This window comes from Citrus sinensis, chromosome 3 (genome assembly GCF_022201045.2).
Source record: "Citrus sinensis cultivar Valencia sweet orange chromosome 3, DVS_A1.0, whole genome shotgun sequence".
Classification (NCBI taxonomy): domain Eukaryota; kingdom Viridiplantae; phylum Streptophyta; class Magnoliopsida; order Sapindales; family Rutaceae; genus Citrus; species Citrus sinensis.
This window is the reverse complement of record NC_068558.1, coordinates 15,999,407-16,071,495: the sequence shown is the minus strand read 5'-3', so window position 1 is coordinate 16,071,495 and position 72,089 is coordinate 15,999,407. Positions and strand designations below refer to the sequence as shown.

General features: G+C 33.4%; 2 long non-coding RNA genes and 4 other non-coding genes across 6 annotated transcripts; 4 read left to right on the top strand and 2 right to left on the bottom strand.

Annotated features, from left to right (window-relative positions):
• Window positions 1-30,428: 30,428 nt before the first annotated feature.
• LOC127901711 (small nucleolar RNA R71) lies at window positions 30,429-30,535 on the top strand. The gene has a single exon (XR_008053955.1). It is a non-coding gene; the product is annotated as a small nucleolar RNA R71 (small nucleolar RNA).
• Window positions 30,536-40,180: 9,645 nt separating this feature from the next.
• LOC127901317 (uncharacterized) lies at window positions 40,181-41,118 on the bottom strand. Its single transcript, XR_008053473.1, has 2 exons — window positions 40,622-41,118; window positions 40,181-40,471 (listed from the first exon to the last, which is right to left on the bottom strand). It is a non-coding gene; the product is annotated as an uncharacterized LOC127901317 (long non-coding RNA).
• A 2,643-nt stretch (window positions 41,119-43,761) lies between these two features.
• LOC127901658 (small nucleolar RNA R71) lies at window positions 43,762-43,868 on the bottom strand. The gene has a single exon (XR_008053902.1). It is a non-coding gene; the product is annotated as a small nucleolar RNA R71 (small nucleolar RNA).
• An 8,164-nt stretch (window positions 43,869-52,032) lies between these two features.
• Window positions 52,033-52,139, top strand: LOC127901647 (small nucleolar RNA R71). The gene has a single exon (XR_008053891.1). It is a non-coding gene; the product is annotated as a small nucleolar RNA R71 (small nucleolar RNA).
• A 2,041-nt stretch (window positions 52,140-54,180) lies between these two features.
• LOC107176965 (uncharacterized) lies at window positions 54,181-55,118 on the top strand. The gene is made up of 2 exons (XR_008053474.1): window positions 54,181-54,677; window positions 54,828-55,118. It is a non-coding gene; the product is annotated as an uncharacterized LOC107176965 (long non-coding RNA).
• An 11,801-nt stretch (window positions 55,119-66,919) lies between these two features.
• Window positions 66,920-67,026, top strand: LOC112496288 (small nucleolar RNA R71). The gene has a single exon (XR_003062794.2). It is a non-coding gene; the product is annotated as a small nucleolar RNA R71 (small nucleolar RNA).
• The last annotated feature ends 5,063 nt before the right edge of the window (window positions 67,027-72,089 follow it).

Genomic DNA, 72,089 nt, shown 5'->3' with positions numbered 1-72,089 from the left:
CCTCAATCTAGCAAGATTGGAGTATTAGAAAAAGATGACCAAACTTCTATTGCCTCTTCTGACTTAGAAGCCTTTACCGAAGAACCTGTTTCTAAAGCCAATAAAATCCATTGGGAACTTGCTATCCCTACTTCCAAATCTCCACCTGATTTGACTATAGATAACAGGCCTAGTGCATTGAATCAAGCTCGATATAATGCATCCTCTGTCTATGAGTGGAATATAGATGGAATGTCTGAATACAACATTCTAGGTGTATTGCAGCAAATGACCATGGCAGCCAATGCCTATAAAACCCAATCAAGAACTTCTGACAAGGCCATTGCAGAAATCCTAATTGCGGGTTTTACTGGTCAACTTAAAGGATGGTGGGATCATCTTCTCACTAAATTGCAGCAATTAGATATCCTTAATGCCATCCAAACCGATGAGAATGGCGCTCCCATTCTTAACGAATTCAATAACCCAATTCAGGATGCTGTTGCCACCCTGATATTGACCATTTCCCTTCACTTCATAGGTGACCCTTCTCACCTTAGGGACAAAAACGCCGAGTTACTACACAACTTAAGGTGTAGAAAACTCAGTGATTTCCAAGAATACAAAACCACTTTCTTTACCAGACTCTTCCTTAGGGATGATGCAAATCATGTAACTTGGAAGGAAAAATTCCTTGCAGGTTTACCCACCCTATTGGGAGAAAAGGTTAGGAATTCCATCAAAGCTCTTTATGACAATCGTATTCCTTATGACGAGCTCACTTATGGTGAACTAGTCAATTTTGTCAATAAAGAAGGTTTAAAGATCTGTCAAGATTTGAAATTACAGAAACGTCTGAAGCAGGAGCTTAGGAGATCTAAGCAAGAGTTAGGCAGTTTCTGTAAGCAATTCAACTATGACCCCTTTAAAGCTTCTACTTCCAAAAACTGTAATGGTAAGTGTTCTTCGAAACCTTACAAGAAACATTACAAGTCTAAGAGCCATAGGAAACCCTTTCATGATTTTAGGAAACTTCCTTATAAGAAACCTTCGAGGCCTTATAAGAAACATAGTTTCTCTAAAAAGAAAGAGTTTAAAGCCAAACCTAAAACCCCATTCAATTTCAAAGATGCTACATGTTTTAAATGTGGCATGAAAGGTCATACTGCAAAGTTTTGCAGAATGAACAAAAGACTCCAAGAGCTTGATCTCAATGAGGACATCCTTTCTAAAATAGCCCCCCTCCTTATAGAGTCCTCAGACTCTGAGTCTTCCATGACGGGAGATAGTGATCCCCTCCAAGTAGATGAGTTATTTGATTCAGACACCTCTACATCTAGCAGCAGCGATTCTGATTCAGATTCCTATTTAAAGAAAATCAATGTTTTGAGTAAAGACCAAGAGATTTTTCTTGAACTTGTAAAGCATATTTTGATCCAAATCTTCAAAAGGATTATCTTGATAAACTTTTGAAAACTATGGATTCCGACAAAGCCGAAACCTCTGCTGAGATTTCTAAAGTTCCGATTATCAAAAAGAATTCTTATGATCTTACTCAAATTTTGGATAAAAAGAAAACAAAAAAGATGGTTCCTAATATCCAAGATCTTCAGAAAGAGATAAAAGAAATCAAATGTGAAATCAGAGATTTAAAAGAAAAACAAAAAAGTGATTCTGAGACTATCCAACTTCTTTTACAAAAACAATTGCAGGATAATTCAGATAATGAATCTAATCCTGATGATGGTGATGAAATTAAGGTGGAAAACATTGAGTCTTTACCCAATGATTTCCTATTTGTTTTAAAACAAATCACCACAAGAAAGTATTTGATTAAAGTCACTTTAATCTTTTCTGATGATTTTGCAATGGACGCCATTGCCCTTTTTGATACTGGTGCCGATTTAAATTGCATCAGAGAAGAGATCGTCCCCAAAAGATTTCATGAAAAAACAAAAGAAAGACTTTCTGCCGCTAACAATTCAAAATTGAATGTTAGTTCCAAAGTTGAAGCCTCGATTTATAATAATAAAATTGAATTTAAAACTTCTTTTGTTCTTACAAATGATATACACCATGCTATCATTTTAGGAACCCCTTTTATAAATCTTATAACCCCTTATGCTGTCAATTATGATGGTATATATTTCAAAGCAAAATCCAAAGACCTTGTTTTCTCGTTTATTGAAAAACCTAAAACAAGGAATTTAAACATTGTCAAAGCTTGTTCTGTTTACCAAAACAAAATCAATGCCATTCTTAAATCCAAACAAGATAATTTATTTTGTTTACAAAAGGATTTAAATTTCCAAAGAGTTGAAAGTCAACTACAAAGTGATTTTATACAAAGAAAAATCCTCGATTTTAAAAGCCTTATTGAAAAAGAAATATGTGCTGATTTACCATCTGCTTTTTGGAACAGGAAACAACATTTGGTTGATTTGCCTTATGAAAATTCTTTTGATGAAAAACAAATACCCACCAAAGCACGTCCAATCCAAATGAACATGGAATTGGAACAACATTGTAAAGATGAGATTAATGATCTTGAAAATAAAGGACTCATTGTAAAATCCAGATCACCTTGGTCTTGTGCCGCTTTTTATATCAACAAAAATTCCGAAATTGAAAGAGGCGTTCCTAGACTTGTGATAAATTACAAACCCTTAAATAAAGCTTTAAAATGGATTAGGTACCCAATACCTAATAAAAAAGATTTGCTCCAAAAACTTTGTTCAGCTTTCATTTTTTCTAAATTTGATATGAAGTCTGATTTTTGGCAAATACAAATCCATCCTAAAGATCGTTACAAAACAGCTTTTACTGTTCCCTTTGGACAATACGAATGGACAGTAATGCCTTTTGGTTTGAAAAATGCACCCTCAGAATTCCAAAGAATCATGAACGATATTTATAATCCCTATTCTGAGTTTTGCATTGTTTACATTGATGATGTGTTGATTTTTTCTCAAAGTATTGATCAACATTTCCAACATTTAAAGACTTTTCACCTTGTTACTAAAAAAGCTGGGTTAGCCCTTTCTAGTTCAAAAATTTCTTTGTTTCAAACAAAAGTCCGGTTCCTAGGTCATCATATTTCCAAAGGAACTATCACCCCAATTGAAAGATCTCTTTTGTTTGCAGATAAATTCCCAGATAAGATTCTGGACAAAACCCAATTACAAAGATTTCTTGGTAGTCTAAATTATGTTCTCGATTTTTGCCCTAATATCAATAGGATGTCTAAACCTTTGCATGATAGGTTGAAAAAGAATCCTGCTGCATGGTCAGAAGAACATACCAAAGTTGTTAGATTAATAAAGCAATCTGTAAAAAATATTCCTTGTTTATTTCTTGCAAACCCTGCATTACCTAAAATTGTTGAAACTGATGCATCAGACATAGGTTATGGAGGTATATTGAAACAAAAAGAAAATGATAAAGAACGGATAGTACAATATGTTTCTGCTCATTGGAATGATTGCCAGAAAAATTATTCTACTATCAAAAAAGAAATTCTTTCTATTGTTTTATGCATATCTAAATTCCAAAGTGATTTACTAAATTAAAAATTTTTACTTAGAATTGATTGCAAAGCTGCAAAACATGTTTTAGAAAAAGATGTTCAAAACATTGCATCAAAACAGATTTTTGCACGATGGCAAGCTATTTTAAGTGTTTTTGATTTTGATATTGAATTTATTAAAGGTGACAAGAATTCTGTTCCTGATTTTCTAACCAGAGAATTTCTTCAAAACAGATAATGCCGCCAAAGAGGAAAGACAAAGGTAAAGCAGTTCTCAAAGTTACTGATTCTCAAGAACCTTCTAAAGAACCCCAGTCAACCCCTTCTAAAGAAAAACTACTTTCTTCTGCCATGCCCATTAAATCTTGGATTGAAATGGTCGAAGAACATGGAGCCCAATACAAATCTATTTCTTCTGATGACCAAGTAAAGCAATGGATGAGTTCCATTACAAAATCCCCTGAGCTCATGCTCGCCCTTCAAAACCTTTCTCAAAGCCAAATTTCTCCTAAAAAAGAAATTATTTCCTTCTGGTATCAGAGCCAAGGGGAGGATAGTGTAAAGCAGTTTATAGTTCTGTGTTTAAAGACTTGTGTTTTATTTTGAAGTTTTGTTGTGTGGTGAATCCTTACTGGTAGTAAGTCCCGCCTTAGGATAAGGTCATCCGTTTAGGGCTGTAAAACCATACCTGTAGCCATTCTGACAAAACCATAGATAGACCATAGGTTTATGTTCATGGATCCTATACACTATAGAACATCATCCTTTTCTAGCTCTTCTTCCGGGAAGACTAGTGAGTCAAAGCATGTTGTGAGTTCAGAAGAATTCTTTATTGAGAACTTTGATAAAGCAATTGATTGTTGGGAACTTCCAAAAATTTCTAAAGAAAAGATTTACAAAACAAAAAAGCTTGATTTTTTAAAGAGTGATTATATTATAAAGACTGAAGAACGTGACATAACTCTTTCTAATCCATTTGAAACAATTCACTTGTTTTCTGAGCATTCTTTAAAGAAATTAAAAGAAAAGAATTTCAATTATGTTCACATCGGTCTTATTCAAGTCGGAATAAAACCCTTAACCAAAGAAGGCTTGGATACTTCCATCCTTGCTGTCCTAAGAGATGGACGATTCATCTCTTTTGATGATTCTTTGCTAAGTAGCATCGAATCCAGTCTTTGTAAAGGTCCAATTTCATTTGATTGTTATCCAAACATAACAATTTCACTTAAAGATAAAAATATTTTGAAAAGCATGATTTTACAAATCAAAACTCATAATTATAATATGATTGAGGGATCCATCCCAGTTGCCTTAATTTTTAAAATTTCGTATAAGGCAATGATCACTGCATTCAGTACACAACATAAATTCCAGTCAAAAAGAGATGAGACTCTTCTCTTGCAGACTGATTTGTCTAGAGCCAACACTGTCATTCAAAAACCTATTCAATGGAAAGATGTCCATCTCCCAGAAGAATGGATTCTTGAAGGAGCCGCTCCACCAGCGATTCCAAAACAACTAGAGCCTAATACAGAGTTGCAAAATGTGACTCAGTATTCCGATGGTAAAGTCAAACTGTCTTTCAGAAGATCTACCTCATCCAGATTTTCTGATAGAGCATCATGCTCAAGCATTCCTTCACTAGAAAGGAAATTTACAAAAATCCCTTTTGTTATAAATCTTCTTTTTCAAAGTCAACCTAGGTTTTCAACTTCAGATATGCCTAGCACTTCTATACGATCTGTTGACTATACCACTAGTGTTCCTCACCCTATTTACACTAGTAGTCAACATGAACAAAGACAGGAAGAGAAGGAACCTTCTCCTCCAACTTCTCCTACATTTTCTGCTGTTACAGAAAATGTTATTAATGTCATTAAAAAGGATTTTGAATTGGATAAAGCTTTTCTGCATAAAGACTTTTATTCTGATTTAAACAAAGAAAAAAGACTTTGGTTTTTCAAACATTTTTTAAACCAAAGAAAAGAAATCCAACAAACTTATTATGAATTTGTGAATCTCCATCAAGTTCATATATTGTTTTTTGATTGGTTCGAGATATATTCTTCTAATAACAACATCTCTTACCCCTTCAAAGAGTCAAAACCTATTACTATCAGGAAGAAGACCACGGAATGGAAACTCTCCGAAAGTAATAGAACTATCGATTCTGAACATCCACCTCTTCGGAGTGTAACCGTTGACCACGGCGAACCTCCTATAGAAATCAGAGCCTCACCTTACAAAATCCCTAAGCCTAATGATACTGATAGTAATTTAAGTAGTATTATTCAACATAACAATTTCTGTAATACTAACTTAAATACTATAGGAAAACAATTGACTAGGATAGAAAACCAATTCCAACAGTCAACCATATCTGTTTCTCCTAGTCCAAAACCTATTCCTTCAAAGTCAGATTCTGATAGAAAGCTTAAGGAACCTATTTTCAAACCCTTTCAGGTTTCGAAAACTAGCCATAAGCTTGTCCATGAATCAAAATCGGATTTTACCAAAGCCATTAGAGAACAATTAGATAGGATAGAAGCTGCTTCTTCCTCATCTAGCAAAGTTCAGATAGCCCCTGATACTCCTCAATCTAGCAAGATTGGAGTATTAGAAAAAGATGACCAAACTTCTATTGCCTCTTCTGACTTAGAAGCCTTTACCGAAGAACCTGTTTCTAAAGCCAATAAAATCCATTGGGAACTTGCTATCCCTACTTCCAAATCTCCACCTGATTTGACTATAGACAACAGGCCTAGTGCATTGAATCAAGCTCGATATAATGCATCCTCTGTCTATGAGTGGAATATAGATGGAATGTCTGAATACAACATTCTAGGTGTATTGCAGCAAATGACCATGGCAGCCAATGCCTATAAAACCCAATCAGGAACTTCTAACAAGGCCATTGCAGAAATCCTAATTGCGGGTTTTACTGGTCAACTTAAAGGATGGTGGGATCATCTTCTCACTAAATTGCAGCAATTAGATATCCTTAATGCCATCCAAACCGATGAGAATGGCGCTCCCATTCTTAACGAATTCAATAACCCAATTCAGGATGCTGTTGCCACCCTGATATTGATCATTTCCCTTCACTTCATAGGTGACCCTTCTCACCTTAGGGACAAAAACGCCGAGTTACTACACAACTTAAGGTGTAGAAAACTCAGTGATTTCCAAGAATACAAAACCACTTTCTTTACCAGACTCTTCCTTAGGGATGATGCAAATCATGTAACTTGGAAGGAAAAATTCCTTGCAGGTTTACCCACCCTATTGGGAGAAAAGGTTAGGAATTCCATCAAAGCTCTTTATGACAATCGTATTCCTTATGACGAGCTCACTTATGGTGAACTAGTCAGTTTTGTCAATAAAGAAGGTTTAAAGATCTGTCAAGATTTGAAATTACAGAAACGTTTGAAGCAGGAGCTTAGGAGATCTAAGCAAAAGTTAGGCAGTTTCTGTAAGCAATTCAACTATGACCCCTTTAAAGCTTCTACTTCCAAAAACTGTAATGGTAAGTGTTCTTCGAAACCTTACAAGAAACATTACAAGTCTAAGAGCCATAGGAAACCCTTTCATGATTTTAGGAAACTTCCTTATAAGAAACCTTCGAGGCCTTATAAGAAACATAGTTTCTCTAAAAAGAAAGAGTTTAAAGCCAAACCTAAAACCCCATTCAATTTCAAAGATGCTACATGTTTTAAATGTGGCATGAAAGGTCATACTGCAAAGTTTTGCAGAATGAACAAAAGACTCCAAGAGCTTGACCTCAATGAGGACATCCTTTCTAAAATAGCCCCCCTCCTTATAGAGTCCTCAGACTCTGAGTCTTCCATGACGGGAGATAGTGATCCCCTCCAAGTAGATGAGTTATTTGATTCAGACACCTCTGCATCTAGCAGCAGCGATTCTGATTCAGATTCCTATTTAAAGAAAATCAATGTTTTGACTAAAGACCAAGAGATTTTTCTTGAACTTGTAAAGCATATTTCTGATCCAAATCTTCAAAAGGATTATCTTGATAAACTTTTGAAAACTATGGATTCCGACAAAGCCGAAACCTCTGCTGAGATTTCTAAAGTTCCGATTATACCAGAAGGAAATAGGATCGAAGGATGGATGTGCTTTCGTAGGATTTCAATATTAAAAACTTAAATTAAACAATTAATGGATCGGCTTTTCCAAATTTTAAAATAATAAATTACCAGCTTTGATTATGGAGTTCTTTGAATCATACAGTGATCAAACAAATTTGAACGCGGTTGGTCAAATTTTTAATAACTAATTGGTAATTGGTCAAATTTTTAATAACTAATTGGTACGTGGCGTTGTTAAACCAGATCGATGCTACACAAAGTGAAGCCTTTGGACCCAGATCTGACTTAGAACAGATCAATAGTCCGCACGTTCGGGTTTCCAGCCGATATACCAACTTAGTTTTATTTTACCAAATAAAGTTAAGTTACTTTAAACGTGGTTGATTCTTTTTATTGGGCTATTATCAGATTTAGATTAGGTTCTTTTAAGGGTTTGGGTACATACACAGTACCAGATCCGGATCCCGGAAATGGTGCTCTGAAGGAATGGAGGGAGAAGAGAAGATTTACAACTGAGGATCGAGATCTGGTCTCTTTGCCTCAGAGGAACGTAGAAATTTTATGGCAGATCTGATAAAAACCAGTCTGCAAGCATGCTTTGTAAAAATAAAAATGCTTTAAAATTAAATTGCTGGAATTTAAATGTGCATAAAATTAAATTGCAGAAAAGTAAATGCTTTAAAGTAAATTGCGAAAATTTAAATTACATCGAACTTTAAAAATTTAAAGAACTGAATTTAAACATACATTTTTGCTTTTTGGCTTTTACAAATCTTCAAATCTTTCCAGAAGGGAAGATTGAAAGACGGGAAGATTTAAGAAGGTAAAGAACTAGTCTGATCACCCAAAGCTCTGTGATAGAACTATTGTGTAAACAGAAAATTTCTTTGGAACCCTTCGGAGGGAGAGAGAGAGATTTTTAGAGAGAAGGGAGAGAAGTAGAGAGAGAAGCTCTGAAATGAGAATAATGAAAAACCTGAGGAGTCTGAGTCTTCCTCTCGGTTTATATACAAAAATCTTTAAACTGTTCACTGTAGCGGGACTTTAAGTGCACAGTAACATCTGGAACTCTGCACTGTTCACTGTAGCGGGATTTTAAGTGCACAGTATCAAATGGATCGTATCTTTGAATAGTAGATGCTTTGTACATATACGGAAATACAGACTGACGTACAATACGGGTGAAGAGACATGTGCCCTCTCACTTGTGTCCAGGGGACCACCCGAAAAACTTCTTTTCTTTTTCTTTTCTCTTTTTTTTTTAAAGTAAATAATCAAATAATTATTTACAATGCTTTATCGGAGAGAAAATGCCGAAACAGTCATCTTCATTATCGTCTCCGAGAGAAATGAAAGGCTCCTCATCATCATCAACATCTTCATCTTCATCTTCAGAGGAATCTGCAGCTGAGGACTTTGATCGTGAGGCGAGGAGCTGTTCCATGGCTTTGAAATACTCATCTTCAGTTTTGGCGCTTGCCAAAAGAGACTGGGCTTTGGATTTTTGGGTTAGGAAGGTCTGTTGGGCTCTAGAGGCTTCCAGGGTTGGTTGTAGGAGGTTTTTAAAGGAGAGCCAATCTTTGATCATGTTAATAGTCAATTTGGACTGTTCATCAAATTTTGACCACCATTTGACTCTAAAGGTTCTTTGAAGGATGACTTGGGAATCCTGGGTGTGAAAACGGAGATTCCATGAACAGACCCATGGTAGGAAGAAATTTGCACAAAAGCAAAGAAAGGGGGGAAATCTTTTTTCTGAGTCAGAAGGTAAATAATGGGCTTTGAAGAGGTTTAGGCAATTTGTAGCATTTGGTGTTAGGATTTGTGGAATTGGGCCAAAAAGATTCCACCAGTGATGAAACCAATTTGGGAGACTTTGGACGGTTATCTTTGTGTTGAAGAAAAATAACCATGAGTGAGATTTTTTAGGGTTTTGGATAAAAAAAGGTGTTATACCATGCTTGTTGGTAATCCCAGTAGGAAAAAGTCCGACAATGTGGTAAACGGGTTTCAAAATTTAGAGGGAAGGTTTTAAAATTGTGGAGTAGGTCACCCCACTGATTTGGGCTCAATACTTTTAGGATTGTGGCCGTGGAATAAGCCGGTTCTGGATGGGCTTTATCAAGAAAGAAGTGTTTGAATTTAACTGATTCAGTTATTTCCAAAATGCTTTGATAATAAGACTGGGGTTTTGTCAAATCCCATGGTTTGAAAAACCAGCCTTTGGGGAAAAACTTTGAAATGCTTTGAAAAGGATCAGTATGGTAAAATCCATCTTCCATAGAAAGAATGTTTTGAAAATGAGTTTTATCAAACCAATCAGAGGTTTTCTTTGAAGGTGTTGGCTGAGAAAGCACAATTTGAGAAGATGAGCTTTCAGCAGAGACAACAACATTTTGGGAAGAAGGTTTTGTAATTTCAATTTCTTTTTTAGGAGAAATTTGGCTTTGAGAAAGGTTTTGAAGGGCGAGCATGAGCTCAGGGGATTTTGTAATGGAACTCATCCATTGCTTTACTTGGTCATCAGAAGAAATAGATTTGTATTGGGCTCCATGTTCTTCGACCATTTCAATCCAAGATTTAATGGGCATGGCAGAAGAAAGTAGTTTTTCTTTAGAAGGGGTTGACTGGGGTTCTTTAGAAGGTTCTTGAGAATCAGTAACTTTGAGAACTGCTTTACCTTTGTCTTTCCTCTTTGGCGGCATTATCTGTTTTGAAGAAATTCTCTGGTTAGAAAATCAGGAACAGAATTCTTGTCACCTTTAATAAATTCAATATCAAAATCAAAAACACTTAAAATAGCTTGCCATCGTGCAAAAATCTGTTTTGATGCAATGTTTTGAACATCTTTTTCTAAAACATGTTTTGCAGCTTTGCAATCAATTCTAAGTAAAAATTTTTGATTTAGTAAATCACTTTGGAATTTAGATATGCATAAAACAATAGAAAGAATTTCTTTTTTGATAGTAGAATAATTTTTCTGGCAATCATTCCAATGAGCAGAAACATATTGTACTATCTGTTCTTTATCATTTTCTTTTTGTTTCAATATACCTCCATAACCTATGTCTGATGCATCAGTTTCAACAATTTTAGGTAATGCAGGGTTTGCAAGAAATAAACAAGGAATATTTTTTACAGATTGCTTTATTAATCTAACAACTTTGGTATGTTCTTCTGACCATGCAGCAGGATTCTTTTTCAACCTATCATGCAAAGGTTTAGACATCCTATTGATATTAGGGCAAAAATCGAGAACATAATTTAGACTACCAAGAAATCTTTGTAATTGGGTTTTGTCCAGAATCTTGTCTGGGAATTTATCTGCAAACAAAAGAGATCTTTCAATTGGGGTGATAGTTCCTTTGGAAATATGATGACCTAGGAACCGGACTTTTGTTTGAAATAAAGAAATTTTTGAACTAGAAAGGGCTAACCCAGCTTTTTTAGTAACAAGGTGAAAAGTCTTTAAATGTTTGAAATGTTGATCAATACTTTGAGAAAAAATCAACACATCATCAATGTAAACAATGCAAAACTCAGAATAGGGATTATAAATATCGTTCATGATTCTTTGGAATTCTGAGGGTGCATTTTTCAAACCAAAAGGCATTACTGTCCATTCGTATTGTCCAAAGGGAACAATAAAAGCTGTTTTGTAACGATCTTTAGGATGGATTTGTATTTGCCAAAAACCAGACTTCATATCAAATTTAGAAAAAATGAAAGCTGAACAAAGTTTTTGGAGCAAATCTTTTTTATTAGGTATTGGGTACCTAATCCATTTTAAAGCTTTATTTAAGGGTTTGTAATTTATCACAAGTCTAGGAACGCCTCTTTCAATTTTGGAATTTTTGTTGACATAAAAAGCGGCACAAGACCAAGGTGATCTGGATTTTACAATGAGTCATTTATTTTCAAGATCATTAATCTCATCTTTACAATGTTGTTCCAATTCCATGTTCATTTGGATTGGACGTGCTTTGGTGGGTATTTGTTTTTCATCAAAAGAATTTTCATAAGGCAAATCAACCAAATGTTGTTTCCTGTTCCAAAAAGCAGATGGTAAATCAGCACATATTTCTTTTTCAATAAGGCTTTTAAAATCGAGGATTTTTCTTTGTATAAAATCACTTTGTAGTTGACTTTCAACTCTTTGGAAATTTAAATCCTTTTGTAAACAAAATAAATTATCTTGTTTGGATTTAAGAATGGCATTGATTTTGTTTTGGTAAACAGAACAAGCTTTGACAATGTTTAAATTCCTTGTTTTAGGTTTTTCAATAAACGAGAAAACAAGGTCTTTGGATTTTGCTTTGAAATATATACCATCATAATTGACAGCATAAGGGGTTATAAGATTTATAAAAGGGGTTCCTAAAATGATAGCATGGTGTATATCATTTGTAAGAACAAAAGAAGTTTTAAATTCAATTTTATTATTATAAATCGAGGCTTCAACTTTGGAACTAATAATTCAATTTTGAATTGTTAGCGGCAAAAAGTCTTTCTTTTGTTTTTTCATGAAATCTTTTGGGGACGATCTCTTCTCTGATGCAATTTAAATCGGCACCAGTATCAAAAAGGGCAATGGCGTCCATTGCAAAATCATCAGAAAAAATTAAAGTGACTTTAATCAAATACTTTCTTGTGGTGATTTGTTTTAAAACAAATAGGAAATCATTGGGTAAAGACTCAATGTTTTCCACCTTAATTTCATCACCATCATCAGGATTAGATTCATTATCTGAATTATCCTGCAATTGTTTTTGTAAAAGAAGTTGGATAGTCTCAGAATCACTTTTTTGTTTTTCTTTTAAATCTCTGATTTCACATTTGATTTCTTTTATCTCTTTCTGAAGATCTTGGATATTAGGAACCATCTTTTTTGTTTTCTTTTTATCCAAACTTTGAGTAAGATCATAAGAATTCTTTTTGATAATCGGAACTTTAGAAATCTCAGCAGAGGTTCCGGCTTTGTCGGAATCCATAGTTTCAAAAGTTTATCAAGATAATCCTTTTGAAGATTTGGATCAGAAATATGCTTTACAAGTTCAAGAAAAATCTCTTGGTCTTTAGTCAAAACATTGATTTTCTTTAAATAGGAATCTGAATCAGAATCGCTGCTGCTAGATGCAGAGGTGTCTGAATCAAATAACTCATCTACTTGGAGGGGATCACTATCTCCCGTCATGGAAGACTCAGAGTCTGAGGACTCTATAAGGAGGGGGGCTATTTTAGAAAGGATGTCCTCATTGAGGTCAAGCTCTTGGAGTCTTTTGTTCATTCTGCAAAACTTTGCAGTATGACCTTTCATGCCACATTTAAAACATGTAGCATCTTTGAAATTGAATGGGGTTTTAGGTTTGGCTTTAAACTCTTTCTTTTTAGAGAAACTATGTTTCTTATAAGGCCTCGAAGGTTTCTTATAAGGCCTCGAAGGTTTCTTATAAGGAAGTTTCCTAAAATCATGAAAGGGTTTCCTATGGCTCTTAGACTTGTAATGTTTCTTGTAAGGTTTCGAAGAACACTTACCATTACAGTTTTTGGAAGTAGAAGCTTTAAAGGGGTCATAGTTGAATTGCTTACAGAAACTGCCTAACTCTTGCTTAGATCTCCTAAGCTCCTGCTTCAGACGTTTCTGTAATTTCAAATCTTGACAGATCTTTAAACCTTCTTTATTGACAAAATTGACTAGTTCACCATAAGTGAGCTCGTCATAAGGAATACGATTGTCATAAAGAGCTTTGATGGAATTCCTAACCTTTTCTCCCAATAGGGTGAGTAAACCTGCAAGGAATTTTTCCTTCCAAGTTACATGATTTGCATCATCCCTAAGGAAGAGTCTGGTAAAGAAAGTGGTTTTGTATTCTTGGAAATCACTGAGTTTTCTACACCTTAAGTTGTGTAGTAACTCGGCGTTTTTCTCCCTAAGGTGAGAAGGGTCACCTATGAAGTGAAGGGAAATGGTCAATATCAGGGTGGCAACAGCATCCTGAATTGGGTTATTGAATTCGTCAAGAATGGGAGCGCCATTCTCATCGGTTTGGATGGCATTAAGGATATCTAATTGCTGCAATTTAGTGAGAAGATGATCCCACCATCCTTTAAGTGCACAGTAACATCTGGAACTCTGCACTGTTCACTGTAGCGGGATTTTAAGTGCACAGTAACAAATGGATCGTATCTTTGAATAGTAGATGCTTTGTACATATACGGAAATACAGACTGACGTACAATACGGGTGAAGAGACATGTGCGCTCGGAGCTTCTCTCTCTACTTCTCTCCCTTCTCTCTAAAAATCTCTCTCTCTCCCTCCGAAGGGTTCCAAAGAAATTTTCTGTTTACACAATAGTTCTATCACAGAGCTTTGGGTGATCAGACTAGTTCTTTACCTTCTTAAATCTTCCCGTCTTTCAATCTTCCCTTCTGGAAAGATTTGAAGATTTGTAAAAGCCAAAAAGCAAAAATGTATGTTTAAATTCAGTTCTTTAAATTTTTAAAGTTCGATGTAATTTAAATTTTCGCAATTTACTTTAAAGCATTTACTTTTCTGCAATTTAATTTTATGCACATTTAAATTCCAGCAATTTAATTTTAAAGCATTTTTATTTTTACAAAGCATGCTTGCAGACTGGTTTTTATCAGATCTGCCATAAAATTTCTACGTTATGTTTTTATCAGATCTGCCATAAAATTTCTACGTTCCTCTGAGGCAAAGAGACCAAATCTCGATCCTCAGTTGTAAATCTTCTCTTCTCCCTCCATTCCTTCAGAGCACCATTTCTGGGATCCGGATCTGGTACTGTGTATGTACCCAAACCTTTAAAAGAACCTAATCTAAATCTGATAATAGCCCAATAAAAAGAATCAACCACGTTTAAAGTAACTTAACTTTATTTGGTAAAATAAAACTAAGTTGGTATATCGGCTGGAAACCCGAACGTGCGGACTATTGATCTGTTCTAAGTCAGATCTGGGTCCAAAGGCTTCACTTTGTGTAGCATCGATCTGGTTTAACAACGCCACGTACCAATTAGTTATTAAAAATTTGACCAACCGCGTTCAAATTTGTTTGATCACTGTATGATTCAAAGAACTCCATAATCAAAGCTGGTAATTTATTATTTTAAAATTTGGAAAAGCCGATCCATTAATTGTTTAATTTAAGTTTTTAATATTGAAATCCTACGAAAGCACATCCATCCTTCGATCCTATTTCCTTATTCTGATTTAAACAAAGAAAAAAGACTTTGGTTTTTCAAACATTTTTTAAACCAAAGAAAAGAAATCCAACAAACTTATTATGAATTTGTGAATCTCCATCAAGTTCATATATTGTTTTTTGATTGGTTCGAGATATATTCTTCTAATAACAACATCTCTTACCCCTTCAAAGAGTCAAAACCTATTACTATCAGGAAGAAGACCACTGAATGGAAACTCTCCGAAAGTAATAGAACTATCGATTTGTGGTGATATATATATATATATATATATATATGATACCAGAAGAAAATAGGATCGAAGGATGGATGTGCTTTCTGAACAATTAATTAATAAGAAATTCGAATAAAATCAATGCTTGGAGTGGAATTGCTTTGTCAAATTTTAAATTAGGTTACCAACTTTAGATTAAATAGATTTGCTTTGGATCGCGGTTGGTCAGGTTATATATTTATTAAATTAGTACGTGGCGTTGTTAAACTAGATCGATGCAGAAGGGAATCTGCCTTTGGACCCAGATCTGACTTAGAACAGATCAATAGCCCGCACGTTCGAGTTTCCAGCCGATATACCAACTTAATTTTGCTTTACCAAATAATAATTAAGTTCTTTAAACGCGGTTGTCAGATTTTAAACAATTTACCAAATCTTTATTAAATTCTTTAGCAAGCCTAGCAACACATACATCTAAAGGCTTGGGTACAAACACAGTACCAGATCCGGTTCCCGGAAATGGTGCTCTGAAGGAATGGAGGGAGAAGAAAAGATTTTACAACTGAGGATCGAGATCTGGTCTCTTTGCCTCAGAGGAACGTATAATTTATATGGCAAATCTGATACAGATCAGTCTGCAGAGCATGCATAGAAAGCTTTAAAAGACTGAAATTTAAATGCTTTAAATGTAAATTGCGGAAATTTAAATGTTACATAAAAGTAAATTGCAGAAATTTAAATTGCTGAAATTTAAAGTGCGGAAATTAAATTGCTTTGAATAATTACATTTATTTCTTTTGATCTGACAGCTTTAAGAGATTACAAGAGAGATTCCAGAAAAATTCTGAAAACAAGGAACTTAGCCGATTAGTAAAATTCCTTGAATATAGAAAACTTCTTTTGTCGAGAGAGAGAGAGAGAGAGGGAGAGAGAAGAGAGAAGAGAGAAGAAGTTTAGAGAGAAGGGAGAGAAGAAGAGAAAATGAAAAACCTGAGGAGTCTAAGTCTTCCTCTCGGTTTTATATAAAAAATTTTAAACTGTTCACTGTAACGGAGCTTTGAGTGCACAGTAATCTTTGGAAATTTGCATTGTTCACTGTAGCGGGGTTTTGAGTGCACAGTAACCTTTGGATCGTATCTTTGAATAGTAGAATCTTTGTACAAGGATTGAAATACTATACGGGTGAAGAGACATGTGCGCTCTCACTTGTGTCCAGGGGAACACCCGAAAAGGAAAATATGTTTTTTTTTTAAGTAAATAATCAAATTATTATTTACAATGCTTTACCGGAGAGAAAATCCCGAAACAATCATCTTCATTTTCTTTTCCAAGAGAAATAAATGGCTCTTCATCTTCTTCTTCTTCGTCTTCAGAAGTGTCAGCTACTGAGGACTTTGATCTGAAAGTGAGGAGCTGTTCCATGACTTTGAAATACTCATCTTCAGTTTTGGCGCTGGCCAAAAGGGATTGGGCTTTGGACTTTTGGGTTAGGAAGGTTTGTTGGGCTTTGGGGTCTTTAATGGTTTAAGGTAGAAAGCATTTTGAACAAAGCCAATCTTTAATGAGGGGTTCTGTCAATTTGGTTTGTTCATCGAATTTTGACCACCATTTAACTTTGAAAGTTCTTTGTATGATGAGTTGTTTTTCTTGGGTATGAAATTTGAAATCCCACATCTATACCCATGGAAGGAAGAAATTTATACAAAAACAGAGGAAGGGAGAAAACCGTTTTTCTGAATCTGATGGGGTATAATGGGCTTTAAAAAGGTTTAGACAATGGTTGGCATTTGGAGTTAGGATTTGTGGTGTTGGGCCGAAATAATTCCACCATTGTTGGAACCAGTTAGGAAGACTTTGGACGGTTATTTTTGAATTGAAGAAAAATAACCATGAATGGGACTTTTTTGGGTTTTGTAAGAAAAATGTGTTAAACCAGGCTTGTTGGTAATCCCAATAGGAATAGGCCAAGCAGTGTGGTAGACGCATTTAGAAATTTGGAGGGAAGGTTTTAAATTTGTGGAGTTGGTCACCCCATTGGTTTGGGCTCAAGACTTTAAGAATAGTGGCCGTGGAATAGGCCGGCTCAGAATGGGTTTCACTGAGAAAGAAATGTTTGAATCTTACAGACTCGGTGGCTTCTAAAATGCTTTGATAGTAAGGCTGGGGTTTTGTTAAATCCCATGGTTTGAAAAATTAGCCTTTAGGAAAAAACTTTGAAATTGCTTGGAAAGGATCAGTGTGGTAAAATCCATCTTCCATAGTTAAAACATTTTGAAAATGGGTTTTATCATACCAATCGGAGGTTTTCTTTGAAAGAGTTGGCTGGGAAAGAACAATCTGAGAAGACGAACTTTCACAAAAAAGAACAGTAGTTTGGCTTTGAGAAGAAGACTTTGTAATTTCTTTAGAAGTTGGTTTTTCTTCCTCAGGGATCTGAGAAAGGGCTTTAGATTTTGAAATGCCTTGTAAGGCAAGTATAAGCTCAGGGGACCTTGTAATGGATTCCATCCACTCTTTGACTTGTTGCTCAGAGGAGATGGATTTGTATTGGGTTTCTTGTTGTTCTCTAACCATTTCAATCCAGGATTTAATGGGCATGGCAGAAGAAAGTATTTTTTCTTTAGAGGGAGTAGTTTGGGATTCTATGGGGTTCTTTGTAGGTTCGGTATCTTTGAGAACAGCTTTACCTTTGTTTTTCTTCGGCGGCATTATCTGTTTTGCAAAAATTCCCGAGTTAGAAAATCAGGAACAGAATTTGTATCTCCTTTAATATATTCAATATCAAAATCAAAAACACTTAAAATGGCTTGCCATGGTGCAAAAATTTGTTTTGATGCAATATTTTGAACATCTTTTTCCAAAACATGTTTTGCAGCTTTGCAATCAATTCTAAGTAGAAATTTTTGATTTAATAAATCACTTTGAAATTTTGTAATGCATAAAACAATGGAAAGCATTTCTTTTTTGATAGTAGAATAATTTTTCTGGCAATCATTCCAATGTGCAGAAACATATTGTACTATCTGTTCTTTATCAATTTCATTTTGCTTTAATATGCCTCCATAACCTAAATCAGATGCATCAGTTTCAACAATTTTAGGTAATGTAGGATTAGCAAGATATAAACATGGGATGCTTTTTACGAAATTCTTTATAAGCTTTACAACTTTGGTATGTTCATCTGTCCAAGGAACAGGTTTTTTCTTTAATCTATCATGCAGAGGTTTAGACAACTTGTTGATGTTAGGGCAGAAATCAAGAACATAGTTTAAACTTCCTAGAAACCTTTGTAATTGAGTTTTGTCTAGGATTTTATCAGGAAACTTGTCTGCAAAGACAAGTGAACGCTCAATAGGGGTAATGGTCCCTTTGGAAATATGATGATCTAGGAACCTAATCTTTGTTTGAAACAAAGAGACTTTTGAACTGGAGATTGCTAGGCCAGCCTTTCTGGTAGCAAAATAAAAAGTCTTTAAATGTTTGAAATGTTGTTCGATGGTTTGAGAAAAAATCAGAACATCATCAATATAGACAATGCAAAATTCAGAATAAGGGTTATAAATATCATTCATAATTTTTTGAAATTCTGAAGGTGCATTCTTTAAACCAAAAGGCATGACTGTCCATTCGTATTGACCAAATGGAACAGTAAAAGCAGTTTTGTAACGGTCTTTCGGATGAATTTGAATTTGCCAAAAACCTGACTTCATGTCAAATTTTGAAAATATGAAAGCAGAATGTAGTTTTTGGAGCAAATCCTTTTTATTAGGTATTGGGTACCTAATCCATTTTAGGGCTTTGTTAAGGGGTTTGTAATTTATAACCAATCTAGGGGTGCCTCTTTCAATTTCAGAATTTTTATTAACATAAAAAACGGCACAAGACCATGGGGATCTTGACTTTACAATGAGTCCTTTGGACTCCAAATCTTTGATTTCCTTTTTACAATGTTGTTCTAATTCCATATTCATTTGAATTGGACGGGCTTTAGTAGGAATTTGTCTTTCATCAAAAGAATTTTCATAAGGTAGATCTACCAAGTGTTGTTTTCTGTTCCAAAAAGCAGAGGGTAGATCGGCACAAATTTCTTTTTCAATAAGAGTTTTGAAATCAGAAATTTTTCTTTTAATGAATTTACTTTGTAATTGGCTTTCAATTCTTTGTAAATCCAAATCATTTTTTAAAAACATTAGTTCACACTGTTTTGATTTAAGTAAATTGTTTATTCGGTTTTGATAAACAGAACAAGCTTTAACAATATTTAAATTCCTTGTTTTAGGTTTTTCAATAAATGGAAAAACAAGTTTTTCATTTTTTGCTTTGAAGGATATACTATCATAATTGACAGTATAAGGTGTTATAAGATTTATAAAAGGAGTTCCCAAGATGATGGCATGATGAATATCATTTGTGAGAACAAAAGAAGTTCTAAATTCAAAACCATTGTTATGAATTGAAGCTTCAACTTTAGATTTTATATTGAGTTTTGAATTATTAGTGGCAGAAAGTCTTTCTTTAGTTTTCTCATGAAATCATTTGGGGACAATATCTTCCCTTATGCAATTTAAATCGGCTCCAGTGTCAAAAAGGTCAATGGCATCAATTGCAAAATCATCAAAAAAAATTAAAGTGATTTTAATTAAATATTTTCTCGTGGTGATTTGTTTTAAAACAAATAGAAAATCATTGGGAACAAATTCAATGTTTTCTAAACTTTGATCATTGTTATCACCATTATCAGAATTGGATTCATTATCTGAATTATCATGTAAATATTTTTGCAAAAGAAGTTGGATAGTCTCAGAATCATTTTTTGTTTTTCTTTTAATTCTCTAATCTCAGTTTTAATGTCTTTAATTTCTTTCTGAAGATCTTGAATACTGGGGGTATTTTTCTTCGTTTTCTTTTTATTCAAAATCTCAGTAAGATCATAAGAGTTCTTTTTAACAATTGGAATTTTAGAAGTTTCAGCTTTATTAAAATCTAGAGTTTTCAAAAGCTTATCAAGATATTCTTTTTGAAGACTTGGATCGGAAATATACTTTATGAGTTCAAGAAAAGTTTCTTGGTCTTTAGTCAAAACATTGATTTTCTTAAAAAGAAATCTGTTTCAGATTCACTACTGCTAGATGCAGAGGTATCTGAGTCAAAAAGCTCATCGACCTGAAGTGGGTCACTATCTCCCGACATGGAAGACTCAGAGTCTGAAGACTCTACCATGAGAGGGGCAATTTTGGAAAGGACTTCATCATCTAGGCCAAGCTCCTGGAGCTTCTTGTTTATTCTGCAATATTTTGCAGTATGGCCTTTTATGCCACACTTATGACATATGGCTTCTTTGTAATTGAAAGGAGTAAAAGGGGTCTTTGGTTTGGCTCTAAAGTTTTTCTTTTTAGAGAAATTGGGTTTTTTATAAGGCCTCGAAGGTTTCTTATAAAAAGATTCTCTAAACTTTTGGAATGGTTTCTTATGGCTTTTGGATTTGTAATGTTTTCTGTGAGGTCTTGAAGAACATTCACCATTACAATCCTTGGAAGTAGAGGTTTTAAAGGGGTCATAGTTGAATTGTTTACAAAAACCGCCTAATTCTTGCTTAGACTTCTTAAGCTCCCATTTAAGCCGTTTTTGTAATTTCAAATCTTGGCAGACCTTTAACCCTTCTTTGTTGACAAAGCTGACTAGCTCACCATAAGTAAGATCGTCATGGGGAATGCGATTGTCATAAAGGGCTTTAATAGAATTCCTAACCTTTTCACCTTAAAGGGTAGGTAATCCTGCTAAGAATTTTTCTTTCCAAGTAGTATGATTTGCATCATCTCTAAGAAAGAGTCTGGTGAAGAAAGTAGTTTTGTAGGTTTGGAATTCACTAAGTTTCCTACATCTTAGATTGTGTAGTAACTCAGCATTTTTGTCTCTAAGGTGAGAAGGGTCACCTATGAAATGGAGAGAAATAGCAACAATTACGGTTGCTACTGCATCCTGAATAGGGTTATTGAATTCATCAAAGATGGGGGTGCCATCTTGATCTCTTTGGATAGAATTAAGGATATCTAATTGTTGCTCATTGGTGAGAAGATGATCCTACCATCCTTTAAGTTGAGCAGTAAAACCGGCAATAAGGATTTCTGCAATGGCCTTGTCAGAAGTTCCTGATTGGGTTTTATAGGCATTGGCTGCCATGGTCATTTGTTGCAACAATCCTAGTATGTTGTATTCCGACATTCCATCAATATTCCATTCATAGACAGAGGATGCATTATACCGAGATTGGTTTAATGCACTAGGCCTATTGTCTATGATCAAATCCGGAGGAGACTTGACTGTGGGAAGGGCTAATTCCAATGGATTTTGTTGGCTTTAGGAATAGAATCATCTTTAAAGGCTTCTAAGTCTGAGGAGGCTATAGAAGTTTAGTCATCATGTTCTAGTACTCCAATCTTGCTAGATTGAGGAGTATCAGGAGCTATTTGAGCTTTACTAGATGAAGATGAAGCTGCTTCAATCCTATCTAGTTGTTCTCTAATGGCTTTAGCAAAATCTGATTTTGACTCTTGAGCAAGCTTTTGGCTAGTTTTCGAAACCTGAAAAGGTTTGAAAATAAGGTTTTTAAGCTTTTTGTCAGAATCTGATTTTGATGGAACAGGAGAAACAGAAGAGATGGCTATGGTTGACTTTTGGAATTGGTTTTCTATCCTAGTCAACTGTTTTCCAATGGTATTTAAGTTAGTATTGCAGAAATTATTCTGTTGGATAATACTGCTCAAATTGGCATCAGAATCATTTGGTTTTGGGATTTTGTAAGGTGAGGCTCTAATTTGGACAGGAGGTTCACCGTGATCAACAGTTATACTCCGAAGAGGTGGGTGCTCAGATTCTATGGTTCTGTCACTATCAGAAAGTTTCCACTCAGGAATTTTCTTTCTAATAGTTACAGGGTTCGATTCTTTAAAGGGATTGAAAATGTTGTTCTCAGAAGAATATATTTCGAACCAATCAAAAAACAATATATGAACTTGATGTAAGTTTACAAATTCATAATAAACTTGTTAGATTTTTTTTCTTTGATTTAAAAAATATTTAAAAAACCAAATTCTTTTTTCTTTATTCTTTTTTGAATAAAAATCATCATGAAGAAGATTTTTGTCAAGTTCAAAATTCTTTTCAATAACATTTATAACATTTTCTGTGACCGCAGAGAATGTAGGGGAAGTTGGAGGAGAAGGTTCATTCTCATCCTGCTTTTGTTCATGTTGACTGCTAGTATAAATAGGATGAAGAATATTTGTAGTATAGTCAACAGAACGTATGGAGGAACTAGGTACATCTGAAGTAGAGAACCTAGGCTGACTTTGGAAAGAAAGATTTATGACCGAAGGGATTTTTGTGAATTTCCTTTCTAATGTAGGAATGCTTGAGCACGACTCTTTATCAGAAAATCTGGTCGAGTTAGATCTTCTGAAAGATAGTTTGACTCTACCATCAGAATACTGAGTCACATTTCGCAACTTTGTATTAGGCTCAAGTTGTTTCGGAATTGCTGGTGGAGCAGCTCCTTCAAGAATCCATTCCTCTGGAAGATTAATATCTTTCCATTGGCTTGATTTCGGAATAACAGTATTTGCTCTAGACAAATCAGTCTGCAAGAGAAGAGTCTCATCTCTTTTTGACTGGAATCTATGTTGCGTACTGAATGCTGAAATCATTGCTTTATAAGAGATTTTAAAAATCAGTGCAACTGGGACAGACCCTTTAATCATATTATAATTATGGGTTTTGATTTGTAAAATCATGCTTTTCAAAATATTTTTGTCTTTAAGAGAAATTGTTATGTTTGGATAACAATCAAAAGAAATCGGACCTTTACATAGACTAGATTCGATGCTACTTAGCAAGGAATCATCAAAAGAGATGAATCGACTATCTCTAAGGACAGCAAGGATAGAGGTATCCAAGCCCTCTTTTGTAAGAGGCTTTATTCCGACCTGGATAAGACCGATGTGGACATAATTAAATTTCTTTTCCTTTAATTTCTTTAATGAACTTTTCTAAAAACAGGTGAATTGTTTCAAAAGGTTCTGAAATAGTAATATCACGTTCTTAAGTTTTTATAACATAATCATTTTTCAAAATATCGAGCTTTTTTGTTTTGTAAATCTTTTCTTTGGAAATTTTCCCAACAATCAATTGCTTTATCAAAGTTCTCAATAATAAATTCTTCTGAACTCACAACACGCTTTGAATCACTAGTCTTCCCGGAAGAAGAGCTAGAAAAGGATGACGCTCTACAGAGCAGAGGATCCATGAAGAAAGAACTTATGGTCAATCTAAGGTCTTGAATGAATGGCTACATGTATGGTTTTACAGCCCTAAGCGGAAATCCTATCCTGAAACGGGACTTACTACCAATAAAAATTCACCACACAAACAGAAATTAAACAAAACACAAGTCTTTAAACACAAGAACTCTGAACTGCTTTACACTATCCTCCCCTTGGCTCTGATACCAGAAGGCTGGCCTAGCAATCTCCAGTTCAAAAGTCTCTTTATTTCAAAAGGACAATCGCATTCCCTATGACGATCTTACTTATGGTGAGCTAGTCAGCTTTGTCAACAAAGAAGGGTTAAAGGTCTGCCAAGATTTGAAATTACAAAAACGGCTTAAATGGGAGCTTAAAAAGTCTAAGCAAAAATTAGGCGGTTTTTGTAAACAATTCAACTATGACCCCTTTAAAACCTCTACTTCCAAGGATTGTAATGGTGAATGTTCTTCAAGACCTCACAGAAAACATTACAAATCCAAAAGCCATAAAAAACCATTCCAAAAGTTTAGAGAATCTTTTTATAAGAAACCTTCGAGGCCTTATAAAAAACCCATAAGGGAGTAAATATATATATATATATATATTTACTCCCTTCAATACAACATTGAGCTTTCATGTGAATGCCTATCACTTGTAATGATGACACCCAATTACTTACTCAATGTACATGTCAGAGTTGCTGTAGCCATGTTCATAACATAGTCTTATCTAAAGATATCTTTAACTCAAGGCTGAACATGAGGCTCATGAACAGACATGGCTACTCAATTGAACAGACATAGGACTTTTTTTTTCTTTTTTTTTTCAATTGCTACAACAATGCTGATAACTCTTGTTGCTTTTTAACTCAAGTCTGCATATGGGGCACGTACTCAGCCGTAGTTACTCAACCATTTAAGCCATTGGAACAGACTTTAATAAGCACAGTTCAATACACACATTTCCCCTAAACTTGAGATATTTTCTACTCTTTGCAGTTTTCTTGATTCTGCTGCAGCAGTCTCATGAATCTCAACCAAAGTCTAAGTGTCGGGACATAATTTCAACCTCCATCTATAACTATCCCTACTGGGTATTCTCATACATACTGAGTAACACTCAATTTATCTTTATTAGGCTTTCAAATCCATACACAAGCAGTAGATACAGAGCTTCACTTCACAAACAACACCACAACACATGCAATGCACTCAATAACACACTATATGATAGCACAACCCCCCCAAACTTGAAAGGTGTTGTGTCCTCACAAGCACAAAAAAAAAAAAACATAAACCAGATATGCATACACTAAATAAAAGGACATGCAAAATAAATAAGAAAATTAAAACTAAATGAAGAAAAAGTTGTTGCATGAAGAAGTAAAATAAACTAGCGGGTAGTGGTACTCCTTTAGTGCTAGAAATACTGGTGCAATAAATTATAACCAATTCACCGCTTTTTGGAGGCGCTCCGCAGTCGGTCCTTAGGAGATTCTTGCGGTGAGGTAGCTGGCAATGACTTTTTCTTTCTCTGCGATGGGCTAGTGGGAGGAGTTGCAGTGGGTGCAGCTGGCTGGGACGAAACAGATATGGTCCTCTTTGGCTCTGGTGTGTCTACTGCGGCAATGCCTCCAGAACTGCCCCCCTTTCTTTTGCTGGGTCCTTTAGGACTAGCGAGAATAGGTTTGTTGGGGGTTTGCCTTGAGGGAGCTGGAGCTGGGTATTCGGCTGCATACCCCTCAGCCATGATTGCGGCAATGATATCAAGCATATGCTTTGTCTCGGTGGGTGTACGAGTAACCCTGGCTGCTGCAACTTCCAATTCTGCATCAATGTGCTCAGCTTCATCGTTGGATGCAGGAGGGGTAATTACTTTCTCTTTGCCCTTTCGAGAGAGGAATGGAATGGGAGGCTCCTCTGCAGGTTCGTCTTCCCCTTCTCGTATGATGTGCTTTTTCCTGGACTTAAAAGAGGTCCTGGCTGAGGGTTCTTCGAGTTCTTTCTCATGCTTTTCCTCCTCCTCTATCTGGGAACTGTCAGTTGTAGACTGGACTCCCTCTTCTTTATGCTGGTCTGACTGGTTATCAGCATCTGCTTGCGGTTTTGCTGTTGTTTCTTCCTCTGGTTCATCTGTGTCAGTAACATCTTCACTAACTTCTATAATAGAGATACCAAAATTGTACTGCTGTAGCAGTGAATCAAGGAAATTGTGGTGGGTACTTTTTATATATACAACAAATTGGTGTAGGTGGTCCTCCAAGTGCTGCAAATAGCTCCAACACAGGGTCTCGGGGGTGGTTACAAAACTCCAGCCACCCGTGCTTTGCTGCAGCATCGTATAATGATTACACAATTCTAGAGGGTTGAGGTGGGAACTGGAACCATTTTTCTTCCAAAATCTTGCGCGGTTCAATAAATTCTTCATACTTCTCTTCCGCATGGTAACTTTAAAATCGTGATGGATCGTTTAGTTGGCTGGCTGTCCTTTTATACCTTGGCATTACTGCAGCAGTAGGATAACTATGGTAATATGTTCAAGAGTGAAACGAGGAGGAGAGGTTATAAAGTAGAGGGGTTGTGACTGCGAAGGGAAAAGAAAATAGTGTTAGAGGTCAACATGCACAGTGAAACTCTTATATAGGTGGAAATAAATAAAATAAATCTGATAAAAGAGATAAATTAAGGAAGAATTTTTGAATTTATTAAGCATATCCCATAAAAAATAGGAAAGAGATATTGATGCAGTTATTTAAGAGATTATGCATTCTTCCCCAATCTCTATCTGAGTTCACCCAACTAGCTGTCACATGTTATCTCCAACGGTAAAATGTGAGGCTCTGTAGTTAAGTTACTGTAATAATAAAATTGGTTGTTACAGGAACAAAATGTATGCTCTAGCAATCTGCACAACAATCTCCTCAGATAGTTGCTGTCAAGTAACTTGCCTTTGTAACCTGTTAACATTACAACACCAATTGTCAGTATTGAATCCAACTCTAAGAATTGCGTGACTTGGCATGTTTCATTTTTTTTAAATAAAACAATAAAAGATAAAAATTAAACAATCCTAACTAAGAAAAATAATAAATAAAAAATACTACAATAAAAACATGGAGGATCCACTTCATTCGAAATGACTGCCTTAGCAATGAGTTGCCTCCCATTCAGCGCTTGATTTAAGGTCCTTCAGCCTGACCTTTTTTGAATGCTCACAATGTCGGTTCACTAAGGAGTAAGACCTCCTTTGAATAATCTATAACTGAATGCATGTAATGTTTAACTCTGTGCCCATTAACTTTGAATTCTTGGCCTGTCTTTTCATCTAAGAGATCAACAGCCCCATGAGGGTAAATTCTGAGCAGCTTGAAAGGTCCAGACCATCTAGATTTCAGCTTTCCTGGAAATAGTCTTAACCTGGTATTATAAAGCAGAACTAGTTGACCAGGGATTAATTTTCTTTGTTGGATGTGCTTGTCATGCCATTGTTTTGTTCTCTCCTTATAGATTCTTGCATTTTCATATGAGAATAACTGTAATTCATCAAGTTCACATAGTTGAAGTGTCCTCTGCTCTGTTACAGCATGTATATCCCAATTTAATTACTTCAGTGCCCAATATGCTTTGTGCTCCAGCTCGAGTAGCAAGTGGCAAGCTTTCCCATACACAATTCGGTAGGGAGACATGCCAAGTGGTGTCTTGTATGCTATTCTGAAAGCCCATAAAGAGTTATGTAATCGCAATGACCAATCCTTTCTTGAAGGATTCACTACCTTTTCTAGAATCTTCTTAATCTCCCTATTAGATACTTTTGCCTGGCCATTGGATTGTGGGTGATATGCTGTTCGTAATTTTGTGTTTGACTTTATACTTGGCCATTGCTGCAGCAAATGCTTTGTTGCAGAAATGAGTACCCTCATCACTAATAATTGCTCGTGGAGTGCCAAACCTGGAAAAAAATATTTTTCTAAAGAAAATTCACCATTACTCTAGCATCATTGATGGGTAATGCTACAGCTTCTACCCACTTGGAGACATAATCCACAGTAATCAGGATATAGAAATTCTCAAAGGATGGTGGGAAATGGCCCATGAAGTCTATTCCCCATACATAAAAAATCTCCACTTCCAGAATATTTGTTAATGGCATTTCATGTCTTTGAGTTATGTTTCCTGTCTTTTGGCACTAGTCACAACATTTAGCAAACTCATAAGTATCCTTAAAAACAGAAAGCTACCATTCTTGGACACTCTATGACCCAACACTATGCCTTCTTGCACCATGAAGTGGCATTTTTCCTAATTGAGTACTAAGTTAGTCATCTCACATCTTTTAAGAACTTCTTCCAAGTTGTGTAAACAATCAGTGTACGTTTCTCTAAAGACTGAGAAATCATCCATAAAGACTTCCAATGTTTGCTCCACCATATATGAGAAAATAGACATTATACATCCCTAGAAATTTACTGGAGCATTGCACATACCAAAGGGCATTCTTTTAAAGGCAAAAGTTCCATAAGGACAGGTGAATGTAGTCTTTTCCTGATCTTCTGGGGCTATAACAATTTGGTTGTAACCTAAATACCCATCTAGGAAACAATAGTATTGTTTTCTAGTAAATATGTCCAACATTTGATCTATAAATGAAAGTGGAAGTGATCTTTCCGTGTGGCTTTGTTGAGCTTCTTGTAATCCAACATACCCTTCATCCAGTCATTGTTCTTGTAGGATTAAGTTCAATCTTTTCATTTGCTATTACTGTTATTCCTCATTTCTTTGGAACACATTGTACTAGGCTCACCCATGAACTATCTGATATCGGGTATATGATCCTAGCATCTAGCCATTTGATGATTTATTTCTTCACAACTTCCTTCATAATGGGGTTTAGCCTTCTCTGTTGCTCTACTGAATTGTTGTAGCAGTCTTCTAACAGAATTTTATGTATGCATATGGATGGGTTGATCCCTTTAATGTCTGCCATAGTCCATCCAATTATTTTTCTATATTTCCTAAGCACATCTACCAGACTTCTTTTTTTATCTGCATCTAAAGAAGATGAAATGATTACAGGAAGTGTATTGTTCTCACCAAGATATGAATATTTCAAATGTGAAGGTAACAATTTTAATTCAAGAGTAAGAGATGATTCAATAGATGGTAAAGTTGTTTTTACGTGCCTATCTGAAAGATTTAGAGGTTCGATAAATCTGCTATGTCTTTTAGATTGCCTTTCTCCTATCCAATCTATCTAGTTTGCTGCAATATTTTCTTCTTCAAAGCTTTCAAAGGTGGCAGCTTTGATAACCTCTTTACTGCAGCATCTATTTATTCTGTCTGCCACAGCAAGGTCCACAACATTTAAAAAATTACAATCTTCTGCCTTATCAGGACTCTTAATAGCTTCTAATACATTGAAGGTGACTTGTTGGTCATTCACCCTCATGGTTAGCTCTTCTTTCTGAACATCTATCACAGTCTTCCTAGTTGCCAGGAAAGGTCTTCCAAATATAATTGGTACCTCTTTATCAGTCTCAAAGTCTAGTACAATGAAATCCATTGGAAAGATGAATTTGTCAACCTTCACCAATACATCTTCAATCTTTCTTTCATGGTATGCATGAGATCTGTCAGCCAACTGCAGAGTGACTGTTGTTGGCTTGCACTCTCCTACTCCTAATTGCTTAAATAGAGATAATGACATTAGATTAATGCTGGCTCCCAAGTCACAGAGTGCTCTGCCATTGTACTTAGTTCTAATTGAACATGATATTATGAAGCTTCCTGGATCCTTCAATTTTTTAGCAATCTTACTCTGAAACAGGTGACTGCATTCCTGTGTTAAAGCAACAGTTTCAAATTCTCCCAACCTTTTTTTTCTTTTTAAACATCTTTTAGAAATTTCACATAATTAGGCATTTGTTCTAATGCTTCCAGAAAAGGTATGTTGATGTGTAACTTTTTTAGCACTTCCAGGAATTTGCTAAACTATTTGTCTTGTTTTTGTTTCTAGAATCTCTGTGGGAAATAAGGTGGATGCCTAAATTGTTGTACAGCTTCAAGAGGTACCAATATCTACTCCTTTGATTTATTGTAATTTGTCACCACTAGTGTTGCAACATCTTCTTCAGCAGGTATTGGGTGATTTTCTTCCAAGGTTGCTGTAGCTTGACCACTAGTGCCAGTATCTTAATGGTTGGGTTGCTGTAACATCATTTCATCTTGAGGTGGTTCTTGTGAGGAGTTAAGTTCCAATCTCTTTTTAGTCACATCAACAACAATATCAACATTCTTCCCAGATCTTAAGTTGATTACTTTACAGTGTTCTTTACCTCTCTTCTTGGATTTTCTGTATTGCTGGGTAAACTTCCCTGAGATCTACTACTCATTACTGTGGCAAGCTGTCCAATTTGGTTTTTCAGGTTTCTCAGAGATACAGCTTGACTCTGCACAATTGCTTCATTCTTCATGATATATTCCTTAATAAGTGTTTCCAATGAGGTGATTTGATCATGGCTAGTGTGTTTTGCTCTTGATTTTACTGATGAAAACCATGTGGCTGAGCATGTCTGTTCTGTCTACTAGGTGCTGGAGCATGCTGATTTTGATTGCTCCATGAGAAATTTGGGTGTTGATTCCATCTAGGGTTGTAAGTACTTGAATATGGTTGTTCTAGGGCTGTCGGTTGAAGTTGCCCACATAGTTTACTGATGTTGGATTTCCTAGACAGTTGTCAAATACATGCTCATCACCACAATACACACAAGATAGTTCAACAACTTGCTTTACTACTGCAGAAGTAGAAGTCATGACTTTTACCATGTTTGTCAATAATGTTACTTGAACTGACAGTGCTGTAATTGCATCTATATTATGTACCCCTGCTGCTCCTCTTGCTACAGTTTTTCAGTTGATGGCCACTGGTAGTTATTGTTAGGAATTCTCTCTAAAATTTCATAAGCTTCAGTGTAAGATTTGGATAATAAGGCTTCATTTGCTGAAGCATCGACCATCAATCTTGTACTTGGTTTCAACCCATTGTAAAAGGTTTCTAGCTGTATGCAACAGGGAATGCCATGATGAGAGCATCTTCTGAGAAACTCTTTAAATCTCTCCCAAGTCCCAAACAAGCTCTCATCTGCAAGTTGATGAAAAGAGGTGATCTCATTCCGCAATTTTGCATTCTTGGTTGGTGGAAAATATTTCATTACGAATTTGTCAGCCAAGTCATTCCATGTAGTGATAGAATCAAATGGTAAGGAATTCAACCATGCTCTTGCTCGATCTCTTAAGGAGTAAGAAAAAAGCCTCAGTCTCAAAGCATCCTGCGTTGTTCCAGCAGTTTTAAAAGCATCACTTACTTCCAAAAACAACTTAAGATGGAGATAAGGATCTTCAGATGGCAGTCCATTAAATTGACCTACTGTTTACAACATTTGAAACATTACCGATTTAAGTTCAAAGTTGGCAGCTTCCACTTCAGGTCTGACTATTCCAGGATGTACAACTTGAGGAGTTAATACAACATAATCTCTAATAACCATATCTCTATCGTCTGCCATGTAAATGATATTGTTGTTGCCTGGTTGTCTTTGATTAACGTGCCCATTTTGCCCCTCTTGAATATTGACAGGTTGTAGTGGCCCGTGAAGATCCAAGTTTCCCACATCTTGCAAGTTATCCATTTTTGAAACAGTTTTTGAATTTCTTCGCTCTCTTCGCAATCTCCTTACAGTCCTTTCAATCTCATGATCAAATTGAAATTCAACAGATCTGTCTTTGCGCATGCAAGTCATGATCTGTCAATAAATAGAATGAATTAGATCAAGTTGGCACTTGTCAAGATTGACTTCACACTTCGAAAATAAACAATCAATCCCCATCAACGGCGCCAAAAACTTGTTGTTTAATTTAACTCAATTGCTATTGATGTCATGTGCAAGTGTACACAACAAGTAATAAAATGATGAATATTCAAGATCGTCTCCACAGGGACTGATATTACTTGCAATGCTATAGCTATCATGACAGTGCAAATTTCTTTTATCTAAAGAGAAATCTAATTAAAGTTTATTACTATCGAAATTAATAATTTTAATAAAATAAATGCAGTAATAAAGTAAATTAGATGAATTGCGTAAAAAAGAATTTAATGAGAATGAGGTAGCTGAATGATCAAACTCTATTCATGGGCTGACTGTTCTGTTCAAATAAACACCAGTTATTACAGCAATTCTTACAGCACAGGGCAGAATTATTTTGCATCCTTAGTTGTCGCTTGTTGGACTTGTCATACCCTTAAGCACCCTAACAATGACCAGTTGTCATTTCACCTAAGATATGGCATTATGAACATACACCCCCTCTACCCTACAAGGTGAATCCCTGTATCTAGTTCTTCACAAATCTTAACTCAAGTGTGGCCCTTTTGGGGCTCAAGTTAAACTCAATCCAGGAAACTTAAATTAAGATCAAGTATTACTCTAATAATTTCTACTAAGACATGCCCTTTTGCGGCTCTCTCTTAGCTTGAACCATTAAATGAGAGGTCAACAGAAATAATGATTCTAATATAAGCTATTAGAGCAAAATGCTACAACAATCTTTCAGCAACTCATAAGAACAGTCAAGAACCCATTGAGATTGTTTGTCACTCAATTACAATCAAATTTAGTTCATACTTTGGAAAAGAAAAACAAACAGCAAAGTATCAGTGATGAAATACATCGGTTCAATCAAAGAGTAAGAAAGGGGATAAGTAAAGAATGATGAAAATTGAATCCAAATAGTTTTGCTAATCTCTTCACTGGTGTAGACTTGTTCTCCCTTGAATTCTAATTTCTCCTTCTTTTCCTCTTAATTTCTTCGCTGTTAATTCACCACCCCCTTTACCATATGATGCGTGCTCCTCTTATAACTGAAAACTAGGGTAAACAGAAGCCCAGGGCACGCATAAGTCAGATTAGGAAACTACAGATCTTGATTCTGCAAGTATCCCGTGCTAAATTTTCTCTGTCGTTGTTCCAAGATTGCTACAGCAATGATTGCTACAACAACAGCTACAACACTACATTGTTCTAGATTTGTTTCAATTCTTTTGTAGCCATGTTCTTCCTCATTTTTACAAGCCTATTGCATCAACACTCCTTCCATGAGATATGAGCTTCTAGACACCTACAATTATGCACACAATTTAAGCACGAATTATTCTAAATTAAGCAAAATTTATTAAGACTAAACTAAAATGAGTGTTTGTACAAAATGTAACAAAAATGCAATAGAAACACATCATTTACTCTCTAAGTGATATTGATTTAAGTCTAGAATTTTCATAATAACTCTCGTTTCATAGAGTTATCACACATAGACGGTGTTTACTTTCCTCTCCTTAACTAACACTAAGGAGCCTTTGGTGAGCTTCCATACTCCTTCACCAAATTAGTTGGTATAACCATCATCATCAAGCTTGCCTGTAGAGATCAAATTAAGAAGGATATATGGTACATGTTTGACATCTTTAAGCAATAACTTAGAGCCAATGCTGGTTTCCAAGGAAATATCTTATATTCCCACAATCTTTAGCAACAACAATTTTGGTCTTTAGCCCTAATTTAACCCATTGCCCTCTCAAAGTCATATTGATTTACAGCCCTACAAGCTTTCCAGAATAACCCCATCACATTCAAACCAGGAAACCTGCACTTCTAATTGGCAAAGATATGCTTAGCACAATATCTAGTGCTAGCATTAGGCTAATATTTTTTTAGTCGCCATAAAAGACCTTTTTGTCTATAACTAATAATAGTCACAGGCTTATGATCATCGACCCCAATGAATTCATATAAAAAAGATAAAAAAGTAACCCCAACTATCATAGTTTTCTGCCTCATATATGCAAAAAGCCAATGGCAAAATTCCACTGTCTGCATCTAATGCAACAGCAGATAACAATACTCCCATATATGGCCCATTCAAGTGACACCCATCCAATCTTATGAAAGGTCTACACCCAGTTAGGTACCCCACTTTAAGTGCGGGAAATGATAAAAAAAACCTTTGAAAAACTGGGCTATTTGACAATGGCCTATCAACTTTAGCTTGACACAAGCACCTCTACTCATTTTCATAGCAAGCAACATGGTCAGCACCTAGGTTTTTTAGTGCAATTTCTTTTGCCCTGTATAGTTCTTGTTTGTCACATTCAATCCTATGTTTATCTTTTAGCTCTCTCATTATGACATGTACATCATCCAATGTGCTATTGGATCTTTGTTAACTTATTTAATCTGACAATCATGTTTCCCTTTAATATACCAAATTTTAAAAGTTATCTCGTCAACCATCGATGAAGCACTAAGTTTCCAAGTGCATTTTAGATTGACACAATACCTAACACCATCATTTTTAATCCTATTCAACTAAAAATCCTCTTGGATTGCATACTTCATTATAACCTCTCTTAATAATGCAACAGATTCAAAGGTATTTCCTACTTTTAGACTAATTAAACTATTTGGATTTGGCTTCTACTCATTATCAACAATGGATTCATAAATCTGTGAGAGACCATTCTCTTCATTAGATGAGTGCCCTCCGATATAGCCATCCTCACTAAATTTTTCAAACTTATCACTACCCACACTAACTGCTATATTGATAGGAATTTCATATCCTATTACAACATTTTCACGACATGACTGACCACCTGACCTAGTGTGCACCTCAAACTCAATGACATGACAACTATTGATAAAAAAAAAAACTCCTAAAAAACCCAATACAATTCACTATCGTTTGAAATTAGCTTTTTCTGCCTACTTGTAGTCCATGGCAATACAATAGAAATTTCAATCATATCCATTTCATTATGTCCATGCTTAACCATGACTTCTTGAATTTCATGAAACAACCTAATAATCTTATATTCCTTTGGTTCTCTATATCCTATCTCATACCCCACCCCATTAATTTTAACTGAAAAATAAAAGGTAACATGGCTACTTGCATCAATTTTAAACCAAAAGTATTGCAACAAAAAAGGATAAACCAATACAATTTTATTTAGCAAAGAACAAAAAAACTTAACCTAAATGAAATATACATGTAATTCGGCTAAAAAAGGTACAAAAGCAAATTCAGTCTAAAACATATAAAAAATAAAAACTAAAAAGAAAAAATAACCCAGCAAAAAGAAAGAAAGTAGCAACTATCGTGAATTTAGTCTAATAAATAGAAAAATTACCACTCATAAGAACACATAGAATTCAATTTTACATGAACAAAGAAGCAAATACAATGAATTCAATCTTATTAATATAACAATACCAATTGGTTGAAATGAATACAAATATAATTATGGCGTATTTGGTCTAATAATTACATAAAGAGCAAATTAAAAACAATGTATTAACAAAATACAACATTCAATAAAAAAAATCCACCAATAATTAAACATAGTTTGTCATTTAGAAAAATAGACTTGAAAAACCTAATTTTTCACAACGATCACTAAATATGGAAACAATTTTATCAGAAAACGCTTGCAAAAATCACTAAAAAAATAGAGTTACTAACCTTTAAACTTAGGTTCTCTCCAGTACTTGAACTCAACCAATGCTAACAAAGCTTTGGTCAAAATCACAGTAGATTTATACAATATTTTTGGCACCATCCCACGTTCTCTCGATCTCTCCTCTCACACGAAGAATATGGCAGCTTTTATAGGTTTTTTTTTTTTTTCGTTTGCAAGAACTGATCCTTAACTTAATTAGGTTAATTGAATTTACTTTAAACTATTGCCACATGTCAAAAATAAAGAATGAGGAAGGGCTCAATTGTTGTTTTACTAAAATGTCCTCAACGTTGTTAATATTTTTAAGGGAAATTATCCACCGTCCACCCGTTTTTTCACCGTTTTTCAAAAATACACAATTCTTTTTTTTTTTGGCTGAAATCCACCTGAAATTACATTTCTTTTCACTTTTCCACTTCCGTTTGGAGACCGTTATAACTTTGCTAACATCATAAGGGTAAAATCGTCATTTTACAACGACACAATGGTGGATAGGTGTAAAGCAATACAACTTCGAGTGGAGGTCAGCAAAAAAAAATTAAGAATTGTGTATTTCTGAAAAAATACAAAAAAAACAAGTGGTCGATGGATAAATTATCTTTTACATTTGAGGGTAAAAAAGTCATTTAAGCAATATTCCGTTAATTTCCTTAACGGATTCCAAACGGAAGTGGAAAAGTGAAAAGAAATGTAACTTCAGGTGGATTCCAGCAAAAAAAAAAAAAAGAATTGTGTATTTTCGAAAAAGTTGGAAAAAACGGGTGGACGGTGGATAATTTCCCTATTTTTAACTAAGCAATTAAGTTAAGGACTTGAATGACATTAGTTTGTGCTTGAAAGAATTTAATTGATTCATTTAGTAAATTTCTAGTCTCTGAATATTTTTCTAGAAAAAAATGAGGACTCAATTAAAAATTACCCATTAATTTATTACTAGTAAATAAAACAAAAACTTGCAAACATAACATAAAACTAGTAAATCATCAATAACTGTAAAATAAAACATAAATTTTGAAAATGAAACATAAGAATTGTAAAAAAAAGGTAAAATAAGTAAATTACTATAAAATTGATAAATTGATGTATTACTGGTAAATCAAATGAAAACTTATAAATATAATATAAAAAAGGTAAATCAACATTAAATGCAAAATAAAACATAAAGTTTGTAGATTATGCATAAAACTTATGAATAAAAGGCAAAATAAGTAAATTAATATAAGAGTTACTGTCAAAAACAAAAGTTTACAATTTTAAAATAAAAACTCGTTATAATATTTATTACCTCATATATTTATTATTTTTTAATTTAAATTGAATAATGTTAGTTTTACATTTATATAATACATGTGATGTTTAATTAAGGATGAAATTTATGCTAAAAATTGGATTTTGAAAAAAAATATTATTTTAATATCTTTCATAGTTGTTGTAAGATGAAGTTATTTTTCATCTTTCTACACTTCTTCAACAACAACCTTAAATGGTCTCCAAATACTAGTAAAAAGTTTGAAACTACATAAAGTATACATAATATTCAAAAGGGGGATTGCCACTCTCCCCCCTACAGTAATTAACATATACCATTTATTCCCTTGCTATTTTCTAATGGCCAAAAACCCCCTGACAGCGTAAGTTTATAATATTACCCTTATTTTTAACCACTCTTTTATTTACATTTATTATAAATTAAATAAATTACATGAATAGAAACTAAATAAAAAAAATAAGTATTAAAAATAAGAAATATATGTTTTGATATGAGCAAAAAAATTAATAATAAAATTTTTTTCTTGTAATTATTTATTTTGTGAACATTTTCTTATAATAAACATTTTGTAATATTTTAAAATTAAATGTAAAAAGTATAGGTAAAATATTTTATTATTTATATTATAATAAATTTTTATTTGTCATTCGAATTTTCTTATAATAATTGTTTTTATCATTTAATATAACTTTCTTATATATTTATTATAAGAAAATTTTCACAAAATAAATAAGTACAAGAAAAAAAATTTATTATTAATTTTTTTCTCATATCAAAACATATATTTCTTGTTTTTAATGCTTAATTTTTTATTTGGTTTCTATTCATGTGATTTATTTAATTTATAACAAATATAAATAAAAGAGTAGTTGAAAATAAGGGTAATATTGTACACTTATCCTATCAGGGGGGTTTTTGGTCATTATAAAAACAGTAGGGGGGAAAATGGTATATGTTGATTACTGTAGGGGGAAAATTGGCAATCTCCCTATTCAAAATTAGATCTAATTTTATTGATATATCTTTTCTTTTTTTTTTACTTGATCCACATCAAGATAAATAATTGTGCTTAATTAACATGTGTAATAAATAGATATCATTATAGTTGTTGTAAGATGACGTTATTTTACATATTTCTACACTTCTTCAACAACAACCTTAAGTGGTCTCCAAATACAAGTAAAAAGTTTGAAACTACATAAAGTATAGATAGTATTCAAAATTATATCTAATTTTATTGATATATCTTTTCTTTTATTTTTACTTGATCCACATCAAGATAAATAATTGCGCTTAATTAACATGTGTAATAAATAGATATCATTATAGAAAATGGGAAAAAAATGTATACAAATGTCCTAGAATAATTACAGAATTTATGGTAACCAATTCAATAAAACTTATTCCACTTTTTTTTCTGTATAATTTTTTTGTTTAGTTAAAGAAATTTTTTTTGTAACTGAATAAAATATTTTGCACTAAAATTATGTAGAAACAATATTAATTTTTTAAATAATTAATAATCTTTTATGAATTTACTGGTTTTACTTTACATTTACTAATTTTATGTGTAATTTTCATTACGGCATTATCGATAGAATTTTCCTTGAAATAATTAATCGAATCCACAATAAAATTCTTACTACTTAACTTACTTGATAAATTATTTTAATTGCCAACGGCTATGCAGCTTTGTTTGAATAAAGCCCTTTTGCATGGTTCCAGTACGTGGAAATTTGTCACAGAAATTTTGTAACTTAATTGATATGAAAATTTGTTTAATATTATCAAGTGAATTATTAATAATGATTAAAACTTATTATCATACTCAAGTATACATTAGCAAGAAATTTTGTACGAACATCTGCAATTGAGCATGACCCATAAAAATTGTTAACTATATATTTTTTAAGTTATATTAATTATTGGTTAATTAGACACTGATCTGCATGGATCCTTATGGATAAGTCTCTCGTTAATGCGCTCTGTAGTTGCACGAAAAATCCATGCAGAGTTTACAAAAACAATAGTCATCAATTTCAAACGTCAAAATCATCACCAAAGGAACGTAAAAAGTCAACGCAAGATAAGACGGTCTTGGGAAGTATATTAATTTTATTGAGAGATTACTAATTTCCCCCCTACAGTAATCAACATATATTATTTTTTTCCTACTATTTTTATAATGGCCAAAACTTCCTCTGATAGTATAAGTGTACAATATTACCCTTATTTTCAACTACTCTTTTATTTATATTTATTATAAATTAAATAAATCACATGAATAGAAATCAAATAAAAAATTAAGCATTAAAAACAAGAAATATATGTTTTGATATGAGAAAAAAGAATTTAATTGATTCATTTAGTAAACTTCTGGTCTCTGAATTTCTTTTCTAGAATTAATGAGGACTCAATTAAAAATTACCCATTAATCTATTACTAGTAAACAAAACAAAACTTGCAAACATAACATAAAACTAGTAAATCATCAACAACTGTAAAATAAAACATAAATTTTGGAAATGAAACATAAGAATTGTAAAAGGAAGGTATAATAAGTAAATTACTATGAAACTGATAAATTGATGTATTACTGGTAAATAAAATGAAAGCTTATACGTATAATATAAAAAAAGAAAATCAACATTAAATGCAAAATAAAACATAAAGTTTGTAGATTATGCATAAAACTTTTGAATAAAAGGCAAAATAAATAAATTAATATAAGAGTTATTGTCAGAAAAAAAGTTTACAATTTTAAAATAAAAACTCGTTATAATGTTTATTACCTTAAATATTTTGTTATTTTTTATTTTAAATATAACAATGGTAGTTTTGCATTTCTATAATACATGTGATGTTTAATTACGGATGAATTTTTTTTCTCAAAATCGGATTTTGAAAAAAATATTATTTTAATATCTTTCATAGTTGTTGTAAGATAAGGTTATTTTACATCTTTCTACACGTCTTCAACAACAACCTTAAATGGTCTCCAAATACAAGTAAAAAGTTTGAAACTACATAAAGTATACATAATATTCAAAATTAGATCTAATTTTATTGATATCTCTTTTTTTTTTTACTTGATCCACATCAAGATAAATAATTGCACTTAATTAACATATGTAATAAATAGATATCATTATAGAAAATGGGAAAAAAATGTATACAAATGCCCTAGACTAAATATAGAATTTATGGTAACCAATTCAATTAAACTTATTCCACTTTTTTTCAGTATAATTTTTTTGTTTAATTAATGAATTTTTTTGTTTAATTAAAGAAATTTGTTTTTGTAAATGAATAAAATATTTTCCACTAAAATTATGTAGAAACAATGTTAATTTTTTAAATAATTAATAATCTTTTATGAATTTACTGGTTTTACTTTATATTTACTAATTCTATTTGTAATTTACAATATTTATATTTATCATGGTATTGATGCCGTAAATTTCATTACAGCGTTATCTATAAAATTTTCCTTGAAATAATTAATGAAATCCACAATCCAATTCTTACTACTTAACTTTATTGATAAATAATTTTAATTGCCAACGGCTATGCAGCTCTGTTTGAATAAAGCCCTTTTGCATGGTTCCAGTACGTGGAAATTTGTCACAGAAATTTTGTAACTTAATTGATATGAAAATTTATTTAATATTATCAAGTGAATTATTAATAATGATTAAAACTTATTATCATACTCAGGTATACATTAGCAAGAAATTTTGTACGAACATCTGCAATTGAGCCTGACCCATAAAAATTGTTAACTCTATATTTTTTAAGTTATATTAATTATTGGTTAATTAGACACTGATCTGCATGGACCCTCATGGATAAGTCTCTCGTTAATGTGCTCTGTAGTTGCACGAAAAATCCATGTCAGAGTTTACAAAAACAATAGTCATCAATTTCAAACGTCAAAATCATCACCAAAGGAACGTAAAAAGTCAATGCAAGATAAGACCATCTTGGGAAGTATATTAATTTTATTATACGTAAGAGGTCTCGCATTTGCATGCATAAAGGTTGAAAATTACAAATGACACACCGGAGATTTGATTGACACACACATCAACAATCCATATGCATGAAAATGACAAGAACTTAATTTTCTGTTTCTACGCGTGGCAGTTTATTTTTCTTAAAAAACAAAGATAAAAGAGAATAAAACGCAGCAACTCGATTGATCGCTATCTTGCTCCAAGTAAGCCTTCCATCAAACCCTTGCTTTCTTTATTCGGATACCATTCGCCTCTCCTACAAGAACAAATTAATCAATCTCTTTTATTTGTCACTTAATCAATAGGAACGCAATTAAACAGAACACGGTGCTTAAAATTGAAATGCTTAATGTAATTCTGAACTACTAGTCTTTACATGTACAGTTTTAAAAATAAATGAGATTACCATAAAAGCATGAGCTATTCATGGCCGCTTTCTAGTAGTAGTAAGGAGGAGGGGGAGATGCATAGACGTAAGGGTGAGGTGGTGGTGGGGACTTGGGGACAGGAGGTGGCGGGGAATAGGAAATTGGAGTTGGTGCCGGAGCAGGCACGTAGACTGGTGGAGGAGGTGGCGGGGGCAGGTAAACAGGGGGTGGTGGTGGAGAATTGTGAACCGGTGGCGGGGGTGGTGGAGACTTGTACTTGGGAGGGGGAGGAGATGTGTAGTAGTATTTGTTTGCGGAGGCTTCTAACGGCAAGTAGCTAAGAGAGACTGATACTACCAAAAGAGTGGCAAAGAGGCAGCCCATTTGAGACCCCATCGTTCAATAAAGTGGAGTTTCACTTGTGCTATAAACAAAGCTCGTTCCCCTCCTTATATAGACTTCCTTTTTACCTTCTCTACCAAACTTCTCATATTTAACCTTGACGTTAAACAATTTTATGTATGAAAAGGATGTCATCAAGTGGGACCAATTTGACTAAATTTAAAATTTATATGATTTTGTTTAGTGGCCAGCTGTTGGCCAAGCAGGGAATAAAGTAATTAACAGTCCGAGAGTCACGATCCTGTTAAAGATATGGCTTTTTTGTTTTTTAATCAATGTAATAATTTGCGCAGGGGTCTTTGTGATTTATTTCAATAACGTTATTCTTCATGAAGAGCTTGAAAACATGTACTTAATTACCTAACTTATCATGAATGTTTTGGCCTTGGATCCAGGCGGCGAGACTTATTTTCAACGTCATTTCATTTATTTATTCATTTTCACTTCGCAGCTTATTAATTGTTTTAATTCCTCCAAAAACAAGTAGCTAGCGATATATTTAACATAGCTTTAATTTAAATTTCTTATGAATTCCTTTTAATGCTCTTATCTCACGGTGAAATTAATTTTCTCCTTGGGCATAGCAGAAGCAAAACAGTAGATATCGTTCAAGTACTGGATCAAGTCAATGCGATAAAGTTACGCTCTAATCGAAGTGTGATTAAACTCAAAGGGATTTTTAATACTGCGTTAAGCAAAGCTAGATGATGCTCTAATCAAACAACTTTAAAAGAGGGGTTTTTAATAGATAATACAAAAGGAAATTATAAAAGAGGGGTTTTTAATTGAATAACTAAAATTGAAGTTATAAAGTAATAACAAGATCTCTTTATTTATAATACAGTAAATATATTTTCCTAAGTTAGCTTAAAAAGAGAAAGTAAATTATAATTATAACATAAATAAAAGAAAACTAAGACACTTACTTTAATTAAAAAAGAAAATATCAGAAGACCTAAAAATTAAAATTCTAAAATCCTAAAATAACGTCCTACATCATTAACAAGCATAGGAAACAACCTAGTCATTATGTATTAACAAATTAGTTTAATTTGATTCGTTGTCGTTGATAGCTTGTGGATCTTTGAATATTCAACATCAACCAACACGTTAAGGACTTGTACATATAATTGAACAAAGTATGAAATTGTAAAATTAACCCTAAATACAAAAAAAAAATCATATTTTAAAACATAAAATTTGTATGTAAAAAAATTATGACGCAACAATTAATTTACAAAATAAAAAGCAATATTAGTATTTATGCTACACTAGTCCCATAATTAGTGCCACAAGGACCGTTTTGCAATATATGCAAAATTTCTGTGAAATTGTATAATTTATATAATTCAAGGATTTTACCTTCTATTTTTGTTTAATTGATTTTGAATAACTGGATGATTTCTTCTTCCATCTCTTCTACATATATATTTAAAGTTTTATTATAATATTATGAAGATCTAAATGATTATTAAATTTATAAAGATTTATAAAACCTGAATATACTATAGCACCGGCATTTATAATTTATTGTCTCTCTTGAGATATAAACTAGATTTGTTCTTCCAACATATATATCCATGTGTCCAATCTATTTTCCCAACCAAGGTACATGCCATCAATGCTTTCACATAGATATTATAATCTAAATTGAGCATTCAGAATAAAAAATTTCACATCACTATTATTGTTATTATTAATCAATAGACTTATTATGGACGGTTTAGAGTCCTGTTATTTATTTTGCATCAATATTGAATTATCTTAAGACCGGTTAAAATAGATTCTATTAATACTATTATATTTTCTTCCTTAAATGTGTCATGTATTTCATTGTTATCTTCAAAGTTTATTCTCTCCATATCTCTCTAAAAGATTGGGGATACACTTGGGTTAAGAGATTGGAGATAATCTCTAGATGTAAAGGTTGATTGACGCCTAAGAAGTCAATTGTAAGTGTTCTTGAAGCCTTGAAGGCTTGACTAGTGGAATGCCCAAGCTCGGTGTGCTTGGAGGCGTGGATGTAGGCAAGGTTGGCCGAACCACGTAAAACTCTCTGTGTTTTAATCTCTCTTCCTTTATCTTTTTATATTTTGGTTGATTTATTTATTATTGCTTTAGATTCGTTTAAGATTTGCATTAAGTTTTGATTAAGAATTGCATAATTTTTAGAAACCTAATTCACCCCCCTCTTGGGTTGGTTAGATATTATTTCACTAACATGCCTCTGTTTGTGCAAAATATAATAAGGTAATTTAGAGTACTAACCAGAGTACTCTTCCTCGAAATTCTAGAATAGGTTCGCTAGTTCCATGAGCCCATAGATTGGCCCATGCTCAGCACTGTTATAGCTCCACACATCATGCAAGATCACTCCCGCAACTATTCCACACGACCTAAAGCAACACATTGCCGACTAGCCCAATAAGATCTGCCTAAGTTCATTAGTTGAATAATTTGTTTTAATTCTAATTTATAATAAGAATGGCACTGATAAAATTACTGTAGCAATTCCTATAATAATAATCCTTGTGGAGACGATCTTGAATTTTTATCGTTATATTACTTGTTGTCTACATTTTCACATTGACACTAATAGCATTAGAAAATCGACAGCAAGTTTTTTGCGCCGTTGCCGGGGATTGGTGCTTATTGTGTTTTGTGAAATCAATTTTAGTTGGTACAGTGGAGTTCTTTGCCACCAGACTCCATCACCACATGGAATGATTTGGCTGACAAAATTTTGATGAAATATTTCCCACCAACAAAGAATGCAAAGTTGAAGAATGAGATCACATCTTTCCATCAACTTGAAGATGAAAGCTTGTATGATGCATGAGAAAGATTCAAGGAGTTACTCAGGAGATGCCCTCATCATGGTATTCCTTATTGCATACAATTGGAAACTTTCTACAATGGGTTGAACTCAAGCACTAGGGGCTTTATTGTCTAACTCATATAATGAGGCTTATGAAATTTTGGAAAGGATAACTATCAATGGCCATCAACTAGACAAGCCACAGTGAGAGGAGCAGCAGGAGAACACAATGTGGATGCACTGACAACATTAACAACCCAAGTAACCTCATTGACAAATATGGTAAAAGCAACGGCCACTGTTCCAGCAACATTTAACCAAGTTGCTGAAGTCTCTTGTGTTTATTATGGAGAGGGACATCTATATGATAATTGTCCTAAGAATTCAGCTTCAGTCAATTATGTGGGCAATTTTAATAAACAAAATCCAAGCAATCCATTTTCAAACACCTATAACCTTGGATGGAGACATCACCTAAATTTTTCATGGAGCAATCAGAATCAGCATGCTGCAGCATCCAGTGGACATAACAGACTTGCTCAGCCACCTGGTTTTCACCAGCAATTTTAAGGGTAAAGAAACACCAGTAATGATCAATTTAGTTCCCTTGAAACTCTAATTAAGGAGTATATTGTGAAGATTGAAGTAGTGGTCTAAAGCCAAGCTGTATTTTTAAGAAACTTGGAGAATAAGATTGGACAGCTTGCTACAACATTGAGCAACATACCTCAGGATAATTTACTAAACAATACAGAGGATCGAAAGAGAGAAGGAAAAGAGCATTGTAAGGGGATTAACTTAAAGCCTGGAAAGGATGTTCATATTCTTGTTAAAGTACCAAAAAGAAGAGTGGAACCTAATTCAACCTAAGGGGAAACTCAAATTAAAGAAGAGACACAACAACCCTTTTTCCAGCACACTGGTGAGAGTTGCTAAGCTATAGCAACTGCAAAAAAAATGATTCAGTGCTTGTTGAGGAAGTAGCTGCAGCACCAACAATAACAGACCATAATAGAGCAAGAGAAAAGCAATCTGTATAGTCTGCTGCAGTACAACAATTTACACATCCACCACCCTTCCCACAAAGATTTCAAAAGCGAAAGCAAGACAAGCAGTTCAGTAAATTCTTGGAAGTATTGAAACAATTGCATATCAACATTCCTTTTGTGAAAGCATTAGAACAAATGCCAAATTATGTAAAGTTTTGGAAATGTATATTGGCAAGGAAAATGAGGCTTGGAGAATTTGAAATAGTTGGTCAAACACAAGAATGCAGCCATATGCTTCAGAGTAAAATGCCTCAGAAGTTGAAGGATCTAGGAAGTATCACAATTCATTGTTCTATAGGAACTAAATACAGTGGCAAGACACTTTGTGATTTGGGAGCAAGTATCAATCTTATGACATTATCAGAATTCAAGCAATTGGGAGTTGGAGAAGTCAGACCAACCACAGTGACATTGTAATATGCTGCCAGATCTCATGCTTACCCTGAAGGCAAGATTGAAGACGTGTTGGTTAAAGTGGATAAATTCTTTTTCCTAGTGGATTTCATAGTGTTGGACTTTGAGACAAATAAAGAAGTACCAATTATTCTAGGCAGACCCTTTTTAGCCACATGATTTTCAAACTTATCACTATTACAACACTAATTTTTAATATTGATAGGATTTTCAGGTCCTATTACAACACTTTCATGAAATGACTGACCACCTGACCTAGTGTGCACCTCAAACTCAATGACAGGACAACTATTGATAAAAAAAACTCCTCGAAAACCCAATACAATTCACTATCGTTTGAAATTAGTTTCCTCTGCCTACTTGTACTTTGAGTGAGTAATTGAGTGTCGTCATTACAAGTGATAGGCATTCACATGAAAGCTCAATGTTGCATTGAAGGGTTTAACTGAAAAAAAAAATTATTATTGTTGTAGCACAGTTTGAGTATATTTATGATTTCTGCTCCCCCATATGTGAATATATTTGTGTTCTACCTCTGAATTATATGCAATGTTTGTATAATGTTGTAGCACCTGTGGAATTTTATTAAAATGGCACACACACACTCTGGACAGAATGAGGCCTAAGTCTAAAACTTGAACTATTATGGCAATTTTGTATGATTAAGAGTGAGATCTGAGGGTTGAAGAATCCTTGCAAATTTGATGACAGAGTTAAGTTATTTGTTGCATGATTGTGTGATTAAAGTGTTATTGTTGTTGTCATTACTTGAGGACAAGTAATGGTTCAGGTTTGGGGGTGTGATAACTTTATAAAATAAGAGTTATCATGGCACTTTTAGACTTAAATCAATAATACTTATAGAGTTAATAATGTGTTTTCATTACATTTTTATTTTATTTTACATAAACATTCATCTTAGTTTATTCGTAATAAATTTTGTTTGATTTAGAATAATTTGTGTGCTAAATCATATGCATAATTGTAGGTGTTCGGAAGCCCAAATTTCAAGAAAGGAATGCTGATGCAATAGACTTTCCAAAGATAGAAAAGAACTTGGCTACAAAAGAATTAAAACAAATCTGGAACAGTGCAATTGCTGTAGCTATTACTGTAGCAACCATTGTTGAAGCAATCCTAGAACAACGATGGATAAAATTCTGTACGAGATAATTGCATAATTGCAATCTGAAGTTTCCTAATCTGACTTATGTGCGACCTAGGCTTCCGTTTACCCTAATTTTCAACTACAAAAGAAGCACACATCATAAGGAAAAGAGGGAACCGTCACCCAAGGAGAAAAACATAAAGAAACAAAAGAAAAACAAGCTTCAAGAGAGAGATTAAGAGTTACACAAGAGGAAAAATTACAGAGATCAATTGAGAGCTCAATCCTTCTTATCATTCTCTTGTTTTCGTGTTTTCTATTTATTCATGGGGATGTGTTTCATGGCCGAAACTTTGTTCTTTATTTTTCTTTCGCAAATCATGAACTAAATTTATTTGTGGTTGAGTGATAAACAATTTTGATGGTTTATTGACTGAAAATATGAGTTGCTGCATGTTTGCTATAGCATTTTGTTTTGATAGAATTTATTTTTATTCATTATTTCGGCTAATCACCCATTTAATGATACTAGCTAAGGAAGAGCCACAAAAGGAACCTATCTTAGTGGAACATATCAAAGCAATACTTGATCTTAAATTGAGTTTTCTGGATTGAGTTTTACTTGAGTCTCAAAAGGGCCATTCTTGATTTAAGATTAGTGTGAACTAGACATAGGGATTCACCTTGTAGGGTAAATAAAATCTAAGCGTGTAATGCTATATTTTGTGTTGGCATAACAACTGATCACTATTAGGTTGCATATAGATATATGATATCCAACATGCGACGGCTGAGGATGCATAAGAATTTTGCTCAGTGCTGTAGCATATACTGCAGCAACCTAGCCAACAATTAGAAAATAGTCAAGACCATTAAGAGAGTTTATTCACTCAACTACTCTATATTCCCATTGGTTTTATCCTTGAGTTTGACGTGATAATTTACTTTGTTGCATTTTATTTATTGCGTTTTTATTTTAATTAGTATATTTGTTTCATTAATTATTTTATTTTAATTTAAAACAAAATCTGCACTGTTGAAATTGCTGTAGCAAATCTAATAACATCAATCTCTGTGAAGACGATCTTGAATACTCATCATTATATTACTTGTTGTGTACACTTGCACATTGACACCAATAGCATTAGTATTTATACCGAACATACCTACAAAAAAAAATCAAGTTATGCCTTTTGGAATCCAAATACATTTTGCTCCATAATATGCATTTCTTTTAACTGGACATCTATTCTTCATGTGACCATCTTGATTGCAATGGTGGTATACAACTTGATTGTTAATGGAGGTACTCTTTACAAATTATTCTTATAATACTTCTGTTTCAAATTTGGTTTATAGCCAATACCTCATTTGTCTAACACACATTTTTGTGAATTAAGTTATCCAATATCTTTTGCCTATTTGTAAATTTTAAGACAACATCACTAAGTTCAATATTCCTTTTCTTGAGCATCTCATTTTCCTTTTTCAAATCATTTACATGTGATTTTATATGTTCATGTGAAGTGCTAGGTTTCTCATTTGATAATGCAACTCTATCATGCAATGCTTTATTTTCTAATTCTAGGCAACTAATCTTTGCACTTAGAGATTCATTTTCATTTGTGAGCTCTGCTGTTTTCTTTTTAAGACATGCATTCTTTCTACCAACTTTCATCAATTCATCCTACAATTCTATAAAAGCATCATATAACTCATCATAAGTAGGAAGATCATTTACCTCATCAAGTTCATCATCTTCTATTGCCATAAGTGTTAGGTTTGATACTTCTTGTGAATCTTCTTCATCACTCAATTCTTCATCGCTATCGTCCCAAGTAGCCACCATGGCTTTCTTCTTGAGTTTGTCGAGAAGTGGACACTCCGATTTTAAATGACCACGCTTTTGGCATTCAAAAGCGTGGATAAGACATGAATTAGAATTGTAAAAAGTTTGATTTATCATAAATTCTATATTTAGTCTAGGACATTTGTATACATTTTTTTCCCATTTTCTATAATGATATCTATTTATTACACATGTTAATTAAGTGCAATTATTTATCTTGATGTGGATCAAGTAAAAAAAAAAAAGATATCAATAAAATTAGATCTAATTTTGAATATTATGTATACTTTATGTAGTTTCAAACTTTTTGCTTGTATTTGGAGACCATTTAAGGCTGTTGTTGAAGAAGTGTAGAAAGATGTAAAATAACCTCATCTTACAACAACTATGAAAGATATTAAAATAATATTTTTTTCAAAATCCGATTTTGAGAAAAAATTTCATCCTTAATTAAACATCACATGTATGATAGAAATGCAAAACTACCATTGTTATATTTAAATTAAAAAATAATAAATATATAAGGTAATAAACATTATAACGAGTTTTTATTTTAAAATTGTAAACTTTTGTTTCTGACAATAACTCTTATATTAATTTATTTATTTTGCCTTTTATTCATAAGTTTTATGCATAATCTACAAATTTTATGTTTTATTTTGCATTTAATGTTGATTTTCTTTTTTTATATTATACGTATAAGTTTTCATTTTATTTACTAGTAATACATCTATTTATCAGTTTTATAGTAATTTACTTATTTTACCTACCTTTTACAATTCTTATGTTTCATTTCCAAAATTTATGTTTTATTTTACAGTTGTTGATGATTTGCTAGTTTTATGTTATGTTTGCAAGTTTTTGTTTTGTTTACTAGTAATAGATTAATGGGTAATTTTTAATTGAGTCCTCATTAGTTCTAGAAAAACAATTCAGAGACCAGAAGTTTACTAAATGAATCAATTAAATTCTTTCAAGTACAAACTAATGTCATTCAAGTCCTTAACTTAATTGCTCAGTTAAAAATATTAACAACGTTGAGGACATTTTAGTAAAACAACAATTGAGTTGTTTCTCATTCTTTATTTTTGACAGGTGGAAATAGTTTAAAGTAAACTCAATTAACCTGATTAAGTTAAGGATCAGTTCTTTCAAATGAAAAAAAAAAACCTATAGAAATTGCCATATTCTTCATGTGAGAGGAGAGATCGAGAGAACGTGGGATGGTGCAAAAAATGTTGTATAAATCTACTGTGATTTTGACCAAAGCTTTGGTAGCATTGATTGAGTTCAAGTACTAGAGAGAACCTGAGTTTAAAGGTTAGTAACTCTATTTTTTTAGTGATTTCTGCAAGAATTTTCTGATAAAAATTTTTCCATATTGAGTGATCGTTGTGAAAAATTAGGTTTTTCAAGTCTATTTTTCAAAATGACAAACTATGTTTAATTATTGATGGATTCTTTTTTTTGTTCAATGTTGTATTTTGTTAATTTGTTGTTTTTAATTTGCTCTTTATGTAATTGTTAGACCAAATACACCATTATTATACCTTTATTCATTTCAACAATTTGGTATCGTTATATTAATAAGATTGAATTCATTGTATTGGCTTCTTTGTTCATGTAAAATTGAATTCTATGTATTCTTATGAGTGATAATTTTTCTATCTATTAGACTAAAGTCACTATATTCACTACTTTCTTTCTTTTTGCTAGGCTATTTTTTCTTTTTAGTTTATATTTTTTATATGTATTAGATTGAATTTGCTTTTGTACATTTTTTAGCCGAATTACATGTATATTTCATTTAGGTTGAGTTTTTTTGTTGTTTGCTAAATAAAATTATATTAGTTTATCCTTTTTTGATGCAATACTTTTTGTTTAAAATTAATGCAGGTAGCCATGTTACCCTTTTTTGGGTTAAAATTAATGGGGTGATGTATGCGATAAGATTATTAGGCTGTTTCTTGAAATTCAAGATGCCATGATTAAGCATGGACACAGTGAAATGGATTTGATTGAAATTTCTGTTGTATTGCCATGGACTACAAGTAGGCAGAGGAAGCTAATTTCAAACGATAGTGAATTGTATTGGGTTTTCGAGGAGTTTTTTTTTATCAATAGTTGTCCTACATTGAGTTTGAGGTGCACACTAGGTCAGGTGGTCAGTCATTTCATGAAAGTGTTGTAATAGGACCTAAAAATCCTGTCAATATTAAAATTAGTGTTGTAATAGTGATAAGTTTGAAATTCCTGTAGCTAAAAAGGGCCTGCCTAGAATAATTGGTACTTTTTTATTTGCCTCAAAGTCCAACACTATGAAATCCACTAGGAAAAAGAATTTATCCACTTTAATTGGCACGTCTTCAATCTTGCCTTCAGGATAAGCATGAGATCTGGCAGCACATTGCAATGTCACTGTGGTTGGTCTGACTTCTCCAACTCCCAATTGCTTGAATTATGATAATGTCATAAGATTGATGCTTGCTCCCAAATCACAAAGTGTATTGCCACTGTATTTAGTTCCTATGGAATAATGAATTGTGATACTTCTTGGATCCTTTAACTTCTGAGGTATTTTACTCTGAAGCATATGGCTGTATTCTAATGTTAGACCAACTATTTCAAATTCTCCAAGCCGCATTTTCCTTGCCAATATACATTTCCAAAACTTTACATAATTTGGCATTTGTTCTAATACTTCCACAAAAGGAATGTTGATATGCAGTTGTTTCAATACTTTCAAGAATTTACTGAACTGCTTGTCTTGCTTTCGCTTTTGAAATCTTTGTGGGAAGGGTGGTGGATGTGTAAATTGTTGTACTGTAGCAGACTATACAGATTGCTTTTCTCTTGCTCTATTATGGTATGTTATTGTTGGTGCTGCAACTTCTTCCTCAACAAGCACTGAATCATGTTTTTTTGCAGTTGCTATAGCTTAGCAACTCTCACTAGTGTGCTGGAAAATGGGTTGTTGTGTCTCTTCTTTAATTTGAGTTTCCCCTTGGGTTGAATTAGGTTCCACTCTTTTTTTTGGTACTTTAACAAGAATATGGACATCCTTTCCAGACTTTAAGTTAATCCCCTTACAATGCTCTTTTCCTTCTCTCTTTGGATCCTCTATATTGTTTAGTAAATTATCCTGAGGTATGTTGCTCAATGCTGTAGCAAGCTGTCCAATCTTATTCTCCAAGTTTCTTAAAAATACAGCTTGGCTTTAGACCACTACTTCAATCTTCACAATATACTCCTTAATCAGAGTTTCAAGGGAACTAAATTGATCATTACTGGTGTTTCTTTACCCTTAAAATTGCTGGTGAAAACCAGGTGGCTGAGCAAGTCTGTTATGTCCACTGGATGCTGCAGCATGCTGATTCTGATTGCTCCATGAAAAATTTAGGTGATGTCTCCATCCAAGGTTATAGGTGTTTGAAAATGGATTGCTTGGAATTTGTTTATTAAAATTGCCCACATAATTGACTGAAGCTGAATTCTTAGGACAATTATCATATAGATGTCCCTCTCTATAATAAACACAAGAGACTTCAGCAACTTGGTTAAATGTTGCTGGAACAGTGGCCGTTGCTTTTACCATATTTGTCAATGAGGTTACTTGGGTTGTTAATGTTGTCAGTGCATCCACATTGTGTTCTCCTGCTGCTCCTCTCACTGTGGCTTGTCTAGTTGATGGCCATTGATAGTTATCCTTTCCAAAATTTCATAAGCCTCATTATATGAGTTAGACAATAAAGCCCCTAGTGCTTGAGTTCAACCCATTGTAGAAAGTTTCCAATTGTATGCAATAAGGAATACCATGATGAGGGCATCTCCTGAGTAACTCCTTGAATCTTTCTCATGCATCATACAAGCTTTCATCTTCAAGTTGATGGAAAGATGTGATCTCATTCTTCAACTTTGCATTCTTTGTTGGTGGGAAATATTTCATCAAAATTTTGTCAGCCAAATCATTCCATGTGGTGATGGAGTCTGGTGGCAAAGAACTCCACTGTACCAACTAAAATTGATTTCACAAAACACAATAAGCACCAATCCCCGGCAACGGCGCAAAAAACTTGCTGTCGATTTTCTAATGCTATTAGTGTCAATGTGAAAATGTAGACAACAAGTAATATAACGATAAAAATTCAAGATCGTCTCCACAAGGATTATTATTATAGGAATTGCTACAGTAATTTTATCAGTGCCATTCTTATTATAAATTAGAATTAAAACAAATTATTCAACTAATGAACTTAGGCAGATCTTATTGGGCTAGTCGGCAATGTGTTGCTTTAGGTCGTGTGGAATAGTTGCGGGAGTGATCTTGCATGATGTGTGGAGCTATAACAGTGCTGAGCATGGGCCAATCTATGGGCTCATGGAACTAGCGAACCTATTCTAGAATTTCGAGGAAGAGTACTCTGGTTAGTACTCTAAATTACCTTATTATATTTTGCACAAACAGAGGCATGTTAGTGAAATAATATCTAACCAACCCAAGAGGGGGGTGAATTAGGTTTCTAAAAATTATGCAATTCTTAATCAAAACTTAATGCAAATCTTAAACGAATCTAAAGCAATAATAAATAAATCAACCAAAATATAAAAAGATAAAGGAAGAGAGATTAAAACACAGAGAGTTTTACGTGGTTCGGCCAACCTTGCCTACATCCACGCCTCTAAGCACACCGAGCTTGGGCATTCCACTAGTCAAGCCTTCAAAACTTCAAGAACACTTACAATTGACTTCTTAGGCGTCAATCAACCTTTACATCTAGAGATTATCTCCAATCTCTTAACCCAAGTGTATCCCCAATCTTTTAGAGAGATATGGAGAGAATAAACTTTGAAGATAACAATGAAATACATGACACATTTAAGGAAGAAAATATAATAGTATTAATAGAATCTATTTTAACCGGTCTTAAGATAATTCAAGATTGATGCAAAATAAATAACAGGACTCTAAACCGTCCATAATAAGTCTATTGATTAATAATAACAATAATAGTGATGTGAAATTTTTTATTCTGAATGCTCAATTTAGATTATAATATCTATGTGAAAGCATTGATGGCATGTACCTTGGTTGGGAAAATAGATTGGACACATGGATATATATGTTGGAAGAACAAATCTAGTTTATATCTCAAGAGAGACAATAAATTATGAATGCCGGTGCTATAGTATATTCAGGTTTTATAAATCTTTATAAATTTAATAATCATTTAGATCTTCATAATATTATAATAAAACTTTAAATATATATGTAGAAGAGATGGAAGAAGAAATCATCCAGTTATTCAAAATCAATTAAACAAAAATAGAAGGTAAAATCCTTGAATTATATAAATTATACAATTTCACATAAATTTTGCATATATTGCAAAACGGTCCTTGTGGCACTAATTAGAAGCCTTTGAGTTTAATCACACTTCGATTAGAGCGTAACTTTATCGCATTGACTTGATCCAGTACTTGAACGATATCTACTGTTTTGCTTCTGCTATGCCCAAGGAGAAAATTAATTTCACCGTGAGATAAGAGCATTAAAAGGAATTCATAAGAAATTTAAATTAAAGCTATGTTAAATATATCGCTAGCTACTTGTTTTTGGAGGAATTAAAACAATTAATAAGCTGCGAAGTGAAAATGAATAAATAAATGAAATGACGTTGAAAATAAGTCTCGCCGCCTGGATCCAAGGCCAAAACATTCATGATAAGTTAGGTAATTAAGTACATGTTTTCAAGCTCTTCATGAAGAATAACGTTATTGAAATAAATCACAAAGACCCCTGCGCAAATTATTACATTGATTAAAAAACAAAAAAGCCATATCTTTAACAGGATCGTGACTCTCGGACTGTTAATTACTTTATTCCCTGCTTGGCCAACAGCTGGCCACTAAACAAAATCATATAAATTTTAAATTTAGTCAAATTGGTCCCACTTGATGACATCCTTTTCATACATAAAATTGTTTAACGTCAAGGTTAAATATGAGAAGTTTGGTAGAGAAGGTAAAAAGGAAGTCTATATAAGGAGGGGAACGAGCTTTGTTTATAGCACAAGTGAAACTCCACTTTATTGAACGATGGGGTCTCAAATGGGCTGCCTCTTTGCCACTCTTTTGGTAGTATCAGTCTCTCTTAGCTACTTGCCGTTAGAAGCCTCCGCAAACAAATACTACTACACATCTCCTCCCCCTCCCAAGTACAAGTCTCCACCACCCCCGCCACCGGTTCACAATTCTCCACCACCACCCCCTGTTTACCTGCCCCCGCCACCTCCTCCACCAGTCTACGTGCCTGCTCCGGCACCAACTCCAATTTCCTATTCCCCGCCACCTCCTGTCCCCAAGTCCCCACCACCACCTCACCCTTACGTCTATGCATCTCCCCCTCCTCCTTACTACTACTAGAAAGCGGCCATGAATAGCTCATGCTTTTATGGTAATCTCATTTATTTTTAAAACTGTACATGTAAAGACTAGTAGTTCAGAATTACATTAAGCATTTCAATTTTAAGCACCGTGTTCTGTTTAATTGCGTTCCTATTGATTAAGTGACAAATAAAAGAGATTGATTAATTTGTTCTTGTAGGAGAGGCGAATGGTATCCGAATAAAGAAAGCAAGGGTTTGATGGAAGGCTTACTTGGAGCAAGATAGCGATCAATCGAGTTGCTGCGTTTTATTCTCTTTTATCTTTGTTTTTTAAGAAAAATAAACTGCCATGCGTAGAAACAGAAAATTAAGTTCTTGTCATTTTCATGCATATGGATTGTTGATGTGTGTGTCAATCAAATCTCCGGTGTGTCATTTGTAATTTTCAACCTTTATGCATGCAAATGGGAGACCTCTTACGTATAATAAAATTAATATACTTCCCAAGATGGTCTTATCTTGCGTTGACTTTTTACGTTCCTTTGGTGATGATTTTGAATGCCAAAAGCGTGGTCATGGATTTTTCGTGCAACTACAGAGCACATTAACGAGAGACTTATCCATGAGGGTCCATGCAGATCAGTGTCTAATTAACCAATAATTAATATAACTGAAAAAATATAGAGTTAACAATTTTTATGGGTCAGGCTCAATTACAGATGTTCGTACAAAATTTCTTGCTAATGTATACTTGAGTATGATAATAAGTTTTAATCATTATTAGTAATTCACTTGATAATATTAAACAAATTTTCATATCAATTAAGTTACAAAATTTCTGTGACAAATTTCCACGTACTGGAACCATGCAAAAGGGCTTTATTCAAACAGAGCTGCATAGCCGTTGGCAATTAAAATTATTTATCAATAAAGTTAAGTAGTAAGAATTGGATTGTGGATTCCATTAATTATTTCAAGGAAAATTTTATAGATAATGCCGTAATGAAATTTACGGCATCAATATCATGATAAATATAAATATTGTAAATTACAAATAGAATTAGTAAATGTAAAGTAAAACCAGTAAATTCATAAAAGATTATTAATTATTTAAAAAATTAACATTGTTTCTACATAATTTTAGTGAAAAATATTTTATTCATTTACAAAAAAAAATTCTTTAATTAAACAAAAAAAATTCATTAATTAAGCAAAAAAATTATACTAAAAAAAAGTGGAATAAGTTTAATTGAATCGGTTATCATAAATTCTATATTTAGTCTAGGACATTTGTATACATTTTTTTTCCATTTTCTATAATGATATCTATTTATTACACATGTTAATTAAGTGCAATTATTTATCTTGATGTGGATCAAGTAAAAAAAAAAAAGAGATATCAATAAAATTAGATCTAATTTTGAATATTATGTATACTTTATGTAGTTTCAAACTTTTTGCTTGTATTTGGAGACCATTTAAGGTTGTTGTTGAAGAAGTGTAGAAAGATGTAAAATAACCTCATCTTACAACAACTATGAAAGATATTAAAATAATATTTTTTTCAAAATTCGATTTTGAGAAAAAATTTCATCCTTAATTAAACATCACATGTATTATAGAAATGCAAAACTACCATTGTTATATTTAAATTAAAAAATAATAAATATATAAGGTAATAAACATTATAACGAGTTTTTATTTTAAAATTGTAAACTTTTATTTCTGACAAACACTCTTATATTAATTTATTTATTTTGCCTTTTATTCATAAGTTTTATGCATAATCTACAAAGTTTATGTTTTATTTTGCATTTAATGTTGATTTACTTTTTTTATATTATACGTATAAGTTTTCATTTTATTTACCAGTAATACATCAATTTATCAGTTTTATAGTAATTTACTTATTTTACCTTCCTTTTATAATTCTTATGTTTCATTTCCAAAATTTATGTTTTATTTTACAGTAGTTGATGATTTACTAGTTTTATGTTATGTTTGCAAGTTTTTGTTTTGTTTACTAGTAATAGATCAATGGGTAATTTTTAATTGAGTTCTCATTAGTTCTAGAAAAAAAATTCAGAGACCAGAAGTTTACTAAATGAATCAATTAAATTCTTTCAATTACAAACTAATGACATTCAAATCCTTAACTTAATTGCTCAGTTAAAAATATTAACAACGTTGAGGACATTTTAGTAAAACAACAAATGAGTCGTTTCTCATTCTTTATTTTTGACAGGTGGAAATAGTTTAAAGTAAACTCAATTAACCTGATTAAGTTAAGGATCAGTTCTTTCAAATGAAAAAAAAACCTACAGAAACTGCCATATTCTTCGTCTGAGAGGAGAGATCGAGAGAACGTGGGACGGCGCAAAAAATGTTGTATAAATCTACTGTGATTTTGACCAAAGCTTTGGTAGCATTGATTGAGTTCAAGTACTGGAGAGAACCTGAGTTTAAAGGTTAGTAACTCTATTTTTTTAGTGATTTCTGCAAGCATTTTCTGATAAAAATTTTTCCATATTGAGTGATCGTTGTGAAAAATTAAGTTTTTCAAGTCTATTTTTCAAAATGACAAACTATGTTTAATTATTGGTGGATTCTTTTTTTTGTTCAATGTTGTATTTTGTTAATTTGTTGTTTTTAATTTGCTCTTTATGTAATTGTTAGACCAAATACACCATTATTATACCTGTATTCATTTCAACAATTTGGTATTGTTATATTAATAAGATTGAATTCATTGTATTTGCTTCTTTGTTCATGTAAAGTTGAATTCTATGTATTCTTATGAGTGATAATTTTTCTATCTATTAGACTAAATTCACTATATTCACTACTTTCTTTCTTTTTGCTGGGCTATTTTTTCTTTTTAGTTTATATTTTTTATATGTATTAGATTGAATTTGCTTTTGTGCGTTTTTTAGCCGAATTACATGTATATTTCATTTAGGTTGAGTTTTTTTGTTGTTTGCTAAATAAAATTATATTGGTTTATCCTTTTTTGATGCAATACTTTTGTTTAAAATTAATGCAGGTAGCCATGTTACCTTTTTTTCGGTTAAAATTAATGGGGTGATGTATGCGATAGGATATAGGGAACCAGAGGAATATAAGATTATTAGGCTGTTTCTTGAAATTCAAGATGTCATGGTTAAGCATGGACACAGTGAAATGGATTTGATTGAAATTTCTGTTTTAATTTTTTCTCAAAATCGGATTTTGAAAAAAATATTATTTTAATATCTTTTATAGTTGTTTTAAGATGAGGTTATTTTACATCTTTCTACACTTCTTCAGCAACAACCTTAAATGGTCTCCAAATACAAGTAAAAAGTTTGAAACTACATAAAGTATACATAATATTCAAAATTAGATCTAATTTTATTGATATCTCTTTGTGTTTTTTTACTTGATCCACATCAAGATAAATAATTGCACTTAATTAACATGTGTAATAAATAGATATCATTATAGAAAATGGGAAAAAAATGTATACAAATGTCCTAGACTAAATATAGAATTTATTGAAGATTGAAAATTACAATCTTCAATCTCATCGGGAGTCTTTATGGAATCCAGCACATTGATTGTAACTTGCTGGTCATTCACCCTCATGGTTAATTCTCCCTTTTGAACATTAATTAAAGTCTTTCTCGTGGCTAAGAAAGGTCTCCCTACAATGATTGACACTTCTTTGTCTGCCTCAAAGTCTAGCACAATGAAATCCACCGGAAAAATAAATTTATCCACCTTCACCAACACATCTTCAATCTTTCCTTTTGAATAGGCATGAGATCTGTCAGCAAGTTGTAGAGTCACTGTTGTTAGTCTACATTCACCAACTCCCAATTGCTTAAATACTGATAAAGGCATGAGGTTGATGCTAACCCCCAGATCACAAAGTGTTTAGCCACTGTATTTAGTGCCTATGGAGCATGGGATTGAAAAGCTTCTTGGATCCTTCATCTTTTGTGGTATCTTACTCTGAAGCATTCGGCTGCACTCTTATGTTAGAGCAACTGTTTCAAACTCTCCAAGTCTTCTTTTCTCTGTCAAAATATCCTTTAAAAGTTTCGCATAATTTGGCATTTGCTCTAGAGCTTCCACAAAAGGGATATTGATAAATAGTTGTTTCAGGCACTCCCAAGATTTTGCTGAACTGCTTGTCTTGTTTTTTCTTCTGAAACCTTTAAGGAAAGGGTGGTGGATGTTTAAATTGTTGTGCTGCAGCAGGTTGTGCAGACTGCTTCTATTTTGCTTTACTCGGGTCTGTTGTTGCAATCTCGTTATCCACAGGTGTTGGATCATCATTTTTGGCAAATGCTGCAGCTTGACTGCTCTCACCAGTGAGCTGTGAAGTTGAGGATTGTGGCTCTTTTTCAATTTGAGTTTCTTTCTGGATTGAAGTGGACTCAACTCTTCTTTTTGATATACCAACGGGACTATGAACATCCTTTCCAGATCTCAAATTAATCACTTTGCAGTGCTCTTTCCCTTCTCTTCTTAGGTCCTCTGTATTACTGGGTAAACTACCTTGAGGTCTGTTGCTCAATGTTGTAGCAAGCTGTTCAATTTGATTTTCCAAGTTTCTCAAAGATACAATATAACTTTGGACAACTACTTCATTCTTCACAATATAATCCTTAATCAAACCTTCAAGGGAGCTGAGTTGATCATTGTTGATCTTCTTTGCTCTTGATTTTGCTGATAAAATCCACTAGGTGCTGCAGCAGTCTGGTTCTGACAACCCCATGAAAAGTTCGGATGTTGTCTCCATCCAGGGTTGTAAGTGTTTGAATATGGATTGCTATGGTTCTGTCTATTGAAGCTGCCCACATAATTGACTGAAGCTAGATTCCCAGAACAATTGTCAAATAAATGTCATTCTCCACAATAAACACAAGATGTTAGCCTAAAGGGCTGTATATAATGTAATTTTGATGATAACAAACATATGTATTGAGTGATTTAATAAATATTGTATTTCACATTTTCACTAGTTTTTGAAGGATAATATTTATGCAAGTGAATCAAGTGAAATCAAGATTGAAGACACTCAACGGACAACGGCGACATCAAGAATATCGTTTAAAGCTTAACGAACAAATAAGTGCGATAAATTCTTGTAAAGCCGGTATGATTTAATTGATGCATGATTTAGCATTTGAGAAGCTCAAGAGATTAATTTAATTAAATACTTTTCATAAACTAAAATGTTTTGTTTTTATAAAGTAAAGTATTTTGTGGATTTGAGTAAATTGGACTTAAATGCTAAGATTTGAAATCTTTGATTTTAATAAGTATTAAAATTCAGAGTTGGACGTTTTTACAAACATTTGAAATGTTTTGGGTCATACTATAATTTATGAATATTTTGGACTAAAGTGAAAGATTTTGAGAACTTTGAAAAATATAGGTATTATGTTGAAAAGGACCTTTGTGTGAAACAAGAAAATCTTTGGGGCCATATCATAATTTCAGAAAGTTTGAGAAAGACATCTATTTTTATGAAGTTCTGAAATTGGACCTATTTGTAAAGTTTTCTGACGTTTGGGCCATAGTATAATTATAGAAAGTTTTAGGCTAAAGTGTAATTTCAATGAACAGTGTTACTGTAGCAAATTCAAAAATAACGGTAATATTACTGTTCCTGAGCGGCTAGCCGGATAATCAAGCGGCTAACCGTTTGAGCGCTGGAATTTGCCTATAACGGCTAGTTTTTGGGCTTTCACTATAAAAACTCAACTCAAACTTCATTTTAAGAACTAACACAAGCAAATATAAGATCATATAACATATATTGAGCTTCCATTTCGTAAATCATCATTTGTTGAATCATCATTGAGCTATAATTTGTTATTCACTCTTAAAGAGAGTTTTATTGTTGTGAATTTCATTTCTCATCAATTTGTGAGTATACAAGTGTGGGAAACACTTGGGGTGAAGAGATTGGGGATATAATCTCTTGTTGTAAAGGTTCATTGACACCTTGGAAGTCAATTGTAAACATTTGAAGCCTTGGGAGGCTTGGATAGTGAAATCCTCAAGCCGGGTGAGCTTGGAGGCGTGGACGTAGGCAGGGATAGCCGAACCACGTAAAAATCCTTGTGTTTGTTTTCTCTTCCCTTACTCTTTTAATATTGTACTTGATTGAATTTATTGTTTTTGATTTGATTAAGGTAGTAGATTAAATTGTTGTGCGAATTGTATTGCATAAAATTTAAAATCCCAATTCACCCCCCTCTTGGGTTGCATAACTTGCATTTCATTTGGTATCAGAGCAAGGTGCTCTTGTGTAGACTTAATCGTCTAGAGTTAAAGATCCATGGCAACCCATAGTGACTCAACCTTTAGGGAAGGACAATCCACAATTAGACCACCGTTCTTTGACAGTAATGACTACCCATATTGGAAAACTAGGATGAGAATTTATTTACAAGCTTTAGATTATGAAATTTGGGAAATTGTTTGTGATGGTCCATTTATGCCTTTGATTAAAAACGAAGTTGGGGAAGATATTCCAAAACCTTCAAGGGAATGGAATGAATTGGAAAAGAGAAAAGCTTCTCTAAACTCCAAAGCTATGAATGCCTTGTTTTGTGCACTAGATAAGAAAGAGTTTCATAGAGTATCTAGTTGTGAAAGTGCTAATGAAATTTGGCACAAACTTGAAGTTGTTTATGAAGGCACGAATCAAGTGAAAGAGTCTAAAATTAGTAGGTACACTCGACAATATGAATTGTTTCAAATGGAACAAAATGAGAGTGTGTATTCTATGTATACTAGATTTACGGACATAGTGAACACTCTAGGAGCCCTAGGAAAGACATTTTCAAATAGTGAGAAAGTTAAGAAAATCATTAGGTCGTTACCTAAGGAATGGAGATAAAAAAGGACTGCCATTGAGGAAGCCAAAGATTTAAATATTTTATCTATTGACGATTTAATTGGTTCTCTTATTTCTTATGAGGAAGATTTGGCAGCCGAAAGAGGCAATGGGGAGAAGAAGAAAAGCATTGCTCTCAAAGCCATGAAACATGAAAGTGATGAGGAAAGCGAGCTGGATGAGGAGGAGATGGATATGCTGGCTAGGAGGCTTAGAAAACTTTTTAAGAAATCCGGTGAGCGAAGAAAATCTAGAGACCTCAAGAACCGAAAGGAGAAGAATGAAGTAATCAAATGTTATGAGTGCAAGAAGCCCGGTCATATAAGAACGGAATGCCCTCTTCTCAATAAGCTCAAGAAGAGAGCAATGGTAGCCACATGGGATGATAGCGATGAGGAAACAAGTGATGGTGAAGAACATCAAGAAATGACAAATCTAGCTCTCATGGCAATTGGAGATGAATCGGATGATGAACTTGATGAGGTAAATGATCTTTCTACTTATGATGAATTATATGATGCTTTTAAAGAATTGCATGATAATTGGATAAAAATTGGTAGAAAGAATGTATGTCTTAAAAAGAAAATGGTAAAACTCACAAATGAGAATGAATCTCTAAGTGCAAAGATTACATGCCTAGAATTAGAGAATAAAACATTGCATGATAAAGTTGCATTATCGAATGAGAAACCTAGCACTTCACATGAGCATCTAGAATCATATGTAGATGACTTGAAAAATGAAAATGATGCTTTACAGAAATGCAATGATTCATTAAATGAAAAGATTAAAGGACTAGAGTTGGATAATAAAATGTTGCATGATAGAATTGCATCATTTAAATGCAAGCAAAGTACTTCATATGAGCATGAGAAATCACATGTTGGTGAATTAATGAAAGAAAATGAAGTGCTTAAGAAAAAGAGCAATGAACTAAATCAAATTGTGTTAAAATTCACAAATGGGCAAAAGATGTTGGATAACTTGCTTAATTCACAAAAATGTGTGTTTGATAAAGGAGGTATCGGTTATAAGCCAAATTTGAAACAAAAATATTATAAGAGTTATTTTGTTAAAACTATCTCCATTAATGATCAAATTGTATGTCATTATTGCAATCAAAATAGTCATATGAAGAATAGATGTTCTATTAAAAGAAATGTGTATTATGGAGCAAAATGTATTTGGGTTCCAAAAGGAATCATTGCTAACACTCAAGGACCCAAGAGTATTTGGGTACCAAAATACACAACTTGAACAATTTTTTGTAGGTACCACAATCAAGGAATGGTGGAGAAGTTCCTTGATGAAAGCTTGTGAGGATAATCATTTGAGCATGATCTAGGAGAGAAAGATGAGGCAAGATGATTTAATTGTTTTGGTAATAATTCTTGCCATATTAATTTTGTTGAATGAATTATGATAAATGAATTTGCGAAAATATGCTTGTATGTTTACATGATTGAATTATCATTGTGTTTAACATTGAGTGTTTTATCATGATGCAAGGTTATATATAAATGATGATAGTTTATCAACTTATCATGATGGATTCGTTTGATGTTAATGTTTATGAAGTGTTTAAGCATGATAGTTAAGTGGTCTGTTTGATTTATTAACTTTTGAATGCTTATATGTTTAATTATTGTGAAAATCCCAAGTTTGCACAAGCTGTAATGAATTGGTCATAACTCCTTCTAGAAAACTCCAAATCCAGTTCTGTAAAATTTATTGAAAAGCTAACTTAATTATCTTTCCAACGGTATATAGCTTGCATGTTAATTCTGGTTCAATCAATACAGTTTTTATTTCGAAGTTGACCTTTCTGCATTTTCTTAAGTTTTGAATGCTTAGATGCTTCATGATTGTATGCTTGTTGGATGGATTATTTGTTTGAATTAATTATCTTTTGGATGTTTAAAATCATGAATCATGCATTAAATTGGCTTTTGAGATGTTTCGGGATCACAAAATGATCACGGAATTGATCGAAACAAGCCAAAAAGCAAGTAGAGTGCAGGTGGACAGCAACCAGGCGGCTAGCCGCTTGGAAAACTGTCCCAAACCCGAGAGCAAGCGGCTAGCCGCTTGCCCCCAAGCGGCTAGCCGCTTGGTCACTGGTTGGGAAATTTGTTTTGCTTCTTCTTCCTCTTTCGTGAGTTTTCTGCACATGCTTTCTCTCTCACTCAAAACCGTGAGCAACCCATCCATTTTCACCTCCATTTTCCTCCTTTTTCATCCATTTTCATGCCCAAATCAACCATTCAAACTAATACCCATGCATTTCATCTTCATTAAACACTTCTCCATCATGATTTCTTCACTTATTTTTCATCATTTCATCATCATCTCTCACGAGTGAACAGTACCTCACCATTTCTCTCTCAAAATTCTTCATCTTTCACTCATTTTCTTGTTAAAATCAATCATCCAAATCATTATTCATCCATTACTCCTTCAATTTTCGTTCTCAAAACTTCATTTTATCAACTCTCCACATAAAACCCAAAATCAAAAACCTAACTACTCGTTTCTCTCTCTACATTTTCAAGCTTCCTTTAGCCCATTTTTGATCCAATCTACATCATATATTAGCTTCATTCATCTCTAGGATCGATTTTCTTGTCTCAAACAAATCCATTTCACTCAATTTTTGTACACCCGAAATTGGATCTTTAAGCTTGTTTTTGTTCCAACAATGGTGGATGGTGATAAATCCATGAGCAAACAAGTTGCCAAGAGATGTAAGGAAAATTATGGAGATAATACGGAGTTCATATCAACCCACTTTCAGCATCTACCTCTTCGGAAATGGTTTTACGACAATTTTATGTCGAGGTCGATTATCGCTCCTTATTTTGTTAATCTTTGTAATTTGAAGAATTTAAAAATCTGTGACAAATCTCTTAGTTATTTTTTCATTGCTATAGGCTTAAAAAAAATGTTTTAGTTATTAAGGAGCAATACTATGAAAATTTAATTAAAATGTTTTATCCTCGGATATAATTGTTACAAGTGTTCAGGGATTCATATTGAATTTGATGTTTGATGATTATTTATGTGCCGCTTGATAAATTAATGGAGTTGTTGGTTTGTTATAATTGTTTAAGCTTATATGGAAGTGTTATTAATCACAATGTGTATTTGAGGATTTGTGCATTTTAAGGGGAGACTCTGCTGAAATTTTTCCTCGCACAAAATTGGTAATATCCTTATCGAATTATTTTTTTTTAATGCTCTTGTTTCGATTGCATTTTTCTATTCTTTTGAAAGGGGAGATAAATATGATATGTTTTTGGATAATATCATTTTGGTTAAAGTTTTTAATTGGCCATATATTTAGGGGGAGCATACAATATGATTTTGGATAAAATTTATTTTGAGCATTCTTTTGATGGCATGATGGTTCATGATCATTTAATGGTTAATTGGATGTTTGGTTATTATATGTTTCTAGATTAACCATTGACATATTATCGGTCTTAACATAAATTTCTAGTAATTTTGATGATGAAGGGGGAGAAGTCATGTATTTTGAATATGAGGACATGTAATACGTATTTTGTATTTCAAGTATTTATGCATGTTTTTGAAATATTAAGGGGGAGCTTTCAAATTATTATAAATCAAATATTCAGGGGGAGTTTTTGATTTATATGTTTAATCATGCATGCCATGTATTAAGGGGGAGTTTAAATGTCAAAATACATGAGATGTTTGTCATCATCAAAAAGGGGGAGATTGTTAGCCTAAAGGGCTGTACATAATGTAATTTTGATGATAACAAACATATGTATTGAGTGATTTAATAAATATTGTATTTCACATTTTCACTAGTTTTTGAAGGATAATATTTATGCAAGTGAATCAAGTGAAATCAAGATTGAAGACACTCAACGGACAACGGCGACATCAAGAATATCGTTTAAAGCTTAACGAACAAATAAGTGCGATAAATTCTTGTAAAGCCGGTATGATTTAATTGATGCATGATTTAGCATTTGAGAAGCTCAAGAGATTAATTTAATTAAATACTTTTCATAAACTAAAATGTTTTGTTTTTATAAAGTAAAGTATTTTGTGGATTTGAGTAAATTGGACTTAAATGCTAAGATTTGAAATCTTTGATTTTAATAAGTATTAAAATTCAGAGTTGGACGTTTTTACAAACATTTGAAATGTTTTGGGTCATACTATAATTTATGAATATTTTGGACTAAAGTGAAAGATTTTGAGAACTTTGAAAAATATAGGTATTATGTTGAAAAGGACCTTTGTGTGAAACAAGAAAATCTTTGGGGCCATATCATAATTTCAGAAAGTTTGAGAAAGACATCTATTTTTATGAAGTTCTGAAATTGGACCTATTTGTAAAGTTTTCTGACGTTTGGGCCATAGTATAATTATAGAAAGTTTTAGGCTAAAGTGTAATTTCAATGAACAGTGTTACTGTAGCAAATTCAAAAATAACGGTAATATTACTGTTCCTGAGCGGCTAGCCGGATAATCAAGCGGCTAACCGCTTGAGCGCTGGAATTTGCCTATAACGGCTAGTTTTTGGGCTTTCACTATAAAAACTCAACTCAAACTTCATTTTAAGAACTAACACAAGCAAATATAAGATCATATAACATATATTGAGCTTCCATTTCGTAAATCATCATTTGTTGAATCATCATTGAGCTATAATTTGTTATTCACTCTTAAAGAGAGTTTTATTGTTGTGAATTTCATTTCTCATCAATTTGTGAGTGTACAAGTGTGGGAAACACTTGGTGTGAAGAGATTGGGGATATAATCTCTTGTTGTAAAGGTTCATTGACACCTTGGAAGTCAATTGTAAACATTTGAAGCCTTGGGAGGCTTGGATAGTGAAATCCTCAAGCCAGGTGAGCTTGGAGGCGTGGACGTAGGCAGGGATAGCCGAACCACGTAAAAATCCTTGTGTTCGTTTTCTCTTCCCTTACTCTTTTAATATTGTACTTGATTGAATTTATTGTTTTTGATTTGATTAAGGCGGTAGATTAAATTGTTGTGCGAATTGTATTGCATAAAATTTAAAATCCCAATTCACCCCCCCTCTTGGGTTGCATAACTTGCATTTCACAAGACACATCAGAAATTTGGTTAACAGTTGCTGGAGCACTGGTTATACCTTTCACCATGTTTGTTAATGAAGTTACTTGGGTTGACAATACTGTCAAGGCATCTACGTTATGAACTCATGCTGTTCCTCTTGCAGCAGCTTGTCTGGTTGACGGCCACTGATAGTTATTGTTGGCTATTCTCTCTAAAATTTCATAAGCCTCATTATAAGACTTAGATAATAAGGCCTCATTTGCTGAAATGTCCACCATCAATCTAGTACTTGGGTTGAGACCATTATAGAAAGTTTCCAATTGTATGCAACAAGGAATACCATGATGAGGACATCTCCTGAGTAACTCCTTAAATCTCTCTCATGCATCACACAAGCTCTCATCTTCAAGTTAATGGAAAGATGTGATCTCGTTCCTCAACTTTGCATTCTGGGTTGGCGGGAAGTATTTCATCAAAATTTTTTTAGCCAAATCATTACATGTAGTGATAGAATCTGGTGGTAGAGAATTCGACCATGCTCTTGCTCGGTCTCTCAAAGAAAAAGGGAAAAGTTTGAGTCTCAATGCTTCCTGCGATGCTCCAGCAATCTTGAAAGCATCACTTACTTCCAAAAATAACTTAAGGTATAGATGAGGATCTTTGAATGGCAAACCATTAAATTGCCCCACTATTTGAAGCATTTGAAACATCACGGGTTTGAGTTCAAAATTGTCAGCTTGAATGTCGGGTCTAACTATTCCCGGATGTATGGCTTGAGGAGTCAACACTGCGTAATCTCGAATGGCTCTATCTATATCGTTCGCCATGTGAATAATGTTGTTGTTCCCTGGTTGCCTTTGAACACATTGTCCATTCAGACCTTCATGTACATTGACTGGTTGTATCTCCTCTCTACAGTTCAAGTTTCTCAAATCTTGGAATTCATCTATTATTACAGCAGCTTGTAATTCCTGATGCTCTCTTCTCAATCTCCTTACAGTTCGTTCAATTTCTGGATCAAACTGGAATTCAATAGATTTATATTTGCGCATGCAACGGTTGTTAGATCACCTATGTCAACAAAATAAACAAATCAAAATAAAATTAAAAATTAGCACCGTTAAAACTAATTTCACAAATCACAATGAATAATCAATCCCCAGCAACGGCGCCAAAAACTTGTTGGGTAAAAATACTAATGCTATTGGTGTCAATGTGCAAGTGTACACAACAAGTAATATAATTATGAGTATTCAAGATCGTCTCCACAAGAATTAATATTATTAGATTTGCTACAGCAATCCCAACAGTGCAGATTTTGTTTTAATGATCAATTTAGTTCCTTTGAAACTCTGATTATGGAGTATATTGTGAAGAATGAAGTAGTGGTCTAAAGTCAAGCTATATCTTTAAGAAACTTGGAGAATCAGATTGGACAACTTGCTACAGCATTGAGCAACATACCTTAGGGCAATTTACCAAGCAATACAGAGGATCCAAGAAGAGAAAGAAAAGAGCATTGCAAGGTGATTAACTTAAGGTCTGAAAAGAATGTTCATATTTTAGTTAAAGTACCAAAAAGAAGAACATAACCTAATTATACCCAAGGGGAAATCTTCCCGTAATGATTTCAGAAGTAAAAACATGACAAGCAGTTTAGTAAATTCTTAGAAGTATTAAAACAACTGCATATCAAAATTTCTTTTGTGGAAGTATTGGAATAAATGCCAAATTATGTGAAGTTTTTGAAAGATATATTGGCAAGGAAAAAGAGGCTTGGAGAATTTGAAATAGTTGCTCTAAGACAAGAATGCAACCATATACTTTTAAGTAAAATGCCTTAGAAGTTAAAGGATATAGGAAGATTTAAAATTCCTTGTTCCACAGGAACTAAATACAATAGTAAGACACGTTGTGATTTGAGAGCAAGTATTAATCTTATGCCATTATCAGTATTCAAATAATTGGGAGTTGGAGAAGTCAGACCAACCACAATGACATTGCAACTTGCTGACAAATCTCATGCTTATCCTGAAGGCAAGATTGAAGATGTATTGATTAAAGTGGATAAATTCATTTTCCAGTGGATTTCATAGTGTTGGACTTTGAAGCAGATAAAGAAGTACAAATTATTCTAGGCAAACCTTTTTTAGCCACAGGAAAAACTTTAATTGATGTTAAAAAATGAGAGTTGAGTATGAGGGTTAATGATCAGTAAGTTACCTTTAATGTATTGGAAGTAATGAAGAGTCTTGATGAAGTTGAAGATTGTGATTTGGTCGGTGCTGTGAACCTTGCTGTCACAGACAGCTTAAATAATTGCTGCAACAATGAAGAAATCAAGGCCGCCACGTTTGAAGAACTTGAAGATGAAGATGCTGCAACAACGCATATAGCATAGTTAAGAGAGAAGTGACCTGTGAGGACAGACAGACATTTTGAGTCTTTAGATCTTTCAAATGGGCAAGTGAAACCTGCTGTGCCATCTATTGAATTACCTCATGTTTTATAATTAAAACTTCTACCTTCACATCTAAAATATGTTTATCTTGGTGACAATAACACACTACATGTAATCATTTCATCTTATTTAAATGTAGATCAAGTGAAGAGCTTAATGGAAATGTTGGGGAGATACAAGAAGGCCATTAAATAAACCATGGCAGATATCAAAAGAATCAGCCCCTCTATATGTATGTACAAGATCTTGCTGGAGGATTGCTACAACAACTCGGTAGAGTAGCAAAGAAGATTAAATCCCATCATGAAAGAAGTTCTGAAGAAAGAGATTATCAAATGACTTGATGCTGGAATCATCTACCCAATATCCGACAGCTCCTGAGTGAGTCCAGTACAATGTGATCCAAAGAAAGGTGGAGTGACTATTGTAACAAATAAGAAGAATGAGCTTATTCCCACAAAAACAGTGATTGTATGAAGAGTTTGCATGAACTATAGGAAGCTAAACAAAGCCATAAGGAATGATCACTTCTGGTTGCCTTTCATAGATTAGATGCTAGATAGACTTGTTGGAAAAAAGTACTACTGGTTCTTGGATGGGTATTCTGGCTACAACCATATTGCTATAGCACTAGAGGATAAGGAGAAGACAATATTCACTTGTCTTTATGGAACTTTTGCTTATTTCAGAAGGATTTCAGAAGGATGTCCTTTAGTTTATGCAATGCTCTAGCATTATTCCAGAGGTGTATGATGTCTATTTTTTAAAATATGGTAGAGCAAACGCTTGAGGTATTCACGGATGACTTTTCGATTTTTGGGGAGATCTATGATGATTGTTTGCATAATCTAGAAAATATGCTTAAAAGATGTGAGGAGATAAATTCAGTGTTGAATTAGGAAAAAATGTCATTTTATGGTACAAGAAGGGATAATCCTAAGCCATAAAGTCTCTAGAAAAGGAATATAAGTGGAGAAGGTCAAAATAGTAAACTCCCACCACTTACTTCAGTTAAAGGCATTAGGAATTTCTTGGGACATGCAGAATTCTATATAACATTCATTAAGGATTTTTCTAAATTATCAAAACTCTTATGCTAGCTGCTGGAGCATGATAGGCCTTTCTATTTTGGTAAGCTTTGTTTAAAGACTTTTATAGAATTGAAGAAAGCTTTTGCTACAGCACCAATTGTTATAACACCAGATTGGAACTTCTTTCTGAATTATCATGTAAATATTTTTGCAAAAGAAGTTGGATAGTCTCAGAATCATTTTTTGTTTTTCTTTTAATTCTCTAATCTCAGTTTTAATGTCTTTAATTTCTTTCTGAAGATCTTGAATACTGGGGGTATTTTTCTTCGTTTTCTTTTTATTCAAAATCTCAGTAAGATCATAAGAGTTCTTTTTAACAATTGGAACTTTAGAAGTTTCAGCTTTATTAAAATCCAGAGTTTTTAAAAGCTTATCAAGATATTCTTTTTGAAGACTTGGATCAGAAATATACTTTACGAGTTCAAGAAAAGTTTCTTGGTCTTTAGTCAAAACATTGATTTTCTTAAAAAGGAATCTGTTTCAGATCCACTACTGCTAGATGCAGAGGTATCTGAGTGAAAAAGCTCATCGACCTGAAGTGGCTCACTATATCCCGACATGGAAGACTCAGAGTCTGAAGACTCTACCATGAGAGGGGCAATTTTGGAAAGGACTTCATCATCTAGGCCAAGCTCCTGGAGCTTCTTGTTTATTCTGCAATATTTTGCAGTATGGCCTTTTATGCCACACTTATGACATATGGCTTCTTTGTAATTGAAAGGAGTAAAAGGGGTCTTTGGTTTGGCTCTAAAGTTTTTCTTTTTAGAGAAATTGGGTTTTTTATAAGGCCTCGAAGGTTTCTTATAAAAAGATTCTCTAAACTTTTGGAATGGTTTCTTATGGCTTTTGGATTTGTAATGTTTTCTGTGAGGTCTTGAAGAACATTCACCATTACAATCCTTGGAAGTAGAGGTTTTAAAGGGGTCATAGTTGAATTGTTTACAAAAACCGCCTAATTCTTGCTTAGACTTCTTAAGCTCCCATTTAAGCCGTTTTTGTAATTTCAAATCTTGGCAGACCTTTAACCCTTCTTTGTTGACAAAGCTGACTAGCTCACCATAAGTAAGATCGTCATGGGGAATGCGATTGTCATAAATGGCTTTAATAGAATTCCTAACCTTTTCACTTAAAAGGGTAGGTAATCCTGCTAAGAATTTTTCTTTCCAAGTAGTATGATTTGCATCATCTCTAAGAAAGAGTCTGGTGAAGAAAGTAGTTTTGTAGGTTTGGAATTCACTAAGTTTCCTACATCTTAGATTGTGTAGTAACTCAGCATTTTTGTCTCTAAGGTGAGAAGGGTCACCTATGAAATGGAGAGAAATAGAAACAATTACGGTTGCTACTGCATCCTGAATAGGGTTATTGAATTCATCAAAGATGGGGGTGCCATCTTGATCTCTTTGGATAGAATTAAGGATATCTAATTGTTGCTCATTGGTGAGAAGATAATCCTACCATCCTTTAAGTTGACCAGTAAAACCGGCAATAAGGATTTCTGCAATGGCCTTGTCAGAAGTTCCTGATTGGGTTTTATAGGCATTGGCTGCCATGGTCATTTGTTGCAACAATCCTAGTATGTTGTATTCCGACATTCCATCAATATTCCATTCATAGACAGAGGATGCATTATACCGAGATTGGTTTAATGCACTAAGCCTATTGTCTATGGTCAAATCCGGAGGAGACTTGACTGTGGGAAGGGCTAATTCCAATGGATTTTGTTGGCTTTAGGAATAGAATCATCTTTAAAGGCTTCTAAGTCTGAGGAGGCTATAGAAGTTTAGTCATCATGTTCTAGTACTCCAATCTTGCTAGATTGAGGAGTATCAGGAGCTATTTGAGCTTTACTAGATGAAGATGAAGCTGCTTCAATCCTATCTAGTTGTTCTCTAATGGCTTTAGCAAAATCTGATTTTGACTCTTGAGCAAGCTTTTGGCTAGTTTTCGAAACCTG